This window comes from Pyrus communis, chromosome 3, assembly GCF_963583255.1.
Source record: "Pyrus communis chromosome 3, drPyrComm1.1, whole genome shotgun sequence".
Classification (NCBI taxonomy): Eukaryota; Viridiplantae; Streptophyta; class Magnoliopsida; order Rosales; family Rosaceae; genus Pyrus; species Pyrus communis.
Window position 1 is genome coordinate 11693472 of NC_084805.1, and position 72089 is coordinate 11765560.

The 72089-nt window shown below is 38.7% G+C and overlaps 1 protein-coding gene, 1 long non-coding RNA gene, 1 other non-coding gene and 1 pseudogene across 3 annotated transcripts; all 4 read right to left on the minus strand.

The window, feature by feature from the left end:
* Positions 1 to 8722: 8722 nt before the first annotated feature.
* LOC137729046 (uncharacterized) lies at positions 8723 to 10403 on the minus strand. The gene is made up of 3 exons (XR_011067959.1): positions 10343 to 10403; positions 9266 to 9855; positions 8723 to 9138 (listed from the first exon to the last, which is right to left on the minus strand). It is a non-coding gene; the product is annotated as an uncharacterized lncRNA (long non-coding RNA).
* Positions 10404 to 10516: 113 nt separating this feature from the next.
* Positions 10517 to 18110, minus strand: LOC137728170 (DNA repair protein REV1-like; annotated as a pseudogene).
* An 8391-nt stretch (positions 18111 to 26501) lies between these two features.
* LOC137730255 (transcription factor bHLH113-like) lies at positions 26502 to 29857 on the minus strand. The gene is made up of 5 exons (XM_068469315.1): positions 29159 to 29857; positions 28949 to 29056; positions 28687 to 28749; positions 28434 to 28547; positions 26502 to 27088 (listed from the first exon to the last, which is right to left on the minus strand). Exons 1-5 carry the CDS (start codon positions 29489 to 29491, stop codon positions 26921 to 26923), a joined length of 786 nt encoding a protein of 261 aa, XP_068325416.1. The 5' UTR covers positions 29492 to 29857; the 3' UTR covers positions 26502 to 26920.
* A 29134-nt stretch (positions 29858 to 58991) lies between these two features.
* LOC137730371 (small nucleolar RNA R71) lies at positions 58992 to 59102 on the minus strand. The gene has a single exon (XR_011068132.1). It is a non-coding gene; the product is annotated as a small nucleolar RNA R71 (small nucleolar RNA).
* Positions 59103 to 72089: the final 12987 nt, after the last annotated feature.

A 72089-nucleotide genomic window follows, 5' to 3' on the forward strand; every position in this document is an offset into this window, starting at 1 on the left:
GCCGACCACAAAAAATAAAAATAAAAATTGAAGCATATGAACCGCAAGGCTCAGGAACATGTGCCATGCCAACACATACAATGGGAGTAAAAAGTTGAAATGGTCTCCATCCTCAAACTTTTCAAGTCGTTGGAAGTCGGCCACTTTCTGCGGTCAGTTGCAGTTTTAGATCGAAGAAAGTTAAGGCTGTACCATAAAATTATATGGTAATATAGGGAATAGTTCAACTACTTATAAGCACATAGAAGGTCTCTCCTCTCATCAATGTTGGGTTTATTATTCTCAACATGCCCCTTTACGTGTGGAGAATTTCAAGTCCAATGCGTGAACAACATGACTCAAGTGAAGTGGAGCACGTGTGGCCGTTGAACTTCACACGTGGGACAACCTGCTCTGATATCATGAAGAAAGTTGAGATTCCACCGCAAAATCAATTAGCAATATGAGGAATAGCCTACCTACTTATAAGTATATGTAAAATCGTTCTTCTCATTAATATCGGATTCATTCTCAAAACAGACTCGCACCTCACTGACTGCTCAATCAGCTCATTACAACATTCTCCACGAAAGGCACAAGAAGGGTTTGAATTTGCAACACAGTAAATTAAAGAAGAATGACCAACGACAAAGGTAATCTACCAATTGCAACTGTCCATAATCTTAAAAAAGCTTAAGTTGGTGGAAAATGGAAATCCAATTAATCTTTTTAATTATGCACAGGTCAAAGGCGGGAGTTAATTAGTAGCACCACATGTTTGACTAGATACGGAGGTATATAGCAGAAAAGATTTTCACACTTCCTTTTCCTCTTCATGCACACTTTTATATAGTTTTGATCTTTATATCGAATGAAGTAAAAAGAAAACTAATGAAAATGATTTGAAAATTTTGAGTTTTAAAGATAAGGACAAAATAAAGGGTAAAAGGATGAATAGTACAAAGATTGACCTTTTAGTGTAAAAATGTGGTCTTTCGTTAAAATGAACAGTACCAGAAGTTTTTCGTTAAAGTTCCCAAAAATAAATGAACTATTTTAAGCAAGTGTATGCAAAAGAACAAACATGGTGTGTACAAATCATTTTCCACTGAAGCTTGCTCTATTCATGATAGAACATTTACCTTTATATCTATGGTCAGTATTCAATTCTTGTTTTTACCTATCCTTGTATCGCTCTAGAAATCAATGATTCTGTCATTACTACCGCTCTTTATATATGTCTGCTGGATTGATTAAACTAAAGAGATACAATGAACATAATTAAACATAGGTGTAGAAGAAGAGAAAAAGAGAGATTATTTTAATTAAACAGATATTGTTGTCCCTGCAAGGTGAGCAAACAGCTTACCAGGCAGGCAATGTATGAACATGTCTCGGCGTTGAAAGGTGATTCCTTTTGGGGGACGAAGAACCCAGCCGGATCTCTTCCATCAAGTCCTAAGGATCCGAAGATCTGGATCTTTAAAGTTTGATTCAACAGCTATAATTATTATCATTTTTCAAAAAAGTCCTTATTTGTAGCCGTTTGATCAAATTTCAATAGTCCGGATCTCTAGATCCTCAGGATTTGGTGGGATGAAATCCGGCTGGATCTCTGTCCCCTTTTGGGTGTCACCAAACGTGTCATTGGAGACCAACAATACTGTAATGCACTTTTACTCCGCTTGGCTGACATTTGGATTTGACCAATTGCATTTTTCAAACTCAAAATGTTATAAAGCTATAAACTATTTGAAGAAGCATATATGAGTTTAGCTAAGCTATGAACTATTTAATGTAACCCAATTTGGATCGTCACCTCCCAAATTTAAATAAATTTAGTGTAATTATCTTATTATTTGTTAAAAAAAAAAATTAAAATTACAAGGAGAAGTTGTAATTCACTTTAAGTGTTTTTAAAGCTTAAAAATATTTTCTCTAAAAACATTTTCGATCATTTTAAAAAAATGCTTCATTTATCAACAAAACAAAGATAAACCAAAACATATTGCAAGCATACGTCATTCTATAAAATAGGCAAGAATATTTATACATACAAGCATTCGAAATGTGATGTTTGATTCATCCAATCCCATAAATAGGAATTATAATTATTTTGATTTCTTGACATGCATTTGCTAAAATATAGATAAGAAAATCATTTCACTCCTTAAGTTTTCCCTACATTTCATTACGTGTAAACAATTGAAAAATTACAAGTTTTCTCTTTAAATCCGTAATCAAATATAAAAGAAAATATAAAATCAGATCGACTACGAGTTTTGATTCCTTCCTTCTATTATTATGATTTCCGGTCCATTCATTTTTCCTATTTTTATTAAGTAAACATGCTCTAAATAGAAAGATAAGCCAACTTTATTGATGTCTAAGATCATTTCGGATGTAGGCTTTTGATTGTACATGCTACGTGGAGGTGTTGGTACTTTTTTTTCTTGACCAGATTTTCTTCATGGGTTTTGTTATGGCAAGGTTTTAATAAGGCCACATCCACCACTTAGTATTACAGTTTAGTAGTATTCCTCTTCACTTGTATGTGAGAGGTCTTAGGTATGATTTTCGCCAAAGTTAAATTTGAACCCATTATTTTTTTCCCATTGTGAGGCTTAACCATTCCCCCACCCACTTAGTGTAGATAATTGTAAACGTGAGTCATTAAAAATAAGTATGTAAATATATTGTCAATATTAGGAGTCCTTTATTAGGAATGATTAATTGTTGTGTCCTTTATTGATTATTGTTTCCATATAGAACAAGGACTGCATTTGTATATATTTCAAGGAAGTAATATAATAAAAATTATCCCGTAAAATTCTATTTCGCATCAGAGCCAAGGCTAGCGTAACCCTAGTTTTTTCCGCTGTGCTCAGTCGACTGGTTTTCCGCAATTTTTCTCGCATAACTCAATTTGGTTGTGTGTGTGTGTATGTAATATTGTCATGTGTGCAGCAACGTGGTGCATCATCGATTCAACGTGCAAGTACAGTGTTGGCTTTGCAGATTTGTGTAAAGTAGAATGGCATCTGCGAAGGCAGTGGCGTGTTGAAATTGGAGGTCAGTGTTCGTAACACAACTAATAATCCAGTATTGAATCCTGTCGTTAGTCAGAGTGATGCGTCTGCTGTACTAAACACCGTGAAACTAAATGGATAAAATTATCCTCTTTGGTCCAAGGTTTTAGAGAGGCACATCGCTGGACGTGATAAGAAGGGCTTTGTGACTGGGATTACCAAGGAACCTGCTGAGGATAGTGCTAAGTATGAGACGTGGGAGACAGGGAATGCAATAGTAAAAGGGTGGTTGATCAATTCCATGGAACCTGTTATCATGGGATTTTTTATTCACCTATGTACTGCCAAAGAAGTTTGGGAAGAAATGGCTCGGACCTATTATGATGGTTCAGATATTTCTCAAATTTATGAATTGAAGGTTAAATCTTTCAGACTACATCAAAAGGGCTAACCAGTTGGTGTATATTACGCTGACCTCAAGTCCGTTTGGCAGGAGTTAGATCAAAGGAGACCAATTAAGATAGAGTGTGTTGTGGATCTCAAGACCCTTCGAGAAGAAATTTAAATTAATCGTGTGTATGCTTTTTTGGCAAGTTTGGATGATATCTTTGATAAAGTATGTAGTGATATTCTACATACTCAACCCTTACCATATGTTGAGGAGGTGTTTTTTGTTGTTCAGCGTGAAGCACAATGACATGCCACTATGATGGGTGGGAGTAACAACCAAGGAAGGTTGTTGTCCATGGCCATGGTCTCTTGGCCAACTAGTGCCCCTCATCCTAATAATCCTTCTAATCAATCTTTAAATTCTCGTCCCTTTACCTGAGAAAATAAAGATGATTTGGAATGTACTTTCTGTGGACAAACCCGTCATACTGAGGATACATGTTTTGCCAAGCATGGGGTGCCTGATTGCTTTCTGGAATTGAAGAAAAAACAGTGTGTAAATGAGTGTGGAAGTGTGGGAAATAATGGAGGCCGTGCCTCCCTAGCTACTGCTTCACCGAAAGCTAAGGAGGCCGAGACTAATTCCAATAACCCAAGTCAAACCTTGTTTGCTCATCCTACCCATGGTGACTCGTCCTTCACCGCAGGTACTGTAGGGCATGTTCTTTTGGCCTTCAATACTGAGCATTATACATGTTGGATTCTGGACTCTGGTGTAACGGATCATATGACATATGATAAGAATATGTTTCAATATATGACAACATCTCACAGGGAATATATTGTCGCCGCCAATGGTATTCATGCCCCTGTTGTTGGTGCTGGCACCGTGTATCTCACGGTTTCTCTCCCTTTACACTGATGCTTACTTGTTCCGTCTTTATCACATCATTTACTTTCCATACCACAAGTTACTGAACAATTAAATTGTGTTGTTCTAATATCCGTCCTTTTGTCTACTTCAGGATATTCAGATCAAGGAGATAATTGGGCGTGGCACTAGAAAAGAGAGGTTGTACTATGTGGATGATGTCGTTCTTGGCAAAGCTCATGCAGTACGAGTGTTCTGTGATAGTAATCTACAAAAAGTATGATTATTGCATCGTTGATTAGGGCATGCATCTTTTAGATATTTAAGGCATATGTTGCCTCATTTATTTAGTGGAATAAATGAATCAGACTTACATTGTGAAGTATGTATTCTTGCTAAAAGTCATCGTGCTTCGTTTCCTCTTAGTATGAATAAAAGACCTTTTCCGTTTGATCTTGTGCATTCCGATGTTTGGGGGGCCTTCTCCAATTACTACTTGTTCAGGAATTTAGTGGTTTGTTACATTTGTTAATGATTGCACTCGTATGACATGGCTTTATGTGTTGAAAAATAAAAGAGATGTTAGGGTCATATTTTGGTCCTTTGCTCAGATGATTCAGACATAATATTCTTCTGTTATCAAAGTTCTTTGTTCTGATAACGGATGAGAATACATTAATTTTGAGTTGTTAGAGTTTCTACATGATCAAGGGACTATCCATGAAACCACGTGTCTGCATACTCCACAACAAAATGGGGTTGCGGAGCGTAAAAATCGCCACATTTTGGAAACGACCCGTGCCTTGCTCTTTGGGGCCTCGGTTCCTCAATGTTTTTGGCCTGACGCTGTTACTTATGCCGTGTATGTCATTAATCGTATGCCTTCTCTGGTGGTTGGTTTTCAAACACCACTTTAAGTCTTCACACAACATGCTCCAATGGTGTCAAGTAATACTCTCACTCCTCGAGTCTTTGGTTGTGTGGCTTATGTTCATATTCAGAAAATACATCGTAGTAAATTGGATCCGTGCACTACGGTGTGTCTTTATAGGGCTTTTCTTCTCACCAAAAGGGATATAAGTGTTACCATCTTGAGACTCGATATATGTACGTGACCATGGATGTGACCTTCTCTGAAACGGAATATTTCTACACTTCTGTACCTTCAACTTCATATCACTAGGGGAGAACACTATTGGTAATCTGAGTTGGTTGGATTTAGGGGGAGATGTGATTATTGAACAACGTGTAAGACCTGGAACTGTTGGTGTCGAATGTAAAGTGGGTACCGAGTGTATAGACAACTTGGCAGGAAGTTTTGTGGCTGATATTGGTGATTTACGGTTGAATCTAACTGAACCCATAAGAGAGTCTCGGCCAGCTACTGCTGAGGAATGCCCTGTTGTTCAACAGTCCCTTGCCAAGCCCATTACATATGCCCTTGCCGAGCCTAATACATTCTCTCTCTCTAGTTCCAAAGTGCCGCCTAATACATCCTCGTTAAATATGCTTGAGGTAAGTATCGTAAATGATTGTGTAACTAATCCAAGTAATAATGTGAGTAGTTCTAAATTGCCACCAAAGGAAAATAGAGGTGTGCCTCCTGATAGGTTTTCTCCTGAAGGGAATGTGAATGAAGCTACCCACAGAAAAGAAGACAGTGGGATGCCGATGGGTATTTACAGTTAAATATAAGGTTGATGGAACGGTAGATAGATACAAAGCAACGTTGGTGGCTAAAGGGTATACCCAAACATATGAGGTGGATTATCAAGAGACTTTCTCCCCGGTTGCCAAGATGAATACGGTATGTGTTCTTATCTCTTTAGCTACAAACATGGACTGGCCATTAAAACAGTTTGATGTGAAGAATGCGTTTGTCCATGGGAATTTGGAGGAATAAGTATATATGGATTTTCCTCCTGGATATAGCAATGGTGGGAACACCAGAGTATGTCGGTTGTGTAAGTCACTCTATGAACTTAAGCAATCACCTCGTGCATGGTTTGATAGATTTACTCAAGTCATGAAAAGGAATGGATATCAGCAAAGTCATTCTGATCATACTTTATTTGTGAAGTGTAAACAAAATAAAGTAACAACCTTGATTATCTATGTAGATGACATGATTATAACAGGAGATGATGTTGACGAGATGTCCAAGTTGCAAGGAAACCTTGCGGTCGAATTCGAAATGAAGGATTTAGGAGATTTGAAGTATTTTCTAGGAGTTGAAGTTGCTCGCTCGTCTAAAGGTATCTTCTTGTCTTAACGTAAGTATGTACTGGATTTATTAAAAGAGACTAGTATGTTGGGATGTAAGCCGATAGAGACTCCTATTGTTGAGAAATATCATTTGTGTTTGGATCCAAGTCAGAAACCGGTTGATAAAGGTAGGTATTAGAGGCTTGTAGGGAGACTGATTTATTTGGCACATACTCGAACTGATATTGCCTATGCTATGAGTGTTGTGAGTCAGTTCATGCATTCACAGAGTGTGGATCATATGGTTGTTGTTATGCGTATCTTGGCATACTTGAAGTTGGCACCTGGAAAATGAGTATTGTATAGGAAACACGGGCATTTGAGAATTGAAGGGTTTACTGATGCAGATTGGGCAGGTGATGTAACTGATAGACGACTACTTCTGGGTACTTTACCTTTTTTGGAGGGAATTTGATGACATGGCAAAGTAAGAAACAGAAGGTGGTGTCATGGTCTTCAACTGAGGCCGAATATAGAGGTATGGCTTAAGGAATTTGTGAAATCCTCTGGCTACGAAAACTTCTTTGGGGACTTGGGTATAAACCGAAGGATACCATGAAGTTTTATTGTGACAACAAGTCAGCAAGTGATATAGCTGATAATCCAATGCAGCATGATAGAACGATGCATGTGGAGGTCGATCAACATTTTATTAAAGAGAAGCTTGAAAAGAAGATTGTATCAATACTGTTTGTGAATTCAAATGAGCAACTTGCGGATGTTCTTACTCATGTAGTGTGTAGTCGAAAATTTGATGACTCACTTGTCAAATTGGGCATGTGTGATATCTATGCACCAACTTGAGGGGGAGTGTAAACGTGAGTCATTAAAAATAAGTATGTAAATATATTGTAAATATTAGGAGTCCTTTATTAGGAAGGATTAATTGTTGTGTCCTTTATTGATTATTGTTTCCATATAGAACAAGGATTGTATTTGTATATATTTCAAGGAAGTAATACAATGAAAATTATCCCGTAAAATTCTATTATAATATCGTTTGTTCAAAAAAAAAAAAAAAAAAAAATTAAATAAGGCCACACCCTTTTCTCTTCCAACCATCCATTTATTAATGAAAGACTTTTTAGCCAAAATAGTCCCTGAGATTTGCATAACAAATCACTTTGGTCCCTAAGATTGAAAATCAATAGAAATGGTCGCTGAGATTGTCCACCATCCATTATTTTGGTCCTTCAGTTAAAAACTTCGCTAAGTATCCCAGAGCTCTTGGCCAGAAATTTAGGCAATTTTCAAAGCTTCGTAACTCAATCATTTCTTAATCAAATTCAATCCTTAATATATCAAAATGAACAAAGGAAAGTGTAGAACAAGATTATAGCTATTTGGAAGCCCAATGATTGCTGGAAATGGTCGGAAAATAGTCTGAAAGGTGACTGGTCCGCGGCGGAAAACTCACTTAAAACTGGGTAAAATTTAAACGTTCATAACTTCTTCAATACTTAACGAAATCAAGTGATTCAAAAACAAAAATCATACTTCTCAACAAGACGAAGAAAATGGTACCTTTATAGACAGCTAATTCACCGTGGTTTGGCAGAAAAATGGCTCGAAAGTGGTTAACTTAAGACCAAGACAGCCACTTTCAAGCTGTTTTCTGGCCAAACCACAGCGATCTAGCCATCAAGAAAGATACCATGCTCTTCCTATCGTCGAGAAGTATGATTTTTATTTTTGAATCACTCAATTTTGTTGAATATTGAAGAAGTTATGAACGTTTAAAGTTTACCCAATTTCTGATGAGTTTTCCAGTTTTGCCGTGGAACAGTCACCTTTCAGACTATTTTCCGGCCATCTCCAGCAACCATTGGGCTTCCAAATAGCTATAATCTTGTTCTACATTTTCCTATCTTCATTTTGATATATTATGGGTCGAATTTGGTTAAGAAACGATTGAGTTACAAAGCTTTGAAAATTGCCCAAACTTCTGGCCAAGAGCTTCGGGACACTTAACGGAGTTTTTAACGGAATGACCAAAATAATTGATGGTGGACAATCTCAGGGACCATTTCTATTGATTTTCAATCTTAAGGACCAATGTAATATGTTATGCAAATCTAAGGGACCATTTTGGCTAAAAAGCCTTAATGAAATTCAACCTTTGTGATAAAATGAAAAATCAATCTAAAACGAGGGAGGGAGGTGATTTAAACTTAAAGAGTTCAGAGGAAAACATTTGCTCGGCAATATAACTATATCCATATCTGCATATTTACTCAGATTTTTGTAGATTAACAAAAAAAAAGCATCGAAGTCAATTCACTTTATTGACCTCATTGTAGGTCTGCCACCATATACTTAAATATTACAATACCTAAACCTTATACTAAGAGGCTAGTAGCCATATACCAATTAGGCCAAATATCACTTCTGGTCGCCAAAGTTATGTTTCAATTCAGTCCAAGTAGTTTTGACTGACCCAAACTTGACCTTGTAGTTTACCAAACGATGCAGTTCAAGGAACAAAAATCTCAGAAGCTCCTTCATCATTTGAGTTATGTTCAAGCTCATCTTGGAGTCCCTTTACTTTGCCTCTGCAAGTCCTTCACGAACTCAATCGCTCTTGAGGAGTGAAGCATTGCCTGTCTGAGAATCAAGATAACGAGTAGGTATCAAACAAATTTGTGGTCCATCTAGCACTATTCTTCGATGTTACCGTATATTGTCATTGTGAACCAAAATTGCTGTCAGCCCTAAGTTTAAGGCCAATTACCATAGTGTAGGGAACGAAGGCCCACTGGAGATAGATTCTTTCATTAAGCTTCTTCCTTCTCCTTATCTCTTCCCAAAATCTTTGGATAGAGGCCCTTCATAATGTTTCATCACCGTAATCTCACATCCTGCTGTGATCACACGTAAATTACCAAGGTCATATGTTAATCACCGAATCAAATTAATACAGGTATCAATGACGTAAACAATCCTCAGAAACATACAAGCTTTGAAGCAACAGGAATGCAATCTCACCTGTATTGATGGAAAGCGGATGTGAATACCTAACCTGGACATCGAACTTATGATTGCAAGGTTATGTTAATCACGGAATCAAATTAATACAGGTATCAATGACGTAAACAATCCTCAGAAACATACAAGCTTTGAAGCAACAGGAATGCAATGTCACCTGTATTGATGGAAAACGGATGTGAATACCTAACCTGGACGTCGAACTTATGATTGCAAGGTACACCTTGCTGAGAAATGGAAGGCATGTTAAAATCAGCACAATGTGTAGTCAAATGACAAGAAGCACAAGTCTAGCTATATGTGCAAGTTTCCTCCACAACTCTCAGCGACAGACGCCTATAAGATTAAATCAAGACAACCGTGAGGAAGAATTAGCAGAACACAGGAAAGATTAAAACATGAAAATAGTGGATCATAATACTTAACAGTGAAAACTCTACAAACCACGAGGTGGATGACAAGGAAAATCATAGGTCTGACAATATTAAACAGATTAAAAATGCAGTACATGAATAAATTAGTCGCATCGCTCATGTCAAATACAAAAAAAATACTTCAGTTGGCTAGTGTTTTTTCTTTAGTCTGAAGTTAGCTGTTCTTGGCCATAACTTCTAGCTCATCCCAGGTAGGGTGGCAGCCCTAGTATTTATCAGAGAAAAATGTTATCTGTATGCAGATGCTACTGTCGTAGGAAAACAGATATTGAGAATTATGATTTTGGAAACACATGGACTTTGGGTATAAGAAATTATTATATTCAAATCTACAGTAAGATTTGATTGTTTCCATAAATGCACTACAAAATGTAAACATAACTACTCACCTGAAGGTAAGGAAAGACATCGTTGTAAACTTGTACGAAAAATTTTGAATTCATTGTAAACCTGATAGAACATATAAACTCCAATCAGTTAAAAGTAACTAATTAACGTTCAAAAATATAAAAGCAAGCAAAAACAGGTCACAAACAAACATAGATCTCAATCGGCATCTATATTTAGCTTCTAAGAAGACGAAAACAAACATAGATCTCTTCAATATCTGAGTCAATCTTTACGTTAATATACTCCCAGAGAAGCTCAGAGAAGCTGTATACAGCTTCAATCCAGCTGTCAGAACTTGGATCCGGAGGATGTTGAGATTCCAAAATAGTATTTCGCAGAATGGTGGATAAATTTTGACTTGACCCTGATTTGTAATACAACTCAGCAAAAACATTTAACACCATGCACTTGCTGGATTTGAACTCATCAACCCACCCAGGAGGACTTCCAATCCAAAGTTTGTGGTTCAAAGCAGGATCACTTGGTCCCGAATGATCCTTGTTACTTGGACCTAATAATTCCGGAGGCTTTTCTGCAGGAGGGCCCAAGGAAGCACTTGAAGATACGTCATTTTTCCTGTGTGCAGGAAGCTGCCCGAGTACTCAGTTCTTGAGGCAACTGTTGCAACACTGAGGTATCTGTTTGACTTAAAGATGACGGCATTACATCAGTGTTTCCAAGACCTGATGTAGAAACTTCCACTTGATGGTTCCCTCCCACCACAGCAGAAGGAATTGCTTCTTCTTCTACTATTGTATGCTATATCACATGAGGAGAGATACCAATTGTATAACTATAGAAGTCTAAAACGTGGACATACAATAGACAACTAGAACAAGAGATTCTCAATAACAATATATTTTTTCTGGAATAAAAACATAGGCATCGAAAGAAGGGGCGTAAGAACAAGATAAACCAACTGAGCCTTCATTTAACATTTGCAACAGATGGAAAAAAAACACAGGGATTCTTATATAAAAAAGTTCAAAATCCAACCACAACTTGATTTAGTACTGTCCAAAACAAGGCAGGAATGTTATCTAAACTTAACATTGCATCACAACTACAGCCATATCACCTATTGCTATTATTATCGAAACTGAGCAAACAGCTAGATTGCTTGTAAAATAGAAAGTCAACTTATAGTTAATCTGAAGTCCAACAGAGAAGGTTTCTTTTACGTAATTCTGATGAAAGATACTGGCTGAATATATGAAGCATTGGCAAAATAGAATAGAACTGCAGAAGAAATAGAAAAAGTTGGAAAACAAAATTTACCCTGATTTCTACTGCTGTTTCGTTCTTGGGGACCACATCCTTAACGAGTGGTCTCTCAACCCCCCTCCTTGCACCTAAGTAGAAAAGCCATTATGTATATCAGGACAAGGGAAATATAATGGAGTTTGCAATGAATACAGTTATGGAAAAATAAAAGAAACATTACCATTTACTTGTTCATGTGCTACAGTAGCACTGGAATTTTCTCGTTTATTTTTAGCAACATAATCAACTAACTTCCCACCATAGATTCCATTTAGTTCCGTAAATAATTCTGGAGGAAGACTCTCAATAACTCCCAAATCAAGATGACATAAAGGTGGTGGTTCAGAAACCTGGTCCAGAGAAGGTTCACCACTAGACAGACTATTTAGCACTGGAGTTTGAATACCGAGTGCACAATTAGATATTTAGAATGTCAGGAATAGTTCCCTTTTAAAACAGTTTAACAGACTACCGACATCTTTCCAATCCTTGAACCTCACGCCCCAATTCTCTTCAGCACCAATAGACTTGCAATCCTGCACAAAACCACACGTAAGCAATGATGGTATGGTGGTTAAAACACACAAAAAAAAAAAAATAAATAAATAAATAAATTTGTCTAAAGTTAGAGAGAATATTGGGACAATAATTTCCTTGCTATATAGAATTGTAGTGTGAAACAGTCTTCTATAAATAATTGCCCTTCATAAAGTTTATACTTCCATGTATACAGTATACTTAGCTGTCTCCATAACCATTTTTAATAATTTCCTCTACTTAGAAAACAAAACATCAAGCATAAATTTAACTAAAACCATTGAGATCATGGTCTTCTCATCTCAGAAAAGCTGATTTAAATATTGCAAGTTACTCCTGATAAAGTACAACTGAACCATCTCAGTAGATGAAGAAAGAAAATCAAGACCCAGATAAAAAAATAAATAAATAAACCTTTGAAATCATATGCAACTGTCCACACGTCTGAACATTTTGTTTCTTCAACTTCTGCTCTAAAGTGTGTTCTATACCTGGAAGTTCCTTGATTGGAAGTTGATGTAAATAATCATCCACCTGATGTACTAAAAAACAATGTAAGTGTGTATAGGAAAGAGTATTCCATGAGCTGTCCATATCCCTGTTACAAACTGATAGTCATTTGAAATTCAATACAAAAGCCCAAAAGTTAAAATGAAAAATCACTGTTACAACTTAGGAATAAAAGGTATATAGCATCTAAGTCCTACTTTTCACCAACACAAACAGAAAGAGCTACATAAACATAAACATTGAAAGGTTTGTGGCTGATGCGTGTGTGTTTAATACACGGAGATTATAATGACAAGGAGTCTACAGTCTTCCTTATACACATATAAATATAGAAAAGAAAAAGAATATCTACATTTGTGGGAAAATAAATCAAGATGTTATCATCAAATGAGACAAAACAAAACCATCACAGGCATGGGCAAGGGAAAACAACAGGTTTCCACGTCCTATGCATTCAAAATTTCATTTGAATGTTGATGGCTAAAAACAATGGCATACATGAAACATTTGAAGAAAAAAACTCCACGTTGGTTTTAAATATGAAGCAAACAATAACACAAAAGAATAGAAGAAAGAGCACACCTTTTCAGTCCATCTGGCTTAGCAGTTTTAGTGGCAAGGCGAGCCATAAGCATATTGATGGCTATGCCAGCACTTGCAGAGCATCCAGTTGTCTCAAAGATCTCTTTTCTTACAGTTGAAGCTAACACCTCAGGATTTACCCCTTCCATGTCCGGTGACATCTAAAAATGCTTCATCAAAGCTTACTGCCTAAATTCAAGAACTTCAATATTAACACGAAGGCAACTGAAAACTCAATGTACTTTAAGAATTAGCTTCCAAAAGCAAATATACCTGTACTTTATTGCAGTGCTTATGCAAGACGTCGTAGAACTGATCAGCTACCTACAAAACAGATCGAATAGCCTATAAAATCCCAGTCAACAAGGTAAAATACAGCAAACAAATGACAAAATGAGCGTTGTCTCTATAAAAAGTATCTAAGCCAAAACAATGAGAATCTTCCAGAAACATACCTCTTCAGAAGCTTCAAAATCAAATGGAACAATGACAAGGTTTGGACAAATAGCCTTGGCATCTCTAACAAACATCCCAGCCTTCACTCCTGCAAGTTAGAAATAAAACTATTAAAGACAAAATATAACTTCCCAAGACAAAATAAAATGAAAAAATGAAAAACCCTGCTATAAACACTTGTCACCAAAACCAACCATAGTTTCGAGCAGGGTAGTTTGCAGATGAAATTTCAGCAGTTCCCTTTGGAATATCAGAATGGCATACAGCCACAGGCCTATCCTTAAACTCAGGGTGTTTCCTGATGACCACTGACACAAAAAAACCAGTCCTACAAGAGCATATTATCTCTCAGTTATATTCTTAGTTATACAGAAAACTTCATCTCTTCCAAGATATTCATATTGCATATTACTATAAGGTCAATCAACTTTACAACTCTAATTAATCCATCAATAACATCCCTCGGGATTAAATAAAATTATAGGAATCATGTATTTTCAACTTGGCCCTTAAGATACAAGTTAAAACTTAAAAAGGGTTTGGAAAAATAAAAATGACTTTGGTGTTGGAGATGAGAATTTGTAGTACAAGATTTAAGAATGACAGTCGTCTTGATAATAAAGGTATATGCGGCCAATAGTGGAGAAGACGACAGTGATGATTTTCAACAGATAGCATGGCCAGTGAAAGTCAAAATTTAAAACACACAAGGGAGGCCCATCTGGTTAGCAGATAACACAGGGAGACCAGTAATTGCCAGACAAGTATAAGGATATAATAATCAAAATTCAGGTTTAACAGCCTTGGATTTGGAAGGTACCATGTCAATATAATGGCAGCCCTTTGAAAACTCTTCGAAGCATTAAGATTAGGCTCTGTGCTCTTAAACCCTTTAGAGGAACTTGGGAAACGCTTACGATACCAATTTCTCCACATTCCTATGAAGTGCAGCCTTGAGCTCTGCAGTAACCAAAGACACAACATGATAGTAAAACAAAACTGCAAATAAGTTTAACTAGAATAACAAAATAGCATTAGCAGCAAAACTGCAAGTAAGTTTAACTAGTATAACAAAATAGGATTAGGAGCCAAATACTGTTCGTTCACAATTATACAACACCCATTAGAAGTTTAGAACCACATAACAGATATAACTCAACATCAGAAAGTTCTGAAACCGTACAAGCAAATATACAAGTATCATCTCAACCAAAGCCCGAACTGCCCACCATAAGCAAATTCCATGGGTCCCTCCAAAAGATACCTTGTGAAGTTTTAACTGGTAACTATGTCAGGATAATTGGTTTTGAAAATGGCATAAGATCAATATTAGTAGAAAGTATATACCCAACAAGAATCATGGAGTATGCCAACAAGTGTCAGTGGAAAGTATATACCCTTCTCAACAAAAGACATCATAAGAAAAAAAAAGAGGTGAAGGCATTAATAGCTTTTGATGGCACAAACCAAGATTAAAAAATGTGGCACTAGTGAGAGAGAGCACACAATTACTTTCCAGTTCAGTACCTTAAAAAATAGTTTTCCACAAAATTGGGATCCCCAAGAGTTGAATGACTTCTAATAGACCTGACATTTGAAGAGCTTGGGAAGCGGTAGCTGCAATCTGAAGCTGATGTTTGGTGGGTACTACACTGAAGTTCATCTTTTACATTGTCATCCTCTTCTGCGTCCAAAGTAGTCATATCTACAATTTGCACTTCACAATCTTTTTCACTACTTACATATGGCTCCTGACCAGGTTCTCCATTGTCGTTCTCAAACATAATGTTATCAGATTCTCCACTAGTTTGCCCTTCGTGTTCTGTGGATCTGCCCACTTCAGATCCGGTAGTATCTTCCACTATGGCTCCCACCAACGATGTAACCTCACTTTCATATGTTACTAGATTAGCAGCATCCCTCAAAGGATCACCACAGTCTGGGATTACTTTTGGGGAAAAGAAGGCTGACAGCCTTGGCTGGTTGCAAGCAATCTGTTCAAGTTGGTAAGGAACCCCTGGAATCAGAAAATGAAAATCCCTCACAATTAAAATATTAAACTATTGACTAATGAAATATATATAGCTCTTCATGTCACACATTCGAAAACAAAAATAGATGACTGTGAGTAGACATCATCAAAGCCTGATCAATTATACTGAGGGGAAACATGTAAGAAGCTACAACACAAAACATTCCTTCAATCAAATACCCCTCGTCCAATTTCAAACTGCTACTTTTTGTTGCATTTAATATAATTATCCCATGTATCAAGATACTTAGTCAGTACATGGTAGTAACGCTTAGCTGAGCCCTAAATCTCATCAGTTAAAAGAAGACCAAATTAAAACTTTAAGAAAAATAAGACAGAAGAAAAGACAGAAAAAGGCCCATGAACTTACAACTCAAGAGTTTGTTAGCAGCAACTGAATCTAAAATTCAGGAGGGTTTCACCACTGGGAGCCATCCACTAAAAGACCTGTATTAGGATCAGGAGCCGTACATCAAACTTATTGGAGAGTAATTAAATATCGATATTCATGATTTTATTGATCTGAAACTAATTAAAGAAATACAAACCTCAAATTTTTTATTTTGCTGTCAGGGAGATTACTGCAAATGATGTGTGACACGATGTCTAGAAAAATAATTCTCATATTTTCTAGTTCAACATGTAGCCTCGCAGTTCCTGAAACAGATTATCGTCAACAACTCAAGGTCAAAGAAAACCCACATGCAGTAATGAAACAACTCTTCTCCCTATCGTTGCCACAAATCATTGAGGAAAATCAGTAGAAAAGGAAGCTCAAATTATACATTCTCCGCTACTAAGTTGCAACAAATGTTAATGCTATAAATGGAACGTTAATGAACTTGGCGATTCAGTTTTCCTTTTCCATTTTCTTTTTATTTCTTGTACATCACATCCGTTTTCAACAGCCAACCGTGGCAAACAGAAAATCACAAGAAATCAACCAAACCTGATTGGGAGGAACCGTGTACCCGTCTACAAATATCGAAACCCCGCGAAAAATATCTTTTCCGGTATTTGAACCACTGTGTGAAGAAGCTGAAGCTTCCGTACCGAACTGATTATGAAGTTTCCGTTCTTCTCTACCATGTAACTGCACCCAATTTCACAAAGGCCAATCAGAATATAACTCCAAATTACTAACAAGTACACAGGTTCAAAAATTGAATGCAAAATTAAACAAAACTAGTTTTACTGATCTCATCCAATTCCAATTTTTCCAATTCCCCAAGCATTTCTCAACAAAAATTGAAAATTGACGGCAATGAACGAAAGAGGAAGAGAGAAAGTACCTGCTGAAATCGGAGAAGGGAGCTTTTTTGAAGGAGGAGCGAGAGGAGGAGAGAGAATTGGCGCCCCAAGAGGCGCCTAGGGTTTTCTGGTTGGCCGTCGTCCGCTGCTGCTTCTTCTTGGAGTTACTATTCGAAGACTTGGAATTGAAGCTCCGCTTGGAATTGGATCGCTGGCCGGACGAGCCGGCGGAGCGAGACGAATTCAAACCTCATTTCTACGGAGGAAAGAGTGTTGGAGAAGCTGTTGGTGGATTTTAGATTTTATCATTCGAAGCGGCAAAATTAGAAACTGTATTTGTATGTTTGGTGGGAGCCGTCGGTAACCGGTTTTTTTTTTTTTAACGGTGAAGACCCGGCCTGGTTCCCGGCTTTTTTTTTTACTCTTTTTAATTTTTTGGACTTCTTTATTTTTTTTAGGGCCAATAACAATGATACTCTAATTTTCACGTGATTGTGTTTCATGTAAATCTAAATATTACATAGATTTGAAACTATCAACACAAACATGAGTATTGACAAAAGAAAGCAAACACAACATGAGTCCACAAGCGAGAGGCTTGTCTAATTTGAGACCGTTTATGTGGGAGACACTTGCATGTCAATACACATTTTTGATGAAATAAATTTTATTAAAAGCACAATAATTTTTACAAAAAATTCAAGTGCTTGCCAGAAAATACACTTCTTATTTTTGTAAACTATAAGCATTTTGAAGGTTTATGGTTATTTGAAAATACTTTTTCTCCTTATACAAGATTTGTTTGTAGCTCAATTAGTTAAAATTCACCCAAGTTAGAGGTGTTGTGATCAATTCCCTCGTCTTTAAATATCACAAATAATTTTTTTTTTAAAGTAAACAATTGTTTTTAGCGAATTGTACTATGAGGGAAGGGGATATTCCATGTGAGTTGAATCGAAAATCTCTCACTTACAAATGAAGATACCACTATATCGCAGTACTAATTGGTAAAAAGAAAGTAAATAGTTGTTGCAAATTGGGGTGGTCAGGAACGAATTATGACATGCCCCGACACCAATATCCTCGTATACCAGGATGGGCACGTGCTGGGCGACAACCGAGGGTGACGAAGCCATTTCAAACATGCATACTAATAAAATATGTAATTAGCAAGAAATATGTCAATGTAGAAACGTGTTCAGAGTATACAACTTATCAAGAATAATGTGAAAGAACTATTATAAAAAGGTACAAACAAATGAATGGGTCCTACACTGAGAAGACTTGAAGGTACCTATGCAGAAGTGCCCTGACACCGGGATCGAATGCCTCAATTCTAACTCCTAAAGGGGGCGCAAAACAAAGGGTGAGTCGACCAAAGTTTATAATAATAATACTAATAATATGAAAACTATTTCCTTTCTGAACATACTAACAGCCTGTTTTGAAAACACATATAGAGTACTACATAATAGGTTTTCTGAAAAACTTTAGCATGCCATGAAAAACATTCGTAAAACATGTACATGTAAACCAGTGCTCAATAATGGTAATATAGTCGCCCGAAGGCAAATCCATAAAATATCTATAAATCACATTAATGATGCACTCAACTAGGGGTATTATGGTCGCCTGAAGGCATAACCTGTCCATCATCCGAAGGTGAAGCTGTACGACACTAGGTTATGCCAGTAAAGAAACATGGTAGGCCCCATCACCCGAATATGAAGTTGTATGACTCTAGGTTAAGCCAGAGAAGAAACATATACATAACACATCGACACTAACCATGGCTAGTGAAGCTGTTCGACACTAGTTTCGCCAGTGAAGCTGGGGGTATGACATAAATATCCTCAACTGTGTCATATGGCCATAGACGTCTACATACTCGTGTGTGTGTGTATGTGATGTATGATGACCCATTAGATAAGCACCGAAAACATATCTCAAAATCTCGTATTAAATCACTGGAGCTCAAAAGCTCAAAGCCTCATCTCATAAATCCATGATAAATCATTTTCATAAATCCATAGAATTTCATATACAAAAATCCAATAACTCGTAACCTTTCGTAAAGCGTAAATTTGATAAATCATAAATAATGCATAAAACATAAAATCATGAAATCATGCTTTTCATGAATACAAGCCTAATATTTTGTAAAAACATGCAATTTAAGAAGGGGTCCACTCACAAATATTCCATTGTTGGGCAGCTGCTCGAACTAGAGAAGATGGTATCATTTCTAACCGACGCACCTAAACACAAATAGAGACCATTTAATAAAACTCTACTAAAACAATAGAATTTAGGAAAATAGATTGCGGATTCGGATTCGGCATGTCGAGAAACCTAAGAAAAGACCTCGGATTCCCCTACGCGCCAAAATGGTTTGCAAGAAAATTCATCAGCGCCGCCATCCACAATGGTGGAGCACCGTACAGAGGCGCGTGTGCTTCATGTACCAGCCATGACAGCCCTCCACGCACACCCACGTGCGGGCCACGCGCTAATCTTGGAAACTAGGATTACGTCTGGGTCGAGTTGGATGTTGGTTTTGGGTTGGGCCTGGTTTTGGGTTGAGGTTAATAGGTCATGGATTTGGCTCGAAACTCGAATCAGGTTTAGGTCGGGTTATTGAATTGGGTCCGATTATTGGATTGGGCCCAGTTATGGGTTGCTGGTCGAGTTTGACTTGTTTAGGCTCATGGGTCGCCGAATTTTGGAAAAATTGTTGGGAAATTCCCAAGCTCCGTTTAACTTCAAATCTCAACTTAAATTCTCCATTTGAAACCCAAAATGAAGCTAGGAGGGTAGGAATTCGAGTTATACCATTTTGGTTCTTAGTCATGGCCGGAAAGTGGTTGGAAAAAAGTGTACAAGGTCGCGGGTCCATCACCGGAAAGCTAATTTAAGCTCCATGGGTGTTTTCTGCATCCATTTTCCTCTAAACCAAGTACAAGTGTCAAATCCAGGACTAGATTGTCTTTAAAAGAAGCATTTGGATTGTCCTGAGGCTTACCTTAACTGGGATCATGGAGAACTTACCAGATTCCATGGCAACTCGTCAGGAAGAAGAAGTACATAGTGATGTCTAAAGAGATAGTGAGGTTGCAGAAGGGTGAGAAAGGGAGGAACGAGGGTCCACAGATGGTGGTGGTACTCGCTGGAGATGCGGTGGTGAGTGGTGGTGTGCATCTGTGCTTGAAGAGAGGGAGAGAATGATGAGAGTGAGAGTTTGAGATAAGAGAGGTAGAGGAGAAGGTTCTAGAGAGAGAGGAGTCACGAGAGGAGAGAAAAAGGACACCCCAGAAATGAGGAGAAAATCTACCACGTGTCGCCACCCTAATTGTCCATGATGGAGAAATATCTCTAAATGAAAAATTACCAAAATACCCTTATTGTTCTGAATCCTGTAAAATCTTCGTTTTAGCTCCAAATTCAATTTCGCTTGCGTCGACACATCCATAAAACTGAGTACTACAAGGACACACCAAGGAAAATAGCCTTACGCGACACAACACAGGAGTCAACAAAAGTCAACGTTTTTATCCTCGAAGGGCTTTTTTGTAATTTCACGTTTGAAAATGATAAAAACCGAAATATTTGGGGATGTGTCGTTACAAATTAGGCTAATATTTGTGTTTGACTTTTCTTGTCAAGATTGTAAATGTACCACACCTGCTTTAATTAGTTTTTAGGTTACTATGCCATTAAGGCGTGTTGCTGCTAAAAATCTAGTCAAGGAATCGATTCTCTCACTTCAAAGGTTTGCTCATGCATATGCATTTCACATTTAATTTACTGTTGCATTTCGACTAGTGACCTTGTCTTGTCAGAATTGCTTGTTGTTTTCCAGCAAGGTAAGCACACAATTTAAGACAGACTACATAGGCTGACTGACACCTTTTATACGGGATTAAGTTTTTCACCATTGGTCTTTCAGATTGCTTTTACATTTTAAAAGTATCTTTTTGTACTTTGTTTGCAGCAATCAAAGGTTTTGTTTAATAGGGTTGGCGGAATTCATTTCTTTTTGGTTGAGATCAATTAATTTTATATAGAGTCTTTATCTCCATCTCAGATCCCCTAATAGCATCAAGCATTTTTCTGGGTAATGTTCTTCATTAAATATTTATAAAACTTCCATGAAAATACTTGCGTAAATCTTCTTAAAAGCTCATTTGTTTTGGGCTAGAAAGTTTTTGATTTTTAAGAGTGCATTAAAAAGCTTTGACCTTTCTCTTGTGTTTTTCACTTGAAACCCTAGCTGCATAACATTTTCTCATGCATTGAACTTGTGGCAACTCTGCACATGTTTTCTGAGTTAAGGTTTGCTTTGTACATGGTCTAGTATTATAAGTTTCAAATCTTCAAATAGACCTAGTTTGGATTCACATTGGTGTTCTTCTTTCAATTGTTTGACTGGAGAAACTAACTGGTCATTAATCCACATTTCATATCATATACACCACAATATCATTTGCATTGGATGTGTTACTCTCGGTGCCACAAGGAGAAGAGTTCAAGGGTGGAGTTGCCTCATTATGAAGATCGAAAAGGTCTCCATCTCGTGCAAAGTAACATTGCACAAAGGTAAAGCTGCTCCATAGATTAAATCTAGGATTGAGCTTGATGTGGTACTTTGTATGAACCTTATTTGCACTAGTCGATTGGACTATATGGAGTCTTCAGTTTTTTAACCTAGATGTGGGTTTTTTTCCGATAAGAAACTTCTTTTGTTCTTTGTTACTTAAATTTGTCCACATATCTTATTTATTAGCATATGTTACATGCATCCTATGAGTTGTTATTTGATATGTGTTTGTGACAAAGTTTACACCGCATATTATGAGTAAAAAAATGAATTGTTGTTGACTAGGATAACTTGTAGTAAACTAAGTTTGAGTAATAGATTTGTGTTTAGTTAACTAACGAATATGTACTAAGCTAGAGTTCAAGGCTAGTAACAACGAGGCAAAATAGAAGACATTACTAGTCAGGCTACAGATCGCGGCGAGATTACAAGTCAATAAGCCATCAGTTCATTGCGACTTCATGCTGATAGTATATCAAGTCAATGGTGATTACGCTATTTATCATCTGACGATGGGACTCTACCTTACCAAAGCCAAGGCATTACTCAAAGGCTTTAGCAAGTACAAAATTTCAACAGATCCCCAGAAGTGAGAATGGACACGCCGATGCTTTAGCAAAGATCGCGTCAATCGTCGATTATGCATTGTGGTCAACGATTGATAACTCATATATTTCATATATTATACAACCCATTTCTAGTCTCTTTGTGATGTTTTAGAGTTAAAACTAGTTATGTTTTACCCTATTTTGTGTTAGTGTGCAATTTCATGTGCTTTAGGATCAATTTGAAGTCAAAAGAAGTGAAAAAATGCCATTTTTGGAGCCAACCCTTATTCAACTGTGGAAAGAAGTTTGGTGGCCTATTTTGAAGCCCAAATAAAGAATCCAAAGTGAATCTGGCTTATTAGAAGACCAAGTGCATAATGGGAAAGGAATTGGAATCCCTAGCCTAATTTTGAGGAGCCAAATAAAGAAAAACGTTCAAAACCTTAGCTTAATGGTTAGGACCACCTTGCAATCTACTACAGCCTCATTTAACATATAAATACTAAGGTTTCACATCACTTTTACACAAGGGGGGACACTTGGAGCTCTCTCTCTTCTCTTTCTTTGGCCTTTCTTCTAGAAACAAAACCCTATTCCTGTTCACCTTCCGCTACCACCAAAGAAACCGTGCAAACACGCTATTCTTGAAGGAGTTTCATATTAGAATTACTTTAGGGGGTTTCTTTTATGGATATAATTTCACTCATGTTTCTCTTCATATCTATATATTATGTGATCATGTTGTGTAATTAAGTTCATAGCTGGGGATTTTGATGTAGCTTCGCAAAACTACTCTGTTATTAAATTAAAGTTTTCAAATTACCAATCTGTTTTCTTGTTTTATTCATTGATTTTATTATTTAATTTATTTGTTAATCTTAATGTTTGATCACCATTAGGGCTACTTATGAATTATTTGATCAAGGTTATAGTACACATCATGATTAATCTTGGTGGACATGTGAATGAATGAAGAAACTACTATGCAAACATCTTGCCATGTGATTTCTTTGTTTCTTTGAAGTTTTCTTGTTCTTAATGGATTCTTAATTGTCAATCTAAGTTGAACATCACAACTAGGTTGCATATTAGGAGTACTTGATCACAACCACACATCAAATGGATGATCATAAATAAGTAAAACGAACCCTAGTTGCAAATTAGAGAGTTGTATGTATTTTGACTTAATAAACATGGAATTGGCTTGTAATGTGAAATCGATATCCCTAGTTCCATTCCCATTGTTTCTTAATCAACCTATCATTCATCTTTATCTTTTTGCCATTTTTATTTTATTTTAGTTTCCAATTCAAAAATCAAATTCAACTTGTTATTTGCATTGTTTAGTTAGGGTTCACACAAAGTTAGTAATTTGTAAAGGTTTAATCAGTCATTGTGGTTTGACACCCTTACTTATGCTATTATATCATCCTTATATTTGCACATGAAAGAAACACAACAACGATCTGATTCAAGTACCTTGCGACCCCAAGCATTCATCAGCTTAAACCAAAGGTAGTAGCCGCTATCGACACTAAGGAGAACTGGATGGACGAGATCATCGACTACTGCCACTTGACTAGGAAACTTGTCCAAAAAGCCTCGAGGTATAAGGTCATATGTGGAAGACTCTACCTACACTCCTACTCCGGACCTCACACATTATTTGTTACTCCGAAGAAGGCTCTACCAATTCTGAATGACATCTACTCTAGCATATGTGGGAACCATACTGGCAGAAGATCACTCCCATAGAAGGCGTTGACAACTGGATACTTATTGGCCCACCATGTGGTAGAATGTCACTGGTTGCACTAAGATTTGTGACAAATACCAAATGTACGCCCTTATGAAAAGTCAACATGCCGAATAACTTAATACTCTAACATGGGCATGGTTTTTCATGCAATGGGGCATCGATCTCGTTGGACCACTAAAGAAAGCCCAAAAAAATAAGGAATACTTGATAATAACCACATATTACTTCTCTAAGCGGATCGAAGCAGAGCCTTTATACATAATCCTTGGGGCAGTAGTAAAGTCCTTTGTCTGAAAGAACATTATTGGTCATTTCGGTATTCCCCTTATAATACTTACAAGTAACGGGCTACAGTTCACTCGTTTCAAAGTCACAGACACCAATAAGGAATTTGGTTTTCCTCTGCCATCTTACCTTCACCCTACGCTACATGCAAGGTAATGGGTAAGTGGAAGCTTTAAAATAAAAAAAAAAAAAAAAAAAAAAAAAAAAACTTCCTACAATGCTTGAACATAAGGTTGGAGAAAAAGAGCAAATGGCCAAAGGAACTGCCTGGAGTCTTATGAGCATATTGAACAACCACTAGGCAAGCACGGAGCAAATTAGGAAAGCCCCTACAAGATTGTAGGAGTAGAAGGCAAAGGAACTTACAACTTGGAATGTATGGATGGAACTCTGACCACCAAACAATGGAACACCGCCGAGCTCAAACGATACTATGCTAAAATGCCTCCAACTACATGTAGACAAGTCCTTGGAGAACTAATCTCCTTCTCGCCTCACCATGAGCTACTTGTCAAAGTTGATCCCCAATGACAATTATTACATTATATTATCTTTCTTGAACTACATCAGTGATTTGATTCATCTTTTTGGAGATATGTAGGTAGTCATTTTCAGATTTATCACACTCCCTTTGTCAATCTATTTTTCTTCAATTCAACTTGATATAATATTCAGATAAATTTGGATGATTAAATTATTTTGTTTAATTGGAATATTACTACTGGCTATTTATGATTCAAAATCTATTAAACCAACTAGTTATTTATCTAATTTACTAATTTCTTTCAAAGCTTGAATGTATTTCTATTGTTTTGGGAATCGGTCATCAAACTAGTAGTCTATTTATTTTAATATGCAATTTATCTACTTGCTCAGTTGCTATTTTTTTTACTATTAATTTTCTTTATCAATTAATTTTTTTTATCTTCTAATTTTAGTTGCTTAATTTTCTCTAGTGATCTAATTTCTACTTGTTTGGCTTACTATCTATAATATTAAAGAGCTCTTTTATTTCTTACTAGGAAATCTTTGAATATTTACAAATTTTTTTTGAAAATAATCTAATAACTAGTTTAATAAATTATTATGCTTATTATTTTCTAATTATATATTTTCAACTTGACTAATAATAAGATTTATAATAGTATTTGCTTGAGAATTTTCTTAACTATGCAAAATATGGTTATACTTTCTTAATGGAAAATAACAAACTAAACTATATTGGTCTAGCGTAATTTTTCTCTTTTGTTGTTCACTAATTTCTAAATTAAGGTAATCTATCATAAATTAAAGTCTTACCTTTGTTTAAAGTTATTGCTAACTGATTTCTTAGATACTCTCTTTCTTCTTTCTTCTCTCAAATTCTCTAAAGTATTATTACTTGCTGCTAATATATTATGCCAAACTTCTTTATCATTTCTAGTAAATGTGGGGTGTTTAATAACACTAAGAAAAAGCTTTTACTTCTTCACAGTCTTGTTAATTCTCGTATAAATTTATACTAATCTTCTCTTTGAGAATTGTTTGAATATGTACACTTGCTCTTTTGTTGATATACAAAAGATCAAAGGATGTTGAAAAGGATAAAAGTTCACAAAGGATGTTTAAAAGGATAAAAGTTCACAAAGGATGTTTAAAAGGATAAAAGTTTACAAATGATGTAAGAAAAGCTTTGGATGTTTTCTCTATGAGTTGGGGAGTTAGTTTCGTGTAGGTATGTGTGTTGTGATGGAAAGAAAACCCATACGTGTATATACATATTGATGTCAAATTTGACTCTAAAGACTAAATCTCTAAAGAAAATGTCAAATTACAATTGATGATTGATATAGCAATCTGAAATTTTATGTCAAATTTGTACTTCTCTAACCGAATTGTCAAATGTTATTTTATTATTTAAATAGAACTTTTTAATGGTTGAAACTATTAAAAAAAATGTTGAAACAAAATTTTTATTGGTTGAAATGTTAGTGGAATAAGGGACTCACTATTAAAATGAATTAAAAATAAATTTGACATTGATGTCAAAGTTTGACTCCAAATCATAAAGTCTTCAAATACAGTCAGAAAATAACACTTCGATTGAAGAGACTTTGATGTCAAATATGTACAGTGACATTCCACCTAAGAGTTTGACATCTCATTTTGAAGATGCTTTAATCACAAAGCTTTCAAATTTAGTTAGCTGGTTGGATAAACTTTTAATGTCAAACATACACAATGTCAGTTCACCTAAGATCTTGACATCTAAAGAGATGCTCTAATTTGTTATTTGTGTCTGAAAAAGCAATCAACAACTGCGAAAAGAAATCTACACAAGATAGCATTGGTGATTACTAATTGGTAAACCCAAGGATATTTACAGGTGTAAGACATGCCATAAACTAGCCACATTTTCCTCCTGTTTCCACTTTCTTTTCTTTTCCACGATTCCACAATTCCGAAAAAACAAAAACCCTTCTCACACCTACAACTCTTAACTTTCCTCCCTAAACTCTAAAAAGCCACTACCATCCAGAATCCATGTGATTTTTCAATTTCCCTGCTTCCCCCCTTTTCCTCTTCTTCCTGTGTCTTTCTCCTTTTCTCCTTTCTACTCAAAACTTAACATGTCATATCATAGGCCTGTAAAATACCAAAACGAGCACTCTCACTCTCACTAGGCCACCGACCATGTACAAAAGACAAGTTACCAACTAGCTTAACTAGCATAAGCTATACATACTTGTTTCTTTCTAGTTTCGACTAGTCTTCCATTCAATATTTGGTTGATGGAGATGACACATCATAAATGTTGGCCATGGCCGGTGACCAAAAGTCCGCACCGTTGCTGTTCCCCGCATGCGTTGTGTACTCCATTGGGACCAGGCATAGTCCTCGGCTCCTCAGCTCGCTTCTTCTTCCTTCTTGTTTCACCTCTCCACCCTAAACATTTCAAACACGCAAACAAGTGACCAACATGGAAGGGCCACAATTCACAAATGGTCAATGCAATTTTCAATTTTATCTATATTTCATTTTACCCTTGCCATTTACTTCTAGTTCCAATTTTGGTCCAATATTCAATTTTCGTCCAGAGCTTACCCTACCCATGAGTAAATGCTTCGTACTAGCCTCATTAGACCCTACATCTTTCTTGGTATTCGAAGAAATGATTCTCTAAAATGATGAGTTACCATTGATATCGACACATCTGAGGTCACCAAACGTTCAAGAGTTCCTTTATTCAATCCTTATTTGTATAACTCGATATCCGCATGGGATTCATGTGCACGAGTGTCAGTCTTTAGAACACGATTCTTCGAGCGAGATTAGGTACTTGAAATTAAGTTGCAACAGAGTTATGTCAAGTTTTAATGGTTATAGTTGTTGATAGTTAAATTATTATTTAAATATTAACATGTTAATTTTTTTATTAAAATCACATCATATAATTTGTAAATTTAATTAAAAAAATTTAGTCTTCTGACTTAGATCATCTCCAATCGAAGGCTGGTCAAATGACTCATTTTGACCCTCTAGACCTCCAAGAAATTAATATTTTAGTGAACAATGCGAGACCATATTTCTTACCAATTTCAACAAAGGGCCAAAGGCCATAGAACTTGTTCTAACCCTGTCACAAAAAATCATTTCCAATCGAGAGCTAAAAGATCATAGGATAAAACATAATTTATTATTTTAAAACTACAACTTAAATTCAAATCTTTGGGACAAAAGAAGCATGGAGTAGGTATTTAAGTTTTATGTTGTTAGATGTTTTTAAAATGCTGTTTAAATTTTATGTTGTTAAATATTTTATTTTTATGGTGTATAATTTTTATGTTGTTTAATGTTGTTTCATGTTACTTAATGTTATGTAATGTTTATGGTGAATTCTGGTCCAGCTGGCTGGCTCATTTGGGCTGTCCCGTTAGCCATTTGGCCCTTTTTTGTCCAGTTGGACTCATTAGTCCTTTGGCATGGCTCTTGATTGGAGATGATTTTTGAACTATTTTCGACCTTCTGATTATCTGAATCATTCGATTGGAGATGACCTTACCCATTCTAAAATGAGAAAAATTGAAAGAATTATGGCAATTTTGGCAGTCACTCCTTTGACTAAAATTTACCATGACTTGACCAAAGTCAGTGAAGTCACTATCACTGTGGGTCCCACACTAAGACTACCGTCCAAGTACACGTCCGTCAAAAGATGACGTGGAAATACACATAATATAAAATAAAAATGAAAACGTGAAAGTGAGATGTGCGTTTGGTTGGTACTTACATGGACAGGTAAAGGAGGCAGGCGTTGAAGGTAAGGCGAGTACAGCACCTGAACCTGCTCCTGCAGAAATCTGATGTATCCCATCGCTTCGTGAAGCACCGATGCCGTGTCCGTCTGCAGACACTCAATTGTCCAATTTCCCAGAAGAGCGAAAAAAAAAAAAAAAAAATTCAGATTTTTAGGTGAATTTTACAAAAATATGGTTGAAAAAAATGTAACTGGGGTTGGTTGATTTGGGGTTTTGCAATTTCACCTTGCCGTATGGTGAAACGAGCTGCTGCAGCGCTGTGATTCGTTCTCCAAGCTTCTCTTTCCTCTGTAAATTTGCAGAAAATCAGAACCCATGTGTAAAATGACAGAGGGAGTTGTTCTGCTTTGCAGAAACAGAAGAGAGAGAGAGAGAGAGAGAGAGAGCAGAGCATGCAGAGAGTGGGTTTTGAGGGGAGAGAGAGAGAGTGAGAGAGAGAGAGATGTAGATGACTTTTTGGAGTTCTGTTTTTGTTGAAGGGTTGGACCTTTCCGTTGCCGGCCGATGTGGGATTCTCGGATTTCGCCTTTTTAGCGGCTCTCTGGGTTGGAGGAGTAGCTGTGCTGCTGATCGGAGCCGAACCCCTTTGCCTTTTCTGCCAAGAAACAAAAAAAAATAAAAAAAGTCAGAAAATTTGGAAAACAAATTCGAATTAAATTATAAAAAAAAAAAAAAAAAAAGAGGATTAATAACTGACATTGTTGGACTTGGGCAAGGCGTTGATGCTGGCGGTGCCGGTGGAAGAAACGGATGAGGACTCGCTGCATGCAGCGGCCGATTTCTTGGCGGTTTCCAAAAACCCAATTTCCACGCCGTTTCCGTGGGTTTGGTCGTAGTTTCCGAAGCAGAGGATTTTGGGTGGCTTAATCTGGGTGGGATAAGTAGACGGGCGGGTGTAGTTAAAGGTCTGGTCGGAGTCCACGGCAAGGTTCACGACTTCGTCAGCCGGGAAGAGTAGCTGAGAGAAACCGGGGCCCTCTGTTACCGCCAAATGATCCCCCTCGAACCCACCATTTTCCGCCATTTTCATTTCAGCCCCACGGAACCCAAAAGCTTTGAGCTTTTTAGTGAGAGAAAGTTAGAGAGGGAGAGAGTGACAAAGGGGGTTTTAGGAGAAAACAACGGAAGCTTCTTGGTGATAAGAGAGAGGCAGAGAGAGAGGGTGCTCTGTTTTTGTTCTATTGCTTTATGGTTGTGAGTGAGAGTGTCTACACTGTAGAGAGAGAGAGAGAGAGAGAGAGGGGATGGGTGGGCTAAGAGGAAGAGAGGGCAGTTGCTTTGGTTTTCGGGGACTCTTGGTCAAACCCACCGGGCCCGAGAAAACCGTGGTTTCGAGCTCCAACGCGGTGTTGCCTGACCCCAAAACTCTCAAACGTTTCGTCTTTCGTCACCTTTGTCAGAACTTCAGGTCAGAGACTCAGAGAGCATTACAAGCCAATGGACCAGCTTCGCCTATGACTCCCCTCCATATATATACATAACCGATGTCATCTAAGAGAACTTCCAGTGGTGGAAGGCCTCAGGCAACTGCTTATTAAATTTCCTTGTGATTATCTTTAATAAACAGTAATTATTTTTTTGCATCTTTACTTCTAAATTGAATAGTCATGGTAATAGATAATAAAATATTAATAATTTTATTTTATAAAATAATAAAATATAATTTTATTTGTAATTTTAGATAGAATTTTTAATCTGTTTCATTGTGCCACGTGTCATTAAATAAGAAATTACAACCCAAAGTATTTGAGAAAATATAAAATTTGGTGTAAGGTGGAAGAAAATGATAAGATGTTTATAGAAAAATTAAATCATTTTTTTTTTAATTTTGGATTAATATTTTTACATTTTTTTTTATTAATTCTATACATTTTTTTAATTAATTTTTTTACATTTTTTTTATTAATTTTTTAATGTGGCTGACGTCAGGATGCATCAGCGCCCTCAGACACTCGGGCCGTTGATTCCTGCCTCCCCTCTCTCACGGGCCCACCCCTAGCCCAATTGCCCGCATGGGCTGGAGCAAGAAAGGCTAGCCATTGGGTTTTTTTGGTCCCTTGTCCACCGGGCTATACCCTCTGGTGGACTTGCTCTTAGATTTACATATACGTACAAATGTTGAATATTGGAGTGCATGTATGTCATGTACATATGAGTTCAACGGTTGATTGTCCATTAAAATTTTTAGAGTTATTGTGCATTGAAATTTTAAAAGAGTTTAACGGTTGAATCTGAATCACTTACTTAATTCAAATTCTGAACATATTCTCGTACGTACAAAGTATGGTATTGTTGCACTAAGAGTTGGTTAGAGTCACATGTGTGATTACAGAAGCATTTCTTTACCTTGTGACATAGCTACTTACATAAGGCAACTCTAATTAGATAAAGAAATACTTAAACTAGTGTTTCCATGATGCCAAAATTAGCAACCATAGATAGGTTTTCAACAAATGCATTATATTGTATGTTAAAATTGCATAGAGCATCTCTAATGGTTAAATACTCTCCAACAATTTGCATAGAGCATCTGTGCAATTACTTGATGAACAAGCCTAGCCATTTTAACTAAAGGTTCGTTTAGAAATGCTTTTAAAATGACTGAAAATGTTTTTCGAGAAAATATTTTTGAGTTTCAAAAGCACTTCAAAAATTAGCCTAGGTGGTCACCTAGGCCCTAAGCAGTGGAGCCCCATCCTGATTTTGGGCAATGCGTTTGGAAAAATCGACTGGAAGCTAGGGCCTCCTAGGCGGCTCCTAGGCGGAGAGTTAGGCGTCACTTAGGCGGTTCTTATATATATATATATATATATATATATATATATATATATATATTTTTTTTTTTTTATTAATTGTGTGCTTTTTTCTTTTTTGGTTTCATGGTGGTATACTTATGGAAATGGTGTACCTAATTTGCAAAATATGGATTTACTACTAATTCATCCAGTAGTGAAACGAATTGGAGCACTTTTGAGGGGATACATACAAGGAAAAGAAATAAACTTGATACAATAAGGTTAAATAATTTAGTCTATGTCTAATCCAATACAAAGATCATGATTCATGAACAAGAAGAATTCAGGCTATCATCCAAATCCTCCTCATCATGATTATGCTTACTGTTTTTTAAATATTGAACGTTTTGGATGTATATAATTTGTGTATTCTTCTACTTCTATTTTTGCATTTTATCATTATTTTATTATCTATACAAGTATAGTTTTTTTTTAGGTATAAATAGACACTTATTTATAAGATATATAATAAATTTACATAAATCCGTACCTAGCATATAATGATTTTTAGAACCTTACTTTTTGCAATGTGCTTCTTCCAAGATTTACTTGCATTTTTATTAGAAATTGGTTCCAAAAACATTTTCACCAAACATTCTTTTAGTTTTAAAAGTATATCCAAATGATCTCTAAAGTAATAGACTTTTTTATTGTCAAACACCCAACTTTTTTATTGTTGGTATAATTATTATCATTTTGTTACAAAACTCAGTTCAAACTGTAAATTAAAACATCATCAGGACATAACTTGCATGTCAAACAACCAAAACGAGAAACCCAAACTTCAAATGAAGTGGTTAAAAACCCTTTCGAGCATTACATCGTACATGCAGGCGCGCTAAACGAAGCATATTTTCTTCAACTTATCGGTTGCAGATTCGTCCACTGAGTATTGCAATCGAAAGAAACCCCAATTGGGTTCACCAGAAACACACATGAAAGCGTTGAAAACACAAAAAAAAAAAAAAAAAAAAAATCACGAAAGACAAATGTGTGTACCTTGTTGAGGACCCAGGTGATTGTAGGCCTTGAGGAAGAGCTCGTGGAGGGCTTGGTCGTCGTTCGCCTCGACCTCTCTGTAATTGACGAAGTTCTTGCGGGCGTACTTGGCGTAGTAAGGTTGAGAGTCCTTTGGCAACCTCATCACCAATCTTAGAACTTCCGCGTAGATTTTCAATGCTTTCTCCATTTCTCAACTTCCGACCCGCCAATCAGTGATCATCGTCTCAAAACCTTCCACAAAAACAAAAAGAGCTCTTGCTTGTCTGAATAAACGGGCCCTTGTTGATTGCCTAACAAATATAATGGGCTAGGCTAAGTAGGGCCGCATCAAATAGTTATTTTTATGGGGCAACCAACCTAGAGCCTTTTTCAAGTACCGGTTATTCAAGCGGTATTCCACATGTCATAATACAAGAGATGAAATGATATATTTTTTTCGTGTCCCTCCATTTATTTTATGACACATGAAGTACTCCTTGAACACCGGGCAGTTTTTGGAAAAAGAATTCTCCAACCAACGAGCTGCTCCAACGAAAAAACTGTACAAGACAAAAATGACTAAGAAATTTAAGTGATATCAGTTGTTTACAACTACATGCCTATAGCACACATCATGTATTTAGCAATTTCTTCTCAGCCCTTTTCCAGAGCTAGGGTCAGACAAACTAATCGATCCTTCCTGCCTGGAAGCTAATCTTCATCTGCTAAAGTAAATGGCAGATACCTCCTTTATTTCATGAACTTGGATTAACCAATCTTATATTGGTCCTCACGTGAAGTGTGCAAAAGCCAAAGATTAATAGCATGGCCTTATTTTTGCCCAGGCAACTTCTTTACCCGTTTAATTTGATTTTTATTTTATCCTTTTTACAAATACTGGCAGTACTGGTCTCCGTGATCGAATATATGAATCGACCAAGTTATATATATCCTTTCCTCAGAGCAACCAGCTGTCCATGCATAGAAAGTGTTGGATAGATAGTGCTATCGGATAGATAGTGCCGTGATACGATTTTTACCAACTATAAAAATAGGGATAAAAATACTTGCAAAAGAATAAAGTAATTGTTAATGACTCAAGTAAGGTCATTCTCGACATGAATTGGTTGAATAATTTGTGTAAAAACCAAATCTTAATTAATTATTTGAAAACAAAGTTTGAAAAATGTTGATTATATGACTTAAAATAATAAAAACGAATTTAAATAAAAACAATATAAATAAATCAGAAATGTAAAGAAAACAAAAGAAAAAGGTTTTAGAAAGCAATTTAAACACTAGAGTTCCGCCATCGCCACTAACAATCCCATGCAATTTTATCAATTACTTATGAGTTTCCACAGTACATGCTTTGAAGGTTAGGTATTTCTAATACATATTTTCCTCGCGATGTTCAAGTGAAAACATATATCTAACATGGAATTCGTCTGTGATGTTCAAATCAAAGATAAACATGCAAAACCATGCAACCTTTTGAAAAACCATGCAACCCTTAAGAGCGTGATGTTCGCCTCAAGTGAACTTACAATTATTAATCACAAGAGGCCCTCCTCAATTTTAAGGTGATGTTCCAACATAAATTGCATTAAATTACTTGTCTAAATATCCTAATGGTCATGAATCACTAAGACAACTAGATAGTTTAAACATGGTGATCAATAATTCAAAGCAAGCATGCATCCATTCATAACCAAATTAATAAAATCACATTTCGTGCTAAGGCACATCGCCTCGTCCTAGCAAAAGGACTAGTTACACATAATCATAATGAAAACAAAAGAAAAATATCATTAATTAGAAAAAGGATTGAAAACACCTTGTAGGTAAAAAGTCTGAAATTCTCCAAAGCTTTGCTAAGTTCTCTCAATTATGTTGCATCGAGAACCCTAATGACTAAATAACCTTATTTATACTACTACAATTAAAATCCTTGCTAAAAAGGGTCTTCTAAAAATAGGAAATATAATAGCAAATGGATAACTTAAAACACAATCTAAATTTGATAAGTAAATCTATCTAGCAGAGAAATAGCCATGTTTCTAGACCTTCAAGGCTAGAAAAAAGGCCCAAAACGACTTGAATTAAAGATTAGGACCTCATCTTCAAGTTCCAAGAAGAGCCCAAGTCCAAAATCCATCATATTCCAGCCCAAAAGTCGTGAATAAGCTTTGTAGCCCAATCTGCTGGGCATAAATTAATTCACCATGATCAGATGCTTCGGGCTAAAATTATGAAATTTTGATACAACCTTCTTGACAGACTCACGAACCCGCTCCAATTTGAATCACTAAAAAATTCCACCACTTGATTACTTTATGCCCAAAATGGATTCGCATGTCCTACATTGAAAATACATAACAATGCATCAAAATCTCATCAAAATAATTACTAAAATATACCAAGAATAGGGGAAAATATATAGTATAAAAGCGACTCATTATGCCATATAGTATTGTCGGCTTTTTAGCCAAAATTGTCCTTGAGATTTGCATAACATTTCACTTTGGTCCCTAAGATTGAAAATCAATAGAAATGGTCCCTAAGATTGTCCACCACCCATTATTTTGGTTTTTCCGTTAAAAACTCCGTTAAGTGTCTCGGAGCTTTTAGCTGGAAGTTTGGGCAATTTTCAAAGCTGCATAACTCAATCATTTCTTAACCAAATTCAACCCATAATATATCAAAATGAAGATAGGAAAGTGTAGAACAAGATTATACCTATTTGGAGGCCTAATGGTTGCCAGAGATGGCTGAAAAATAGCCTGAAAGGTGACTGGTCCGCATGAAAACTGGAAAACTCACCAGAAACTGGGTAAACTTTAAACGTTCATAACTTCTTCAATACTCAACAAAATCAAGTGATTCAAAAACGAAAATCATACTTCTTGATGAGAAAAAAAGATTGGTATCTTTCTCAATGGCTAACTCACTATGGTTTGGGCGAAAAATGGCTCGAAAATGGCTGTCTTGGTCTCGAGTTAGCCACTGTTGAGCTGTTGTCTGACCAAACCAAGGCGAATTAGCCATCGAGAAAGGTACTCTTTGTCTTGTCGAGAAGTATGATTTGTGTTTTTGAATCACTCAATTTTGTTGAGTATTGAAGAAGTTTGAACAAGTTTACCCAGTTTTCGGCGAGTTTTCCAGTTTTCCTGCAAACCAGTCACCTTTCAGGCTATTTTCTGGCCATCTCCGGCAACCATTAGTCTTCCAAATAGGTATAATCTTTTTTTACACTTTCTTATCTTCATTTTGATATATTATGGGTTGAATTTGGTTAAGAAACGATTGAGCTACGAAGCTTTGAAAATTGCCTAAACTTTCGGCAAAGAGTTCAGAGACACTTAACGGAGTTTTTAATGGAATAACCAAAATAATGAATGGTGGATAATCTCAGGGACCATTTCTATTGATTTTCAATCTCAGGGACCAAAGTAATGTATTATGCAAATCTTAGGGACCATTTTGGTTAAAAAGCCTAGTACTGTTTAAAGTTTTTGGCTCCACAAGATATAATTGTAGTAAATAGAATAGAAAAATGATGTGAAATTTTGGCTTTACCATTGTCAAACATTGTGGTACCAACCTCCAATGAAGAAGCCAATTTCGGTAAACCATCAAGCATAATGATGAAGTAATTAACTGCAGTTGTGAAGCAAATAGGTCAAATGATATACTTGCACACATCCTAATTTAAATAGAGGAGCCAAAATAGGTTCCAAAACAAGGTCTCCATCACACAGCTCGTAAGGTGCATAAATTTTTCTCTTTAGGAATTATTTTTTGAAATCTTTCAGTAGATCTATAATAACTAGTGTTTGAAATTTCTTCACCGTTGTCGACATTTCTGTGGAAATATCTAAAAAATCAGAAAAGATATGGAAATGGGAGTGAAGTCTCTTAAGATTAGACTAAAATCGACAGATTTCGTTGATATTTTCGACATATTGGTTAAATATCCAAGAAACTTTTATATTTCGTCCAAACCAGTGTTTCACATTCCCTAAAGTTTCAATTTTAAGTTTCCACAATTTCCACCAAAAGCAACCGATATCGATATTCAATATAGTAGTCGATATTTCCATAAATTTGTGCATCGATATTTTCACGGATATCGATGTCGATGCAAATTTCTGCCATCTTCAGTCTTGACGAAAATGCACCTACAAAACAATCAACACCTTTGACCGAAAGCCTAAGCCTCATGTGTCCATGAGGTGAGGGATTAGGGGGGGGGGGTTAGGCCTATGGATCTCTGACGCTTAAGTTAGTTTCTCTGAAAAAAGTAAGTGTTTAGGGGTTTTAGGGGTAGCGAAAGCTTACTGAAATTTGGTACAAATGAAGGTATTTATAGGAGGAGGGTGATAAGTCACATTTTGCATGCATCTATATCTCGCTTATTTGGCGTCTTTGTGATGTTTTGGATTAAACTAGTTGCGTTTTACATTGTTTTGTGTTAGTATGCAGCCAAGTGTGTAATAAGATCAATTGGAAGGCAAATGAAGGAATGTGGTGCAATTCGACCACATTGGATGGTTCTAAACAGAAAGTGGTGCAATTCGACCACATTGGGTGTTTCTAAACAAGGCAAAAACATGCATTCACATGCATGTCACAACCTTGGCCGTGTGTTCCCATATCATCCCATCATTTGATGCAATTCTTGCACCAAATCAGATTCCTCACAATCCCATTTCCATCACTTAATTCATTTCAGCCATTTTGACACCAACAAACACAAACATCCATTCCGTGCACTCCATTACATTTCTACACATCACCTTTGCATTTCCATCTCTTTCATGTCCATTCCGTGCACTTCCATACCCAATTCCAGATTATTCTAACAGTTTCAGATTGTCCACTCCCTTGTGGCAGACTTTGCACATGTATCTTGGATTAAATATCCATATACCTGCAGATTATGTCCATTCCTTGCATCCTTTATTCCAGAAATTCACTCATCCCTTTATCCATGCCGTGTGCCCATTTCACATTTCCAGAATTTGTACAAACAATTCACTTTTGGCAGATTCCACTCACTTGTTGCAGCAAAGACACATGCATTTTGATTAAACAAAACACATACTTGCAGATCTTGTCCATGCCATGCTTCCACTACCTCAGAAACCCATCATCCCATCACTTATGCACTGCCATCTGAGTTAAACAAATGGTAGATCCAATCTGATTGTCTCTCCATCATTAACCTTATTCAAAAATTCACCAAGGGACTCACTCACTCTCCATCTCTCTCGGATTTTCATTCCATTACACACATACATTCTCTCCATTTTACCATTGCATTCTACATTCTTTTCCTTTCACAGAAACTGTCCATATTCTCTCCCTTTCCCATCCGCAAGTCTTATTCATCATCCAGTCCATTACACACCCAAAAACCTCTCCCATTTCACTCCATTCTCTGTCCAATTTCTGTCCAAGGGCAGAAACCACCCAACCAAGCCACTCTACCTTCATCCGCACCACATTTTGGAGAAGCAACACCAAGGAACTCTTCAAGGACTTCAACATCAGTTTTGCTTCAAGGGTTTCTCCTTCTTAATCTTATGTTCACTCATGTTATTTACTTTGATGTTAAACCTTTGTAAACATGAAGTATAACTAATCCTCCTCTAGGGATTCGATGTAACCTTGCAAAGTTTGCCATGTAATTAAGTTAGAATGCTCATTTTGTCCATCTATTTCTTGTTTCATTTTCTGTTTTAATGGTGACTTTGTGTGTTGATTTTAATGTTTGATCATCATTTGAATTAATCACAAAGTTGTGTAGCCAAGATTAGAACACACATCATGTATAATCTTGGTAGATATGTGAATGAATGAAGGGAGTGTTTAGCACACATCCTGCCGAGTTAACCCCTTTGGTTTTATGAAAGTTTCTTGTACATTACATAATCTTGATTATGAACCAAAGTTGCACATCACAATTAGGTTCATGATTAGAGACATTTGATCAAATCCACACATCATATGGTTGATCATATCCAAGTGAAACAAACTCAAGGAATAGGTAGATGAATGAGTACAAGCTAACTTGACAAACATGGACTTAGTTAAGCAATGGTGAAAACGAATCCCTAGCTTCATTTCCATTGATACTATCCTATTACATTAGTTGTTGATTCATTTACTTGTGTTTACTTCATTTTCTCATGCTTTCAAGTTACAACAACAAATCTGTCTATTTAGACTAGTTTGATTCATTTCCAAATCTGCCTAGTTTGTTTAGTTTGATTCATTTTATAGAGTTCTTGCAAACAAGTAGTTACATAGGTCCAATTAGTCCCTGTGGATTCGACACCCTTACTTATGCCATTATACTAAATATATTCTAGCATTAAGAAGGGAATATTACATCAACAAAAATGGCGCCGTTGCCGGGGATTAGAAAATTTGCTAATCCCTTGGATTGTTTTATTTTTGTTTGTTTTTATTCCAGATTCTTAATCTTGTTTTGTTTCTTGTTTTAGGTACTAGTTTATGACTCGGAGTTCTCATCCGATTCGTGAACATATTCTGGAGAGATTGGGTTCTTCGTTCGGCTGCAAGACGTAAAAGAAAGCGCTACTTGGGAGGCAACCCAATGCACTGAAAAAAAAAAAAAGAGATGTTCATTTATTAAATAAAATACTAAACATGGAGAAAGGTGGTGCTTCACAAAGGTTGTTTACGTGAAGCCCCACTACGAGGCGTCGAAGCAGAAGGCTTTGAAGCAGAAGGCTTTGAAGCAGAAGGAATCGGAGCGGAAGGCATCGAAGCGGAAGGCATCGGAGCGGGAGGCATCGGAGCGGGAGGCATCGGAGCTAAAGCATTCCAGGCCTCAATACTTGGCCAAGCGCTGGATGAGCCAGGAAAAAGGTGCCTCTGGAGGAAAGACGAAAACCTTTGACGGTCACTGTGAATCTGACCTTCAGACTCTTGCAGCTCATCAAGCTTCCTCTTCATGCCCGTCGAATAGTTGTTGGCAAGCACGTGCAAACTTCTATTCTTGTACTTAAGCTGCTGGATCTCCTGCTTGAGACTTTCCACCTCTGCCATCAATGATTCCACATGACGGGAGCGGGCAAGCAGGCGTTGGCCCATGTTGGACACAGAACTCGCACACTGAACACTAAGTGCGAGGGACTCTTGAACGGCCAACTCATCGGACCGTCCTGACAGCAGCCTACTATCTTTTGGAGTGAGGAGGTTCCTAGCTACTATTGTAGCTGTTGTGGCGTCCTGCATCACGGAGTCTTCACCTGTGAGAGGACCGTTAGAAGATAAGAAAGAAGGGCGCCATACGTTACCTTGACGCGGCGCGCCCGTATCACTGCTAAGGCTCAATTCCAAGCTAAGGTTCGATGAATTTGCCATTTTTCAAAAGTGTTCAAAGAGAAGGGATGGAGTTAAATTTCAAAGGCCCGGAGTCGATTTTCAAGAATGGGAAATCTTCAGAGTGTGTTTGTGTAGACATCGAAATTTCGGTGAAATGAATGTTAACCAATAATTAAAATTTCAACGCTTACGTGTCACATAAATTTTACATGTAGCGTGTGACTCAACGAAAAATCGAAATAAATTGGAAAGGTCATCAAATAGGACACGTGTCAATATCTGGCAGAAATGATTTATTTCATCTGATTATTTAAATCCAAAAATCAAGTTTTGGAATTCTATAAATAGGAGGCCAAGGCATTCATTTAAGAAGGGAGGAAAGAAAGGAAGAAAGAGAGAAAGAAAGGAAGAAAGAAAGAAAGAAAGGAAGAAAGAAAGAAAGAAGGGAATTTACATCACACCAAAACCTTGAAGCCTTGAAACTCTAAAGCTCTCAAGCAAATCCCGAAGGATCAAGAAAACACTCTTCGTTCTTCGTCAAACCCTCATTCAAGGTCAAGCCCCAACGGCCCTTGAAGAACTTCCGCCGACTCAAGATCAAGCCCCGACGGCCCCTTGAAGAAAGTGTTCATCATCCGTTCGTCCTAAGATCAAGCCCCAACGGCCCTTTGGATCAACAACCTCAACAAATCCACACATCCAATCAGTCTTCAAGATTAGGCCCAAAAGCCCTTGAAGATCCGCTCATCCATCAACCCTCAAGATCAAGCCCCGACGGCCTCTTGAAGAAATCCATACACTCAGTCTTCAAGATTAGGCCCAAAAGCCCTTGAAGATCCGCTCATCCATCAACCCTCAAGATCAAGCTCCGACGGCCCCCTTGAAGAAATCCATACACCCAGTATTCAAGATCAAGCTCAAAAGCCCTCGAAGATCCGTTCATCAACTGTTCATCCCTAGATCAAGCCCCGACGGCCCTTTGGATCAACAGCTCATCCACAAACCTACACCCTACGAAGATAGAATCAGAGGATCAAATTACAAAGAGATTGTAACCCCAAAATCATTAAACACAAAAATATATTTTGTACGCGTATTCTTGTTTCTTGTTTTCAGGAACTTTTTCGTGTTTACAAATTTGGCACGCCCAGTGGGACAATCTCTACCTCTCATCTCTGTCTCCGTTCAAGATATTCAAGCACAGTCCATGGCTTCAAACAAAGAACAAGTCATGACTATCGGCACTACCTCCATTGAAAGACAGCTGGTTCAGATGAAGGAAACAATTGCAAGGCTGATAAAGACTGCAGAGGAGAAAAACTTGCAAACCGCCGGACTCATCAACCGTCTGGAGGCACAGCATGGCGTCAAAGTGAAACCAAGCTCTCTTCCAACTAAGAGGACCGAAGAAGGCTTCAACCCAAATGCCTACGAACTCATGTCAAAGGCTAGGCATGACTTTGCTTCCTCTTCAAATCTTGGAAAGAAGGTTTCAAACACCGTCAACGACAAAGATCGCGACCTCACCGAGACTCAAAAGAAGTTGAAAGAGCATGATTATGGAGTTGACAACAACAAGGCTGAACTTGGCTTCACACCAAATGCACCCGTGAAGATTTCAAGCAAAGTGAAGAAAGCTAGCGCTCAACACATCAGCGTGAGCATTGAACAAAACCAAGAAGAGCCTAAACCCTCCCCTCGGATGTCGGTCTTCAATAGGATGAGCCATTCAAGCTCCAGAACTTCAGTGCTTAATCGCATTGGTGGTCAAGACCGAACCTCTGTCTTCAAGAGGCTTAACGCGCCGACATCCCAAAGCTCTGTTTTTGAAAGGTTGTTAAAGCCTAAGAAACAAAGCAACACAGCTATCTCTCCTCTGCAACGATCAGCTTCAGAAATATTTGAAGATAATGGTAAGCCTTTTGGAAAGAGGAAGACAACCCCAAAGGGAGAAAAGCTCGATGGGTTAGGAGAAAAAGACGACGCTCGAAGCTTGATTCCTTCAAGGATGGAGCGCCAAGCAATCCTAGAGGTTGACACAAAAGGACCACTGAAGGTAAGGAGGCGCATCATCGTCCACACTGGCAAATCTTCATGCCAACAAACTCAAGAGAACGGCACTGAAGAGGAGATCCAAGATGTTTTCTACATCACGGTTCAAGAAGGTAAAGAAGACGAAAGCCCGAAGAAATACTCAGAGTCCCTACTCTTCGACCCTGATCCAAGCGGCAGTACAACCATGCAAGTCATGACCACTGGAGCAACTTCAATCGAGGAGCAGCTAGCTCAGATGAATGAAGTAATCGCAAAGCTCACACGGACTGTGGAAGAGAAGGACTTGCAGATTGCCGCACTTGTCAACCAACTAGATGCGCTGCCCGACGTGAAAGTCGACCCAAATATTGGCCTATTAAAGAAAGAAGACGACGAAGAAGAGGAGCCACCAGTGGAGAAAGTTGAAGAGAAGCCGAAGCTAGACCAAACAATGACATCCATGGGATCTCTCTCTATCCAGCAGCTACAGGAGATGATTGCAAGCACTATCAAGACACAGTACGAAGGAAGCTCGCACGACTCCGTACTGTACTCAAAGCCTTACTCCAAGAAGATTGATGCTTTGAAGATGCCAAGGGGTTATCAACCCCCAAAATTCATGCAGTTCGATGGAAAAGGCAACCCGAAGCAACATGTCGCCCATTTCATTGAAACTTGCAACAATGCTGGGACAGAGGGAGACTACCTCGTCAAACAGTTCGTGCGTTCGCTGAAGAGTAACGCTTTTGACTGGTACACCGACCTCGAACCCGAGTCTATCAACAGTTGGGACCAGCTAGAAAGGGAATTCCTCAACCGTTTCTACAGCACTCGTCGTACTGTAAGCATGCTAGAGCTGACCAGTACGAAACAGTGGAGAGATGAACCTGTCATCGACTACATAAATAGATGGCGTTCATTAAGCCTGGATTGCAAAGATCGGCTTTCTGAAACCTCCGCCATCGAGATGTGCGTTCAAGGCATGCAGTGGGGACTACACTACATCCTTCAAGGCATCAAACCACGAACATTTGAGGAGTTAGCCACCCGCGCCCATGATATGGAGTTAAGCATCACCCGTCATGGGAAGAAAGAACAGATCACCGACTACAAGAATGACAAAGTTTTGGGGCCCAAGGTGGATAAGGCTGCGTGGAAACCCACCAAGGAAGCAATGACGGTCAACACAACTCCAGTCAAAACCCATACACGAGGCAAGGCGATTCAAACCGAAGCTTTTCGTGATCAAGAGATACGTAGACGCACTTTGAAGGAGCTTGAGGAGAAGACTTATCCATTCCCCGACTCTGACGTGGTTGCCATGTTAGATGACTTGCTTGACAAAAAGGTGATCGACCTACCTGAGTGCAAACGGCCGGAAGAGATGAACCGTACTGACAGTCCAAGGTATTGTAAATTCCACCGCTTCATTGGTCATCCGACGGAAAAGTGCTTTGTGCTAAAAGATCTCATCATGAAGTTGGCTCAGAAAGGGATCATCGAGCTAGATCTTAATGATGTGGTGAAATCAAACTACACCTCCGTCACTTCTGGCTCTTTGAACTCAAAATCTTCACCTCAACCGCTGGGGGCATGCTCCAAAACCATGTCAGTCAAGTCAAGTGAAGTTGAAGGATGGACTTATGTCACTCCAAAGAAAATGCACAAGAAACATAGGTTTCCTCCACAAGTTCACCAAACGGAAAGGGGGCAAATCAGCTACCGTCAACCTTCAAAGCTACATGAAAATGTTGAGGATGACGAAATTATGACACAAAGATCGTCTGTTGCCATTACGATGCGCGATTTCTTCCCAAAAGACTTCTTCAATCACTCAGTCAAGACTCCTTGCTATGAAGATCGCAAGGAATGCCTCTCTAAGATCGTTTGACAAATTCAAAAAAAAAAAAAGCTCCTCGTTCGCACGAGCCTAAAAGGCGACAACAAACGCTCCTTGCCTGCATGAGCTGAAAATGCAAACGGCACCAAGACGCTCCTCGTTCGCACGAGCCTAAAAGGCGACAACCAAAGCTCCTTGTCCGCACGAGCATAAAAGGCGACACCAAAAGCTCATTGTCTGCATGAGCTGAAACTGCAAACGGCACCAAACGCTCCTGGCCCGCAAGAGCATAAACTGTGTACGGCAAAATCATCATCAAAACCATCACTCATTTGAACTACGTCATGACTTGATCCCTCCTCAACCAAGGGTACGTAGGCAACTTGAAACTTCAAAACTTCAAGTACAGTCACATCATCAAAAAAAAAATTTGGAGAATAAAGAGCAAATTCAGGAATGCAAACACTTTATTTCTTTAAAGGAATGATTTGGTTACAAAGCCGTATTACAAGGGTGAGCATCACACCAACGTCACCACCGAGGGAAAACCGTGACCAAAAGGCACTACACAACGAAATCCCGCTACAGTCTTCTGCACAGCACCACACGGTAAGAAGTGACGTACTGCAACAAGTGTCGGCAAAGAACACGGTTGTACCCACGTCCTGCTCACTCCGTCACCAATTGTGAACATGGGTAATCCGTCAAAACATCAAAGAAATCCATGAATGCAGTGAGCACCTGTAAAAAAAAAAAAAAAAAAAAAAAAAAAAAAAAAAAAAAAAAAAAAAAAAAAAACAAAAGGGTTTTATTAAATGTTTGACTATTGAAAGTCAATTTCATTACATTAAAAAATAATAATAAAAAATAAATAAGGGTTTTTATTAAAGACTTACAAATAAAAGTCAATTTTATTACAAGGAAAAAAAAATATTACTTTGTATTAAAAAAAAAATAAAAAAATAAAAAAATAAAAAAAGAAGATAAAATAAAATAAAAAATGTGTATATGTGTTATGTATGTGTCCCTCGCATGAGGCCCATCCGCACACAAGCCCCAGCTAAGGAACACGACCCAATAGCTAGGCCCACATGTTGCACACCAAGTTCCAAATCCCTGCTCCCCTCCTGTAATGGCGAAAAAGAGAAAGCTCAGCTCTATCGACCCCTGGCGACCTTTCCCTGCCCCTGCTCAAAAGCAAGACAATTCCAAATCGAAGAGCTATGTGGTAGAGGAGAATGACGGCGACATGACGGATACTGAAGCTGCTCAAGTCCATGTCGAAAAATGAGATAATTGAATCTGATATCGAGCTCTCGGATCTCCAATGACTTCCAAGGACACGCTGAAATCGAGGGAGGTCTCCACCATGATCAAAATGGGCTTCATCTTCAATCGAACTTTCTCTTTCTTGCCGTCAAGATTTCTCTCCAAGCACTCATTCCCCTGCTCGCTGATCCTCTACTTCAACAACTCCATCTTCTTCGTCTCTGCTGTTGACGTCGACAAGCTTCTCCAGCGCGGCGATTCGTCGAACACTAGCAGCTACCGATTCGATATCTGGCATCAAGCCCATCAGAGCATCGTGCAAGTCGAGAATCTTGAAGAGCTTCTCGGGCGACCTCCGGCTGATGCTGATGGCCTCGGCGAAGTTGAAGAGCTAAATCGCGGGGCCCTTGACTGTCTCCATAAAGCAAGCGTCGTCAATGGTGGTGCCGATGCCATTGAAGATTTGCTCGCAGAGCTTCTTCTCGGAGGCGAAGACGGTCCTCACGCAGGCCTTGGCGGCGCGTATCCACCGTCGGATCTTGGTTTCCAGCTGCTCCCACTGCAGCCTCTGAACGTCTCCGATGCTCAGCTTCTCAATCCCCAGCGAGGACCTCGACTCCTTAATCTCCCTCACCACCGACGAGGACCTCGACAACATGATCGACGAGTACGACCGCACGGCCAATCACAGCGACGTCCTCTGTCCTAAAACCCTAACCCCCTTTGATTCGAAGCAAATCGTCGTCGCTGCCAAATTCTTCAATAAAGAACAACGAAGATCTCCAATCGCAATCGACGAAGAAAACCAGAGAGTTGCCGAATCTGTCAGAGTGTCATTGTTGCCACCTGAGAGTCGACATTGCCAACGCCAGCGCCAAGAGCAAGCTTCAGATCCTCTACAGCGAGTGGCGCGTCGTCCTCCTCTGCAAGAAATGCCTCACGCGCGTCGAGTCCTCGGAGCTCTGCTCCTACTGCTTCGCCGCCACCTCGCCGTCGCAGGAGGACTCCTTCACTTGCTGCCAGTGTAATCGGAGAGTGCACAGGCGTTGCGATTCCGAGTATCGAGGGATTGCGCTGTTGTCTCAGAATTCTTGCTTGGCGGTGGAGGCTGAGGTTTGTGCCGATTGCTGGCTGCCGGAGTCGCTTGCCGCGGTGCTCCAATTGCAGGCTCCGCACTAGATCAGATAGAACAAGTCGTGGTACCAGATCGAACGGTGGTGCAGGCGGCGGATTTTCACCGGGAACTGTTCCTGGGAAGATCTTGTCCTTCGCTGGCTGTCACATGGACGTCGTCACTGCTAATCCCGATGACTGGGAATTTGATCCATTCTCATTGAGCATTGATGGAGATAAACTTCGTGGCCGTGGAACTACTGATTGCTTGGGTCATGTTGCACTTGTAACGGAGCTCATGAGAAGGCTGGCAGAGACCAAGCCAAAATTGAAGACAACTGTGGTTGCAGTCTTTATAGCAAATGAAGAGAATTTTGCCATTTCAGGAGTTGGTGTGGATGCGCTCGTAAAGGATGGGCTACTCAGTAGGCTAAAGGATTGTCCTCTGTTTTGGATTGACACAGCATCATCAACAACCGCATCGTGCACTCTCATCTCGACCGACAACAATAGGGAGTAGCAAACTAATGTCCTCGGAGTCTTCACCACCCTGCATTAAAAAGCAATGGTAGAGTCCTCAGCTTCGGAGTGGATGCACCTATTTGTGATTCCATGGCTTCTTCTCTAAATCCTGCAGATAAAAAGGTTCCGAATGGTACTCGAAATGGTTTACATAAAAGCGAAGAACCGAATGTCAATGGCTTCTCTTCGCAAATTCCTTGTCTTCCCGGTGTTCCCTGGCCTTATCCATGGAATGCAGCAATTCCTCCACTTCAGGCTTGACGCCTTGCACTACCTCGAGCTCGTCATTCTGGCCACCATGATCAAAATCAACGAAGAGCTTCATTGACCGCTGTCAAACGACTAGCCGGTCTTCAAGCTCGACGCTTTGCACTGCCTCAAGATCTGGCTGCTTCTGCACCTTCGCCATGGCTGCTGCCTTTGAATGTGATCAACAAAAACAAAGTTTGTCAACTCACATCTGCTTGCCTCTGCTGCTGCCTTTGAATGTGATTGACAAAATCAAAGTTTGTCAACTCACACCCAAAGATCTCCTCCGTCTTCTCTCGGACTCGGCCTGGGTTTTCACCCACGAACTCAGCCTTGCAGATGGCCATATAAAGAGAAAAAAAAAAAAAAAAAAAAAAAAAAAAGTAGCAATGATGATGCTGGGAAGCATCTTTCAAAAGAATAATAAAAAAATTTAAAAGAAAAAAATATATATATATAATAAAAAGAAAGAAAAAAAAAAAACAACAGGTGCTTCTGGCACCATCTGAAATATATATATATATATATATATATATATATAAATAAATGGTGGATCAGTGCCACCGAAAGCAAAGAAAAGTAAAAAAAAAAAAAATAAATAAATAAAATAAAATAAAATAAAATAAAAAAGGAATGATGATGGACGGTGATGTATATGTTTTATCTGTATTTAGCACAATACACTGAATACAATAAAGCATTTCCATTAATCTTCAAGAAATTACAAGTGTGTAAAAAAAAAAAAAAAAAAAAAAAAAAAAAAAAAAAAAAAAAAAGATGGAGCTTTCACAAAGGATGTTCACGTGAAGCCCCATTACTTGGCAAAACTCTAGAAGCGGAAGGCATCGAAGCGGGAGGCGTTGAAGCTAGAGCATTCCAGGCCTCAATACTTGGCCAAACGCTGGAAGACCCAGGAAAAAGGTGCCTCTGGAGGAAAGACGAAAACCTTTGACGGTCACTTTGAATCCGACCTTCAGACTCTTGCAGCTCATCAAGCTTCCTCTTCATGCCCGTCGAATAGTTGTTTGCAAGTACGTGCAAACTTCTATTCTCATACTTCAGCTGCTTGATCTCTTGCTTGAGACTTTCCACCTCTGCCATCAACGATTCAACCTGACGGGAGCGAGCAAGTAGGCGTTGGCCCATGTTGGACACAGAGCCTGCACACTGAACGCTGAGAGCGAGGGACTCTTGAACGGCCAACTCATCGGACCGTCCTGAAAGCAGTCGACTATCTTCAGGAGTGAGGAGGTTCCTAGCTACTATCGTAGCTGTTGTTGCGTCCTTCATCACAGAGTCTTCACCTGTAAGAGGACCGTTAGAAGATAAAAAAGAAGGGCGCCATACATTACCTTGACGGGGCACAACCGGATCGCTGCTGAGACTCAAATCTAAGCAAAGGTTCGATGAGTTAGTCATTTTTTCAAAGGTGTTCAAAGAGAAGGGATATAAAAAAAAAATTTCAAAGGGTCGGAGACAATTTTTCAAGAATGGGCAATCTTCAGAGTGTGAATGTTGGGGTGATCAATACCGCTATAAAAAGCCAAGGCGACACGACCACCGATTCAAAAAATCCGGATTTTCCTGCGTGAAGTTTGGCGACGCGTTCGCTGCTTTTCAGAAAACGCGTTCAACTTTGTCAAAAGATATCTGACAAAGTCGAGAACACGTGGAGGCCATCATCGCAACTACACGTCTTTAGCCGACAAGCGCAAAGTTCGGCGACGCTTTCTCTGCTTTTCAGAAAACGCGTGCAACTTTGTCAAAAGTGGCGCTCGTTCAGAAATCGAAGAGGCGTCGTTCAGAAATCGAAGAGGCGTCGTTCAGATATCGAAGAGACGTTTGTCGACAAAGGTAAAAGAACAAGACCACCACTTGCTATTAAGAAATCCCTATATGTGTCGACCTTCGTCTCTTATGGCAAGGCAGACTTGAAGAAAATGCCCAACTTTTCCTCACCTCTGAAGGCGCACTCCCAGCAAAGCCTCTCGAAATACTCAATTCTTCTTCTTCCCTTGAGAAAACCTATTCAACCTTTGAAGATACCAGATGCCTGGAGTACAGATGACCCAGGAGGAAACAATAGATTGAAGCATGTGTTGATTCATTCACCGCTTCTTCAAAAGCAAAGGTATCTCATATCATCAAGGGCGAAAGCATAGGTATCTCATATCATGCTTTTTCCCTATCTTTTCCTTTGCCCTTGTTCTCACCTGCCAAGACAAGGACAGAGGAAGCAATATGTCGGAACCTCCACTCAAACCAGTTGCCACCAAGGAGTGAAGCACCATTTAAATGCAAAGGTTGCATTCAACTCCTGCATCGGAGGACAAATACTACAAGAGAAGATGCTAAACCTGCATAAGGAAATACCACTTCTGCAAAGGGGAGCAAGTAAGGCAAGTGAAAATGATACATCGAAGCATGTGGAGACAAGCACAACAAATATATGTGTTGATTCATTCGCTGCTTCTTCGAAAGTAAAGGTATCTCATATCATGCTTTTTCCCTGTCTTTTCCTTTGTCCTTGTTCTTACTCGCATGGCAAAGTGAAAGAAGCAATCAGCCGGCACTTGGAGTCAGTCTTCCGATCTGGAACCGACTACCTGGAACCTATTCCTGATTGCTTACCTAGTATTGCTCTCGAGTAGTCATCTTCAACGGTTGATACACTGCCAGAGAAGGGACAAGGAAACTTCAATCTTTCCGATTCGTATTCAATACGATTTGGAAAGATTGAACAAAGAAACAGGTCAGCACCTCCACTTCGTACTTGCCTGCCATATCCTGAAACCGCTCGTAGACCTTCGGGGGGAGACCAAAAGAATCCTGCTGCCCAGTTCAAGAGTAGCACAAAGGAAAATCAACGATGGGAGGAAACCAGAAAATCTTCCAGTCGAACTCAAGATCAAGCCTCAATGGCCCTTGAAGAAATCACAAGTCCGATTCAAAATCAAGTGTTCACCACCCTTGAATCAAATTCAACTCCTGATAAAAGGAGTAAGTTCAAACCTTCGGAGGAGACCAAAAGAATCTTCCAGCCCAGTTCAAGATTAAGCTTGTGGAAAATCAACGATAGGAGGAAACCAGAAAATCTTCCAGTCGAACTCAAGATCAAGCCTCAATGGCCCTTGAAGAAATTTCCAGCTCAATTCAAGATCAAGCCTCGACGGCCCTTGGGTTGACATCTACATTAAGGGACTTCAAAACGCATCTTCTACACGTGACAAGCACATGTCTACGACGCGCCTTGAAGTGGGGGCATTTGTAGACATCGAAATTTCGGTGAAATGAATGTTAACCAATAATTAAAATTTCAACGCTTACGTGTCACATAAATTTTACATGTAGCGTGTGACTCAACGAAAAATCGAAATAAATTGGAAAGGTCATCAAATAGGACACGTGTCAATATCTGGCAGAAATGATTTATTTCATCTGATTATTTAAATCCAAAAATCAAGTTTTGGAATTCTATAAATAGGAGGCCAAGGCATTCATTTAAGAAGGGAGGAAAGAAAGGAAGAAAGAGAGAAAGAAAGGAAGAAAGAAAGAAAGAAAGGAAGAAAGAAAGAAAGAAGGGAATTTACATCACACCAAAACCTTGAAGCCTTGAAACTCTAAAGCTCTCAAGCAAATCCCGAAGGATCAAGAAAACACTCTTCGTTCTTCGTCAAACCCTCATTCAAGGTCAAGCCCCAACGGCCCTTGAAGAACTTCCGCCGACTCAAGATCAAGCCCCGACGGCCCCTTGAAGAAAGTGTTCATCATCCGTTCGTCCTAAGATCAAGCCCCAACGGCCCTTTGGATCAACAACCTCAACAAATCCACACATCCAATCAGTCTTCAAGATTAGGCCCAAAAGCCCTTGAAGATCCGCTCATCCATCAACCCTCAAGATCAAGCCCCGACGGCCTCTTGAAGAAATCCATACACTCAGTCTTCAAGATTAGGCCCAAAAGCCCTTGAAGATCCGCTCATCCATCAACCCTCAAGATCAAGCTCCGACGGCCCCCTTGAAGAAATCCATACACCCAGTATTCAAGATCAAGCTCAAAAGCCCTCGAAGATCCGTTCATCAACTGTTCATCCCTAGATCAAGCCCCGACGGCCCTTTGGATCAACAGCTCATCCACAAACCTACACCCTACGAAGATAGAATCAGAGGATCAAATTACAAAGAGATTGTAACCCCAAAATCATTAAACACAAAAATATATTTTGGTGTGAAGCCAAGTTCAGCCTTGTTGTTGTCAACTCCATAATCATGCTCTTTCAACTTCTTTTGAGTCTCGGTGAGGTCGCGATCTTTGTCGTTGACGGTGTTTGAAACCTTCTTTCCAAGATTTGAAGAGGAAGCAAAGTCATGCCTAGCCTTTGACATGAGTTCGTAGGCATTTGGGTTGAAGCCTTCTTCGGTCCTCTTAGTTGGAAGAGAGCTTGGTTTCACTTTGACGCCATGCTGTGCCTCCAGACGGTTGATGAGTCCGGCGGTTTGCAAGTTTTTCTCCTCTGCAGTCTTTATCAGCCTTGCAATTGTTTCCTTCATCTGAACCAGCTGTCTTTCAATGGAGGTAGTGCCGATAGTCATGACTTGTTCTTTGTTTGAAGCCATGGACTGTGCTTGAATATCTTGAACGGAGACAGAGATGAGAGGTAGAGATTATCCCACCGGGCGTGCCAAATTTGTAAACACGGAAAATTCCTGAAACAAGAGACAAGAATACGCGTACAAAATATATTTTTGTGTTTAATGATTTTGGGGTTACAATCTCTTTGTAATTTGATCCTCTGATTCTATCTTCGTAGGGTGTAGGTTTGTGGATGAGCTGTTGATCCAAAGGGCCGTCGGGGCTTGATCTAGGGATGAACAGTTGATGAACGGATCTTCGAGGGCTTTTGAGCTTGATCTTGAATACTGGGTGTATGGATTTCTTCAAGGGGGCCGTCGGAGCTTGATCTTGAGGGTTGATGGATGAGCGGATCTTCAAGGGCTTTTGGGCCTAATCTTGAAGACTGAGTGTATGGATTTCTTCAAGAGGCCGTCGGGGCTTGATCTTGAGGGTTGATGGATGAGCGGATCTTCAAGGGCTTTTGGGCCTAATCTTGAAGACTGATTGGATGTGTGGATTTGTTGAGGTTGTTGATCCAAAGGGCCGTTGGGGCTTGATCTTAGGACGAACGGATGATGAACACTTTCTTCAAGGGGCCGTCGGGGCTTGATCTTGAGTCGGCGGAAGTTCTTCAAGGGCCGTTGGGGCTTGACCTTGAATGAGGGTTTGACGAAGAACGAAGAGTGTTTTCTTGATCCTTCGGGATTTGCTTGAGAGCTTTAGAGTTTCAAGGCTTCAAGGTTTTGGTGTGATGTAAATTCCCTTCTTTCTTTCTTTCTTCCTTTCTTTCTTTCTTTCTTCCTTTCTTTCTCTCTTTCTTCCTTTCTTTCCTCCCTTCTTAAATGAATGCCTTGGCCTCCTATTTATAGAATTCCAAAACTTGATTTTTGGATTTAAATAATCAGATGAAATAAATCATTTCTGCCAGATATTGACACGTGTCCTATTTGATGACCTTTCCAATTTATTTCGATTTTTCGTTGAGTCACACGCTACATGTAAAATTTATGTGACACGTAAGCGTTGAAATTTTAATTATTGGTTAACATTCATTTCACCGAAATTTCGATGTCTACAGTTTGTTGTGGTGATCGATAGCTCAATAAAAAAGCCAAGGCGACGCGTCCACCAATTCAAAAAGCCGGAATTTCCGGCGTAATTTAGGCAACGCTTTCTCGGCTTTTCAGAAGACGCGTCCAACTTTGTCAAAAGATTTCTTCTTTTCAGACAACACGTGGAGGCCATCACCGCAACTACATATCTTTAGCCGACAAGCGCAAAAGTTCAGCGACGCTTTCTCTGCTTTTCAGAAAACGCGTGCAGCTTTGTCAAAAGAAGCCGCATCTGCACTACCACGTGTCGTTCAGAAAAAGAAAGGGCGTCGTTCAGAAATCGAAGGGGCGCCTGCTCAGAAATCGAAGAGACGTCTTCAAAGATCGAACAGGCGCCACTATTTCAAAAAGCCGGATTTGCGGGATCAAAACGTTTGTCGACAAGGGTAAAAGAAGAGTACCACCACTTGATATTATCTCTATATATGTCGACTTTCGTCTTTTATGGCAAGGCAAACCTGAAGAAAATGGCCAACTCTCCCTCACCTCTGAGGGCGCACTCCCAGCAAAGCCTTTCGAAATACTCAATTATTTCTTCTTCCCCAAAGATGATACCAGATGCCTGGAGTACATATGACCCAGGAGGAAACGGCGGATTGAAGTGTGCTGATTCATTCACCGCTTCTTCAAAAGCAAAGGTATCTCATATCATCAAGGTCAAAAGCAAAAATATCTCATATCATGCTCTTTCCCTGTCTTTTTCTTTGTCCTTGTTCTTACTCGCATGGCAAAGTAAAAGAAGCAATCAGCCGGCACTTGGAGTCAGTCTTCCAATCTGGAGCCAACTGCCTGGAATCTATTCCTGATTGCTTACCTAGCGTTGCTCTCGAGTAGTCATCTTCAACGGTTGATACATTTCCGGAGAAGGGACCACTTCTGCAAAGGGGAGCGAGTAAGGCAAGTGAAAATGATACATTGAAGCATGTGGAGACAAACATAGGCTGAGTTATCCTCCAACCCTTTTCAATACGAATTGGAAAGATTGAACAAAGAAACAGACCAAAGGGGTATGCTCAGACCTTCGGGGAAGACCAAAAGAATTCTCCAGCCCAGTAGCACAAAGGAAAATCAATGATGGGCTGAAACCAGTTCAAGAGTAAGCATGTGGAGTCACTATGATCAAAGCCTCAATGCAATTACCAAGAAGAAGAGGGTTTACACTCCATAACCAGATTTGCGTCCCTAAACTCTTCTCTTTGTTAATTACATTCTGCTATGTTTAGTATGTTTAAATTGTTTTTTGTGTGTTTTCTTATGTTTTGTGTGAACCATATGCTTAAAACATTGAGGATAATGTTTGGTTTAAGTGTGGGGGGGTAACTAAGGATATTTAATGCAAATTCGTGGGATTTTATCACCCACAACTTCAAATGTTGTTCCTTGCTGTTTTAAGGTGTTTTTAAGTTGTTTTAGAGTGTTTTAGTATGTTTTGTTTTTATAACTCCGAAAATCACATAAAAATTTGAAAAACATGTTTTAAAAAGCCTAAAAAAGAGTGTTGTGAGTCGTTTTTGTGTGTTTGTGTCTTAGGGTACCTTCCAACACAATGATAAGGATTTGGTTTGTAATTGCATGACTGTTAAAAAGAGTTATAAACATGGAGAAAAGTTTGATTTACTCTTGGTATATGCTTGGTTATGGTTATAATATATGACTTCACATGCAATCCTAAAAGAAAAATTCGTTTTTGTAACATGCTTGAAGGAAGAAACTCATAATAACACTACATCCCTGTGAGACTCGAGCCATTACTTTCTTTGGAGAGTTATTTTCTGTGATTCTTTGTTTTCTAAAGTTGTTGTATGATCTCATTATTCCTTGCTTGGTTGCTACTTACAATGCAATTGTATCATGATAGAACTAAATGCTAGAACTTATATCCGTTTCATTCAAAGCATGATATTGATTGCATAACATACAATAAGATGAAGTTGTTAGTCAAGCCAAAGCCAAAAAGCCTATCCCTTTTCACATGTATTGTAGGATTACCCCTTTTGAGCCTTTTCAAGCTTATTTTCTTTGTTAACCCCCTTGTTCTTAAAGGATAGTGAAGCATGACTTAGAATGAACTCCTTTTGATCAATATACTGCAGAAAATAAGTGTGGGGGAAGATAATAGGGCACGACCAAAGAATGAAATAAAGAAAAGAAAAAAAAAAAAAAAAAAGGAGTTGAAAAATAAGTGAGAATGATCTTACAAGCATTGGTTATTGAAGGAAGGGTCCAAAAGAGTGAATTTGACCCTAGTTGTTGCATGAATCTTCCCTTGTGTTTAAAAGTTGATTTTTGCCATTAAAAGTGAGTTTAAGTGTCAATTTCAATACTTCGCTTCCTATTACTTTAAGAACCTTTGTTTTACTTTACCTTTCTTTGTTAAACCATTACCCTTAGCCCCGTTACAACCCTCAACTTCTATCTTGATGTTTATGTATTCAATATGTGGAGTTTGGAATTGATATGAGCTTATGGAATCACTGGTTCTCATTCTAAGTAGTAGCATTCCATTCATGAGATCATATTCATGTCATTATCGTAAATCTAGAAAATGCTTTCTTTGATATAACATATGTGAGTGTTAGAATTCATATTTACATCAATCTTCTCACATATAACTAGTATCGGGTGTGTAGTCAGAAAATCTGTGCGAAAAACGAGTGCATATCTTGTAAGGAATTGAGCAAATTCTCTAAGGCATGTTACTACATTCAAAACATGGTTTTAAATGCTTAATTGTGAAATAGTATGTGGTGACTATGATTAAGAATGTACTCAAGTGTGAAGATGACTAAAATCTATGGGACTAATGATTTTTAACTTGTCATGTGCATTGGAAATCCGTGAGACGATTGTTGGAAGGTGTAGGTTGTGTTTTGTTCGTTTTGTCTAGTTTCGTGTTCTCTTGTTGTTTTGTTTTGCTCGAGGACTAGCAAAAGATAAGTGTGGGGGTATTTGATAGGAGCATATTCATGCGACTTAAATGGCTTGGTCTCGTGCATTTACGTTATGTTTCTTTAGTTATTTTAGTCCTTTAAGCTATTTTCGTGTGTTTGTAGGTCCAAAGGGCTAAAGGAGCAAAAAGATGCATTTTGGAGACTTTTGGAGCACTTTTGGGCTAAGGATGGATAACTTATGCTTGGCGCCAAAGTGTTGGACGAAATTGAAGACCAAAGTGTTGGAACCTTGTTCCCTTTAGTTTTAGGACATTTAAACCTTTCCTAATCTCATTCATCCACCACACATTCTAGCCCATTCCTACACATGTGCCATACATCTCCACAATCCCATTCATCAACACATGCATTTACATGCTTTCACATGCATTTTTCACATGCATTCCCTTGCACACTCCAACCATTGTCGTCCACATTCACATCAACACATGCACCACAGAAAACTCCTTTTGTGCCGTGCCTAATTCCATGCATTCCATCCATATTTCAGCCATGCACATTTAATCATTTCACTCCACTTAATGCCATGAGTTTCCATCAGAATTTTCAACCTAATTCACATGCATTTCCAACCTAATCACTCACCCACACAATCTGAAATCATTCAAACAATCACCATCATTGCCGTGCATTCCATTATCTTTCTCCACTTCATCTTTGCAAAAATCCACATGCATCTCAATTAAATAAACCCCATGCTTGCACATTTCCCTTTTGCCATGCACCCATTATTCCAGAAAACCATTCATCCCATCATTCCATGTGATTCCAGCTCATCTTTGTCTATGCCGTGCACTTTAATACCCTTTCCAGATTGTCATTTCAGCCTTTGCAGCCAATACACATGCATGATTCAACCAAAATAGCCAAATGCATGCATACTTCCCTAGTGCTGTGAGTCCACTACCTCAGAAACCCATCAATTCCAGCTCATTTATGCACTTCCATCTCACATGTGCAGATCCAAGATCCAATCTGAATGTTGGCAGCCACATTCCTTCCTATAAAACTAGGCACACTTCACACATCAACATGGACAATTCATTCACAACAGAAATTTGTCCCTTGGGGCCGTGCCCTTCACAAAGTCCATCCATTCCATTCATACACTTCATCCATTGCAGAAATGTAGACCATAAACCCCCCTTTGTGCCGTGACTCTCCCTTACAATCCAAACATCATCCTTCCATTTCCATAATTCCCCAATCCATTCAACACACCAACAACATCCCTTAGACCTTGTGCTACGACGAAGAGGAAGATAAGAGGGCCTAAACGTTCATACAATTCAAGTTTGAGTTGTTGGAATGTTTAGGTGTTTCTTTGATTCTACATCAGTTTTGCTTCAAGGGTTCTTTCTTCTTATTAATTCTATGTTCATTCATGTTTTTATGTTAAATCCTTTGCAAACATGAATTGTAACTAATCCTCCTCTATGGATTTGATGTAGCCTTGCAAAGTTTGCCATGTAGTTAATTCGGAATTCTCATTTAATCTATCTATTTCTTGCTTCATTCTCCGATTTAATTGTGACTTAGTATGTTGATTTTAATGCTTGATCACCATTTGAATTAACCACAGGTTGTTTAGCCAAGATTAAAGCACACATCATGCATAATCTTGGTAGATATGTGAATGAATGAAGGGAATGTTTTGCAAACATCCTGCCGAGTGTTCCCTTTGGTTTTGTGAAAGTTTCTTGTGCACTACATAGTCTTGATTAGGAACCAAAGTTGCACATCACAATTAGGCTCATAATTAGAGACATTTGATCAAATCCACACATCATATGGCTGATCATATCTAAGTGAAACAAACCCAAGAAATAAGTAGAGGGATGAGTATAATCTGACTTAACAAGCATGGACTTGGCTTAGCAATGGTAAAATCGAATCTCTAGCTTCATCTTCATTAGTACTATCTTATTTTATTAGTTGTTGATTCATTTCCTTATGCTTTAATTTACAATCTGTTTGTTTCCAAGTTTCTGTTTTTATTTCAAGTTTCATTCAAAACCAATCCCCCGTTTCTTTTAAAGTGTTAGATTAGTTAGAAATACATTTAGTTTGTGTTTGTAAGTGTTTTGATTCATTTTGTTTCTCAAATTCGTCCAAAGTACTCAAGGTGCTCAAAACTGCCCAGAAAGTGATTTTAAGGCAGTTTTGAGTGTTTTGGTGCTGTTTTGAGTCTTTTGGTTTGTTTTAGTGTTTTAAAGTTTAGTTTTGCATTCTTTGAGTCTAGTATAGTGTTTCATATTGTTAGTTTACGTTTTTGAGTCAAATTCAAGTGGTTAACAATCCCTCCTAATCCCCGGTCTAGAACGATCCCTACTTATACATATACTACAATTTGACGAAAAGAGGGTTTAATTTGTGTGCGGATAAATCTCGCATCAAATTTTGGCGCCGTTGCCGGGGACTGATTTCAGTCCCTTGTAATTGCTTGTTTGCTTGTTTGCTATTTTGATTAGTGTCAAGGTTCATAACTTGTCGATTTGATAATTGGAAGTTGATTTAAGTTACATACATTTCAGGTGTGGAAAAGAATCCCTTAGCCATTCCATTATCCATTGGTTTACATCAACTTGCTTTACAATCTGCTTTTGTTATAATCTGACCATTTAATTGCATTTCGTCCAAATACAATTTCCCCCATATTTTGTTAGGTTTTAGGCTTAGAATCTGTCTTATCTTGTGTTTTGAAGCATTTTGAGTCAAGCTCAAACCTAATTTTCGTCCAAAATTGAGTTTAGTGTCAAAACTGCCCAATTTGTGTTTTTAGGCAGTTTTGAGAGTTTTTAGCTTGTTTTGAGTCTTGTGAATCTGTTTTGAGTCCTTTGAGTCTTTGTTTTGTCCAAATTAGTTAGAAAGTGTTTTGATTTGTGTTTATAAGTGTTTTGATTCAAGTTTCCATCCAATTTCGTCCAAATTAGTGTAGGTGCTCAAAACTGCCCAGAAAGTGGTTTTTAGGCAATTTTGAGTCTTCTAGTTGCTGTTTTGGGTTTTAGGATTGTTTAAGTGTTCTAAGAGTTTAGTTCCATATCCCTTGAGTCTTTTCAAACGTTTTTAAGTTTATTTTTGTTCTTTTCATTGTTGTTTGCTTCTTGATTTTCATTCACACTTGTGTTACTTTGTTTCAGGTAGTATATGTCAAATAAACTTGTTGAGTTAGGCCAAAGAATTGAAAGATTAAAGGGCCACACTTTGGACAACTTTGTGCCATCACGTTCATCCTTTAACCGTGAGGAAGAGGAAGGGAATTCACCTAGTTCAACAAGTAAAGAATCTGAGCAATTTGATTGGGCAAGAGAGGAAGAGATGGCGGGCAACGAAGATGAACTTCGAGCTTTGGAGGACTTTGCTCAACCAATCATACCAAATTCACCTTCATGCATCTTGCTGCCCACAGAAGCTAGAAACTATGATCTCAAATCTTCACATTTCCATATGTTTCCTTCATTTTATGGCTTACCCAATGAAGACCCTTTAGCTCATATTAAAGAATTTTACAATGTTGTGAGTGGTTTACCTTTGCAGGGAGTGAGTGAAGCGAACTTGAGGATGAGAGTGTTTCCTTACACCTTGAAAGATAAGGCCAAGAGTTGGTTGATGACTCTAACACCAGGTTCCCTCACTACATGGGATGCCGTGGCTAAGAAGTTCTTGGAGAAGTTCTTTTCCACTCAAAAGACAGCCACATTAAGGGGACAAATCTTCAACTTCAAACAAGATGATGGTGAACCTTTCAATGAGTGTTGGGAGCGTTTTAAAGGCCTCTTGATACAATGTCCACACCATGGGTTACCTTTTCATTTACAAATGCAAATTTTCTATGATGGACTAACCCAAAATTGTCAATCAACTGTGGATAATGCAGCAGGTGGAGCATTGAAGAAAAAGAATGCTCAAGAGTCATATAACATTTATGAGATGTTGGGGTCTAATGCTCAACACAAAGATTTAAGGGGTAAGAAAGTTGGAGTTTATGAAACAAGTTCTAACCATGAGCTTTTGTTGCAGGTAGCTAACCTAGAAAGGAAGCTTGAATCTGTGCTCAACATGGTGCCAAAAGCTAATGAAGTGTGTGCCATTTGCAACATACCAAGCCATCCTACTCACCAATGTCCATCTAGGGAAGCTTACCCCGAGTATGTTCAAGAACAAGTGAACCTCATGAATTCTTACAACCAAAGGCCAAGGAATGATATGTATTCCAATACATATAACCCGAGTTGGAGAGATCATCCCAACTTTTCATGGAAGAACAACAATCCAATCCAAAATTTCCAACCAAAACCTGCCACTACCCTTGAGGACACGGTTAAATTGTTAGCCCAAAACACCTTGCAATTCCAACATTCCACCAATAGCGCACTCCAACAACATTCAGCCGCCCTAACCAAAATGGAGACACAATTGGGGCAGATTGTAGATGCCTTGAACCAAAGAGAGGTTGGGAAGTTTCCAAGCCAACCCGTGATACTCCAAAGGAACCAAGAGCAAGCCAAAGCAATCACTACACTTAGAAGTGGTAAGGTTATTGATAATAGAGTTGGCAATGAAGTTACTAATGAATATGATCATGTGAATGCAGGTGTCACTCAAGGAGACAATGAGAAATCAATTGAGGAACCAAGCCATGCCACTTCCTCACTAGAAGCACCAAATCTTCACAAGGCCGAGAAACCATACACTCCACCAATACCATTCCCTGGAAGACTTGCCAAGAGCAAGCAGGATAAGTCATTCAAAGAAATTTTTGATATACTAAGCAAAGTGAATGTTAACTTACCTTTGCTTGATGTCATTAGGAACATGCCGGCATATGGGAAGTTCTTCAAGGAGTTAAACAGTTACAAAAGGAAGTATGGACCACATGAGAAGGTTGTGGTGTCTGAAAATGTGAGTGCAGTTGTGCAAAGAAAACTTCCACCAAAGCTCAAGGATCCAGGAAGTTTCTCTATCAACATCACCATAGGGGATAAGAAAGTAGAGAAGGCAATGCTTGATTTGGGTGCTAGCATCAACTTAATGCCTTATTCAGTGTACCTTCAACTAGGTTTGGGAGATTTGAAAGCCACCACCATTTCATTACAACTTGCAGACAGATCCGTGAAATATCCAAGAGGTATAGTAGAAGATATTCTAGTTCAAGTTGATAAACTAATCTTGCCTGCAGATTTTGTAGTGTTGGACATGGAAGAAGCTCCTATACATGATCGTGAGTTGCCAATATTGCTTGGGAGACCTTTCATGGCCACGGCCAAGACCATCATTGATGTGCAAAATGGACTCCTCACTATGACAGTGTTAGGAGAGACAATTCAATTCAAAGTGTTTGAATCTCTTTCTCATCATTCGTCATCTCTTGATTGTTATGCCATTGATGTGCTTGATTCACTTGTATTCTCTAAGTTCTTGCAGACACAATCGAATGAACCATTGCAAACTGTTTTGAGTCAATCTCAAGATGAGTTTGATGAGGAAGATGCACTCATGGAAGAAGTAGCTGCTTTGGAAGCATTAGCATTGTATCCTTTCAATGCTTCACCTCGTTTTGAGCCTTTAGAATCATCAATGTCACATCTAACTCCTTCTACTGTTAAAGCACCAAAACTTGAACTTAAACCACTTCCACCACATCTAAAATATGCATATCTAGCTGAATTTGAAACTCTTCCAATTATCATCGCTTCTGATCTCAGCCCAAATGAAGAAGATAAACTAATTAGGGTGTTAAAAGAGTTCAAATCTGTTTTTGGTTGGTCTATTGCAGATATCAAGGGAATAAGCCCTACCATGTGCATGCATAGGATCCTTTTGGAGGAAGGAGCAAAAACAAGCCGTGAGCCACAAAGAAGACTCAATCCACACATGAAGGAAGTTGTTAGGAATGAGGTGTTGAAATTGTTAGATGTGGGGATCATATATCCCATTTCTGATAGCAAATGGGTGAGTGCTATTCAGGTGGTGCCTAAGAAGGTGGGAATCACTGTGATAAGGAATGAAAACAATGAGCTTGTGCCCACAAAGCCCACGACCAGTTGGCGTGTTTGCACCGATTACAGGAAGTTGAATTCTAGCACTAGAAAAGATTACTTTCCTATGCCTTTCATAGATCAAATGCTTGAGAGATTGGTGGGTTACTCACACTATTGTTTTCTTGATGGTTACTCAGGTTACAATCAAATTGCAATCGCTCCGGAGGATCAAGAGAAAACAACCTTTATTTGCCCCTTTGGCACATTTGCATACAGGAGAATGCCTTTTGGACTATGCAATGCTCCAACAACATTCCAAAGATGTATGTTGGCCATCTTCTCTGACATGGTAGAAAGGTTCATTGAGGTATTTATGGATGACTTCTCAGTGTTTGGTTCCTCTTTTGATGAATGTCTTAACCATCTATCGTTAGTACTTCAAAGATGTCAGGAAACAAATTTGGTTCTCAATTGGGAAAAGTGCCAATTTATGGTGAAACAAGGAATTGTGTTGGGGCATGTAATCTCTAGCAAAGGAATGGAGGTAGACAAAGCCAAAATTGACGTCATCACCAATATGGTAGCCCCCACCACTGTGAAGGGAGTAAGAAGTTTTTTGGGCCATGCAGGTTTTTATCGTCGTTTCATTAAGAACTTTTCAATGATCACTCGTCCATTATGCAATCTGCTAGCTAAAGATGTTGTATTTCATTTTGATAAGGCTTGTATGGATGCATTCAATACTTTGAAAAATGAACTAACCTCGGCCCCTATTATTATGGCACCTGATTGGTCATTACCTTTTGAATTAATGTGTGATGCCTCTGACTATGCTATTGGTGCAGTTTTAGGGCAAAGGGTGAACAAGCTTCCACATGTGATCTACTATGCAAGCCGGACTCTGCATGATGCTCAACTTAACTATTCCACAACTGAAAAGGAGTTGCTTGCTGTTGTTTTTGCCTTAGAAAAGTTTAGGTCATATCTTGTGGGATCTAAAGTTATTGTGTTTTCTGATCATGCAGCCATTAGGTATTTGATGACAAAGAAAGATGCTAAACCACGCTTGATTAGATGGATACTCTTACTACAAGAGTTTGACTTGGAAATTCGAGATAAGAAGGGCAGTGATAATGTTGTGGCTGACCATTTGTCCAGGCTTAATGAAAACCATGGAGTTGGACAACCTTTGCCCCTAAATGAATCATTTCCAGATGAACAACTCTTTGTTGTTCAAGAAAAAGAACCATGGTATGCAGATTTTGTTAATTATCTTGCTTGTGGTATAATGAGAAATGACCTTTCTTTTCAGGAAAGAAAGAAGTTCCTTGCCATGGTAAAGCACTACGTTTGGGACGAACCATATTTGTTTAAATACTGCCCTGATCAAATCATTAGGAGATGTGTCCCAGAGAGTGAGCAACAAAGCATCCTAACATTTAGCCACACATTGGCATGTGGAGGCCATTTTGGTGCCAAAAAGACGTCTCTAAAGGTTTTACAATCTGGTTTCTTTTGGCCTACTTTATTCAAAGATGTTTTTAATTTTTGTTCTAAGTGTGATAGGTGCCAGAAAATGGGGAACATTAGCCGAAGAAATGAGATGCCATTGAACAACATTTTGGTGGTGGAGCTCTTTGATGTTTGGGGAATTGACTTCATGGGACCATTTCCATCCTCCTTTGGCTACTTATACATATTAGTGGCAGTGGATTACGTATCCAAATGGGTTGAAGCCATTGCTACAAGAACTAATGATCATAAGGTTGTGTTGAATTTTCTTAAAGATGTGATTTTTTGTAGGTTTGGAACCCCAAGAGCTATTATTAGTGATGGTGGCAGCCATTTCTGCAACAAACCCTTTGAATCCTTGATGAAGAAGTACAATATCAACCATAAAGTGGCAACCCCGTACCATCCTCAAACCTCAGGACAAGTGGAGATTAGCAATAGGGAGATCAAGAACATCTTGATGAAGACCGTGAGCCCTACAAGGAAGGATTGGTCATTGAGGTTGAATGATGCACTATGGGCATATAGAACAGCATACAAGACCCCCATTGGCATGAGTCCTTATCGCCTTGTGTTTGGGAAAGCTTGTCATTTGCCAATGGAGCTTGAACACCGTGCATATTGGGCCATCAAGAAGTTCAACTTTGATTACAAGGATGCTGGAATAGCAAGGAAGCTCCAACTTAATGAGTTGGAAGAGCTTAGAAATGAAGCATATGAGAATGCCAAAATCTACATGGAACGGACTAAGCTCTATCATGACAAGGCCATCCTAAGGAAGGAGTTTCACCAAGGTATGAAAGTACTTTTGTTCGACTCACGTTTGAGACTTTTTCCAGGAAAATTGAAGTCTAGGTGGGTGGGACCATTCAACGTGCTGCAAACATTTCCCCACGGAGCTGTGGAGATAGAGAACATGAAGAATGGCACCTCTTTTAAAGTCAACGGGCAGCGATTGAAACCATATTTGGATAAAGTGGATGAAGAGCAAGTGTATCAAGTCGTGGATGTTCTTGAATTTTCACCACCATGAACAAGCTACCATGTCTTGCCTAGACATTAAATAAAGCGCTTACTAGGAGGCAACCTAGTGTGGTTTGTGTTCTTTCTTTATGTTGTGTTTTTGTTGTTACCATTCCATATTCTTTGCTTACTTACATTGCATACAATTTTAAAACATCGAGGACAATGTTTAGGATAGGTTTGGGGGTGTGGGATGGAAGTTTTGTTTTGTGTTTGTGTTTGTTTGAGGTGTTAGTTTTGGTTAAGAGTGTTTTTGCATGCTAATATGAATGTATATGAGGACTATGTTTGAAAACAAACGATTGGGTTGCTATGGAAAAGAGTTGCATCTTATTGTCATTTATAAAGTTATAACTCTTGAAATTATGATCATGGAGGTACCATACTCAAATTCTGGAAGAAGAATGTGGAGACTACCCTAGTGAGTTATTTTGAGCCTATTTGCTTCTTTGAGAGGGTTTAAAGTGTTTCTACTCCTATCTCTTTCTTTCAATTTCACTTTAAATGATCTCATTACTTCTATTTTGATTGGATACTAAGAATTACTCTCTTTGCAGATACCATGTGTTTAGTATCATTCGTGAATGAACTCAATGAGATGATGTTTGGCTATGCATGTTTAACTACTAAAAGGCTTAAATCCTACCCATTTGTGTGCTCCATTCACCCTCGTTGCAGCCAAACACTTTAGCCCAATTCTTTCATCACCCACACCACATTCTAGCCCATTACAAGCCATACCTTATAGTTTGGGGAATACCAATGTGATGAAGACTAAGGGCAGATTGAGTTATAAAGCAAGATTGTGGCGTGTACCGAAGGCACCTATGTTGAAAATGTTTCTAAAAAAAAAAAAAAAAAAAAAAAAAAAAGAGGATCAAAGTGGATACAAACTCCAAATAGCCTAATTATAAAGCATAGGGCCTGGACGCCAAAAACAAAAGAAGACAAATGCCAGTGAAGAGCCTCAAAGACACCTTGGTAGGCCCCAAGCTCTAGTTTTTCATATCACTTCATTCGTAACCTATACCCTAAGCCTTGCATTACGACCTTGAGAAAGACCTAGCTGATCATTGGGGATGTATTCATGGGTGATAGTAAGTGTGTGTGTTATCTATATTCTTAGCATTTGATTCATTTCATGAGATTTACTCAGAAACTGTGCTTCCATTTCAGATTTCATATGTGAGAATTTTGATTCCTTTTACATAATTTCACTCATATATGGTTGTGGAGGGATTAAACCTTAGGGTCTGAGTGAAAATTTTGAGTGAAATCTGTGAGGAGTAGAGTTGAGGCGAATTCTATCTTAAGCATTTGGGTATGGTGACTTTGAAGTCGTAAGACATGGAGAAATATCTTTACACGTTACAATTGATACGATTCTTTGAAGTGGAAAACTTTTGAGTTTGAATATATGACAAAATCTTCATTGGTTCTTATTAGTTTGTTTAAAGCATGTTTTGCAGTTTTTGTAAATGTTTGTGGGTGTCATCACTGTAAACCCTCAGGAGACACAACTCCTCCAACTAGGGACACCTAGGGGTTCAAAGGCTTGTTGCACATGCTCAGTGCAATCGTTTGGCCAGCGAAAGTGGTTTAGTTAGATGTTTGTGTTTTGTGTGTTTTAGTTTTAAGTTTGCTCGAGGACTAGCAAAAACCAGGTTTGGGGGTATTTGATAAGTCACATTTTGCATGCATCTATATCTCGCTTATTTGGCGTCTTTGTGATGTTTTGGATTAAACTAGTTGCGTTTTACATTGTTTTGTGTTAGTATGCAGCCAAGTGTGTAATAAGATCAATTGGAAGGCAAATGAAGGAATGTGGTGCAATTCGACCACATTGGATGGTTCTAAACAGAAAGTGGTGCAATTCGACCACATTGGGTGTTTCTAAACAAGGCAAAAACATGCATTCACATGCATGTCACAACCTTGGCCGTGTGTTCCCATATCATCCCATCATTTGATGCAATTCTTGCACCAAATCAGATTCCTCACAATCCCATTTCCATCACTTAATTCATTTCAGCCATTTTGACACCAACAAACACAAACATCCATTCCGTGCACTCCATTACATTTCTACACATCACCTTTGCATTTCCATCTCTTTCATGTCCATTCCGTGCACTTCCATACCCAATTCCAGATTATTCTAACAGTTTCAGATTGTCCACTCCCTTGTGGCAGACTTTGCACATGTATCTTGGATTAAATATCCATATACCTGCAGATTATGTCCATTCCTTGCATCCTTTATTCCAGAAATTCACTCATCCCTTTATCCATGCCGTGTGCCCATTTCACATTTCCAGAATTTGTACAAACAATTCACTTTTGGCAGATTCCACTCACTTGTTGCAGCAAAGACACATGCATTTTGATTAAACAAAACACATACTTGCAGATCTTGTCCATGCCATGCTTCCACTACCTCAGAAACCCATCATCCCATCACTTATGCACTGCCATCTGAGTTAAACAAATGGTAGATCCAATCTGATTGTCTCTCCATCATTAACCTTATTCAGAAATTCACCAAGGGACTCACTCACTCTCCCTCTCTCTCGGATTTTCATTCCATTACACACATACATTCTCTCCATTTTACCATTGCATTCTACATTCTTTTCCTTTCACAGAAACTGTCCATATTCTCTCCCTTTCCCATCCGCAAGTCTTATTCATCATCCAGTCCATTACACACCCAAAAACCTCTCCCATTTCACTCCATTCTCTGTCCAATTTCTGTCCAAGGGCAGAAACCACCCAACCAAGCCACTCTACCTTCATCCGCACCACATTTTGGAGAAGCAACACCAAGGAACTCTTCAAGGACTTCAACATCAGTTTTGCTTCAAGGGTTTCTCCTTCTTAATCTTATGTTCACTCATGTTATTTACTTTGATGTTAAACCTTTGTAAACATGAAGTATAACTAATCCTCCTCTAGGGATTCGATGTAACCTTGCAAAGTTTGCCATGTAATTAAGTTAGAATGCTCATTTTGTCCATCTATTTCTTGTTTCATTTTCTGTTTTAATGGTGACTTTGTGTGTTGATTTTAATGTTTGATCATCATTTGAATTAATCACAAAGTTGTGTAGCCAAGATTAGAACACACATCATGTATAATCTTGGTAGATATGTGAATGAATGAAGGGAGTGTTTAGCACACATCCTGCCGAGTTAACCCCTTTGGTTTTATGAAAGTTTCTTGTACATTACATAATCTTGATTATGAACCAAAGTTGCACATCACAATTAGGTTCATGATTAGAGACATTTGATCAAATCCACACATCATATGGTTGATCATATCCAAGTGAAACAAACTCAAGGAATAGGTAGATGAATGAGTACAAGCTAACTTGACAAACATGGACTTAGTTAAGCAATGGTGAAACCGAATCCCTAGCTTCATTTCCATTGATACTATCCTATTACATTAGTTGTTGATTCATTTACTTGTGTTTACTTCATTTTCTCATGCTTTCAAGTTACAACAACAAATCTGTCTATTTAGACTAGTTTGATTCATTTCCAAATCTGCCTAGTTTGTTTAGTTTGATTCATTTTATAGAGTTCTTGCAAACAAGTAGTTACATAGGTCCAATTAGTCCCTGTGGATTCGACACCCTTACTTATGCCATTATACTAAATATATTCTAGCATTAAGAAGGGAATATTACATCAACAGAGGGGCCGACCATGGTGTTAGGGTTTTACTCTACACATGGCGGCATCCTATTAGCCAAGGTTTATGGAGATAATATTCTCAAGATATTAAATAGGAAATGATATCTTGAGATAATCATGTAAATATCCCTAATTGATTCAAATAGACATTACTTACTTGAATGAAGTTAATCTTTGGGAATGTATTAAAGATAGGATTTGGTAATTAATCCTTATCTTTAATGCCTTGACTTTTCCTTGCCATGGGCAAGTGAGCTGTGGGCAATCGTATTTAGCTGTTTAAATCTTCAAGGGTGCTGAGCTGCTCGTGGGAGTATATGAGAAGCCTGCACATTTAATGAGGGCAATCTTGTCTTTCTTGGGCAAAAGTCTACATGTCACATCTAGGATATTTGGGATTATTTTAGGCTTCACAAATGCCCCCACACCTGCTGGGCTATATGTAGGAAAAAATGGCAGTAGGTGTAGAAGTCCCAAGCTGTATAGGTGTGCAAGTTGTTTCCCAATTGGATGTAGATCTCATTTTTTGACTTGGAGATAGACTCTTCGAGGAAAAGGAAACCAATTGCCCGCAATACCTATTTAATTTTACCTTAAGCAGATGATTAAATAAATTTGGAGAACAATCTTCATTCCAACAAGGAAGAAAGATACTAGAGGAAATTTGTTCCCTCTCCCCTAGCTCTCTTCTTTTCTTGCCCTTGCAAAGAGTCATTTCTCATTGTTGTTATTCTTCTTTGTGCTGCATCAAGGTATGAAAAAGGTAATTTTCTTTGTCTTCTTGGGTGATGCTGTTGTAGGGCAACCGTTGGGATGGTGTGGCACGTCGGCTAGCAAGGGTCCGGGGGCGAGCAAGTAGTGTGACATGGGCCACGGCTTGGACTGCTCAGCTTGACTAGAGCTAAAGGTAACTGTGTAGCTTGGGCTGCAACTTGAGGTGATAGGGCACAGTGCAGAGTGAACCATGAGGCTCAAGATCCTTTTAGGGGCTTGAATCTGACATAGGCCAGTCAGGCATGCTGAGTGGTCTGGAGCAACTAAGCTCTTGTCATAGGTTGCTTAATGCCTCAAGCAAAGGTAATCATGAATAGGTGAGGTGAATGACGCGTAAGGCGAGGAGTTAGGCGAGCCGCGAGGCTCTAGCCTTTCTAGATTTGGGCTTAGTGTGGGCCAAGTGTGATAAGGCATGCTAGGGCCTAAGGGAGAGAGAGAAAGAGACGCGAGGTGCCATTTTTCTTGCTCATGACTTGGGGCGCATGCTGGGTTTCTTAGGTTAAGAATTGCGTAGTTGGGGCCACAGTTTGGGCCCTAGGCGCTGTGTTTAGCAGACTGAGCATGTGTTTGTGCCGTTAAGGAGAAAGAGATGTGGGCTGATGCCCATATGGGTCTGGCATCAGTTGGAGAGAAAAGAGGACCAGGTCATAAGGCATGTTGTATATTGCTGAAAAAGCTTGTCGTTGATCCGACTTCTCCCAAGGGGAAGAAAAAACTATTGAGTTTGAGCATGTGAAACCTGCTACTTCGAAGATGGCCACAACCATTGTTGAGAAAATTGCGTAACGAAAGGGTTCGGTGGTGCTTTAGCGTCTAGGTTTGATCGAAGCGCGCGTCTAGAGCTAAGTCCGGTTCAGCTTCTAAAAAGTTCACCGCTATGAAGATCAGATAGGTCGAATCTGATGCTAAAGTGACGCCTGGGCTTATTCCTCATTCTGCTGTGACTAATTCATTTGATGAGAAGGGGAAATATACTCACATGGGCAGTAGAGAGAAGTCCGTCGAGTTAGGCTCTGAGGAATTTCTCGAGGTTTATGCAATGCTAAAAGTTGACCTGCTTGAGGACATTGATGCATGCGCCAATTTTGTTGATAGTGTCAGGAGTATGATCCTCTCATACTCTTTTGTGAAGCGTCCTGCCTACTTAAGGAGGTTCTCCTTGCTTGTGACTATGCAGAAAAATTTGATCTTGGTAGTCGAGTATATGTGCATTGATCAAGATGCTGTCAAGGATGCTAAGGAGGTTGAAGGGGTTTGATGTCTCTGCCCTCACTTCTGTGCAGTTGGAGACCATTCATTTAGAGGTCGTCGATTTGAAAGCTAAGCATAGTACGACTCAGCCGATATAGAAAGCTGCAGAGAAAGAAGTCAGTCATGTTACACTGTGGCCCATGACCTTGAGTGTGTAAATTCGGAGCTACGATCTGCTTGTTTTTATAAGAGTGATGAGCTTATCTTCATGCATGGTGAAATGCTCGTGTCAAGGATGTTGCCAGTAAGCTTGAGTCCAAGGAAGTGGATCTACAAGGTTCGTTGTTTGCTAGTGAGAACCTAAAGAATGAACTGGATAAGCTACAGGATGCTCACACTAGGCTTGCTGGGGAGAATGTGTAGCTGAAGAATGAGACGGTTGGTCACGAAGTGGCGCTTGCTCCTTATTAGGTCGATTTCTCCAAGCTTGGCTATATAGACCATCTACAGGGTAGGCCGTTACATTATGAGTTTCATGAAAAGAACTTCGAGACTTATTCAATTTCTCCAGTTGATTTGCTTAACTTCTCGTTTGAGGCTACCTTTGGTGGAGCAACTGAGGGTCATGATGGAAGCTTTGGCTAATGAGAGTGGTGTAGCTACTGAAGGCGTGGTAGTTGAGGAACCAGTTGTTGCGTAGACTGCCGATGAGTATTCTTTTTTCTTAGACTTAAAAATTTTCTTCTTTTCCTTTTCGTTTTGCTTTATTTGAACTTTGTTGGCCATCGAGCCAGTTTATCAATTTGCTAGAAATTTAATAAACTGATTTCTTTGTTTTGCTTCATCCTCGCTATTTCGCCATGTCTTTTGCAAAACTTTATCGTAGGGCGACTAGGTAAGCTGTTTCGGCAAAGCAGTCGATCACATGTGGTCACTTTCGGTTTTAGTTTTGGCTTTGGGGCTTCGGGACTTCGAGAGCCTTGCCTACTCGAGGCGCTTGCAAAACTTTGTCGTAGGATGGGTGCTGGGTTGGCTACTTTGATGAAAATGTACCTGCAAAACAATCAATACCTTTGATAAAAGTTGAGGGGGGTGTTAGGCCTATGGATTTTTGATGCCTAAGTTAGTTTCTCTGAAAAGGGGAAGTGTTTAGGGCTTTTGAGGGTAGCAAAAGCTTACTGAAATTTGGTAGAGATAGAGGTATTTATAGGAGAAGGGGTCGGCCATGGTGTTACGGTTTAACCCTACACATGGAGGCATCCTATTGGCCAAGGTGTATGGAGGGAATATTCTTAAGATATTAAATATGAAATAATATCTTGAGATAATGGTGTAAATATCCCTAATTGATTTAAATAGGGATTACTTACTTAAATAGAGTCAATCTTCAATTAGGAATGTATTAAAGATAGGATTTGTGTAATTAATCCTTATCTTTAATGTTTTGACTTTTCCTTGTCATGGGTAGATAAGCTGTGGGCAGTCGTATATAGTTGTTTTGACCTTTAGGGGTGCTAAACTGCGCGTGGGAGTATATGAGAAGTCTGCCTATTTAATGAGTCTTTCTTGAGCAAAAATCCATGTGTCACTTCCAAGATTTTTGGGATTATATAGGCTTCACAACCGATATTTTAAACACTGATGGTAATTGGTTCAGATGCACCCAGATAGACACCAATCATTTTTACAATTGAACCTATGTTTTAACTTATCATTTAGTGATTCACTAAGGGACATCAAATTTTGTCTCCCACATACCATGCGTAAGCCATCACACCCCATAAACCACACCAAGATTCTACATCCTTACTTGTTTGTGTAGCATGCAAACATTTCAAAATGAAGAACAATTGAACCAAAGAAAATGAAGCTCATCTGAAACGTTCTTTGGGCCCAAAATACAAGTTGGGCCAAGAGAAAGTAAAGTACAGTGGAAGGCCTGATATTTGCTCCAAGGTAAGTACAACATGCTCTAGTCAAAGATAATAGTAGCCCAGTTGAGTCCTTATACTAAAGGATTGTAAAGAGCTTACATTTTGAGCACGGTTCAACCGAGTCCCAAAAAGACTAAAACTGTTATAGATTGGCAATCGATTTGATAAGTTGGGGTTGTTCAAAGGATCAGAATTCATGCTTAATCAGATGAGAAGAACTTAAGTCTATGTTTAGAATCCTTATTCAAATGGGAAGCCGAGACTAGATCAGGGTTAAATTTCAATTAAGAAAAGATAGATTGGAATGTTTTTGGACTTGCCGAGGAGGCTCAGTCCTATCAAGACTCTGCCTCGGCAAACCTCTTCATTCTTAAGGCCTTGCCTATTGTTGCCAAAATTAGATTAACCGAAATCAACACAATTAAGTTCAAATTTTAATGCTTGCGAGTGTATGAATCGTAGTATAATGTAATAGGCAAGCACAAGATTGTTCCAACTAAGATTGATATAATTCTAATTATCTAACTTAATTTAAATTGCACTTGAATTTCACATTGAAATTGATTGAACGATTGATTGTGACAACCCGTCCATAATTTTACCTTTTTATTAATTTTAAAAGCGTGAATTTACGAAAATGCTCTAGAGGCAAGAACTTTGACTTCCGTTGGCCA

Coding starts and splice junctions, on each gene's coding strand:
- LOC137730255 (XM_068469315.1), bottom strand. CDS start 29,491: ATGAAAATGGCGGAAAATGGTGGGTTCGAGGGGGATCATTTGGCGGTA. Junction 29,057..29,158: donor CCTTGCCCAAGTCCAACAAT/GTCAGTTATTAA, acceptor GTTTCTTGGCAG/AAAAGGCAAAGGGGTTCGGC. Junction 27,089..28,433: donor TGCCTCCTTTACCTGTCCAT/GTAAGTACCAAC, acceptor TGAAATGTTTAG/GGTGGAGAGGTGAAACAAGA.